Source organism: Pseudonaja textilis, chromosome 10 (genome assembly GCF_049901715.1).
Source record: "Pseudonaja textilis isolate UNSWEBS1 chromosome 10, rPseTex1.2, whole genome shotgun sequence".
In the NCBI taxonomy this organism is placed as follows: domain Eukaryota; kingdom Metazoa; phylum Chordata; class Lepidosauria; order Squamata; family Elapidae; genus Pseudonaja; species Pseudonaja textilis.
The window spans coordinates 21863208-21933742 of record NC_141999.1 but is presented as its reverse complement, the minus strand read 5'-3'; the positions used below and the strand labels follow the sequence as shown (position 1 = coordinate 21933742).

The following is a 70535-nucleotide window of genomic DNA, read 5'->3' as shown; positions in this document are numbered from 1 at the left end:
AAGTCTAAGGGCTATTGCTATTTATTTATTATTTAGCGTATGGCATGTCACACACGGACTTGCAATAAAAATTAACCTGTCAACCAAATTGGTAGAACCCAATCAAATGTAAATGTCAAAAAAGGGCTACGTTCATATAACGGTAGTCCTTGACTTACAACAGTTCATTTAGTGACCTAAATCACAAAGGCACTGAAAAAAGTGACTTAGGACTGTTTTCACACGTATGATCTTTGTAGCATCCCCACGAACATGTGATCAGAATTCAGATGCTTGGCAATTGGTTCATACTTGACAAACAAAAGTCCAGGGGGAAGCCAGATTGGCTTAACCACCACATCACTCATTTAAGAACTGCAGTGATTCACTTAACAACGGGCAAGAAAGAGCGCAGCCTATGGCAAAATTCATTGAACCATTTTCTTGCTCAGCCACATACATTTGGGGCTCAATTGTGGTCATAGATCGAGCACTATCTGTACGTCCTAGTGAGCTTTGGAAGCCATATTGATATCAGATACTCCCATGCTGCCACAATTGAGAAAATGGGAGGGGGAATTTCTTGGAGTGTATGTGGTTAGATATAGTAACATTCTTTTTCTAAATCAAGGTCATGTTATTTCTGCACCTGGGTGAGAGGACATCTCAAACTGGAACAGATGGTGATTGGGGCATGTGATGTGATGATGGGTGCAGGGGATGGATTTTGTAGTTTTTACTTATTGCAAGGAAGCCCGGAACTTTCAGATTCGGGATTCCCCAGATGTGCCAGTTTACTATCCAAATAAAAAGGAACCTTTTGAGAAGATGTCTGTCTCGGAGTTATTAGTTGGAATGGAGGGTGGCTGGAACGCTGACATTGGAAACAGGACAAATCTTCAGATAGCAAATACCTAGGATAATCTTTGATTCCACTTGCAAATAGGAGTTGGAAATCACACATGAATTTGGTAGTGGAACAATTATTCATAGTTTATATCAGGGGTCTCCAACCTTAAGATTGGTGGACTTTAACTCCCAGAGTTCCTCAGCCAGCTTTGCTGAGGAACTCTGGGAATTGAAGTCCACTAGTCTTAAAGTTGCCAAGGTTGGAGACCCCTGGTTTATATGACATGAACACCTCAAAGTCCTTATCTGATCTTCTACTAATGGTACTTACAGAGGCTTGGCATTGAGGACATTCTGCTGACTCAGCATTCTATTCTCTTCCCTGGGGGAGGGGGGGGAGAAGAGGGGCGCGAATTAAGAGGTATATGTGACCAGGCTTAAATTACTGTTCTTCAGACATACCTCATGCAAAAATCTAGCTCTCTGGGAAAGGTCCTAAGGTTGGGAAATGTGGAAGGAAGAAGAAGAAGAAGAAGAAGAAGAAGAAGAAGAAGAAGAGAAGGAGAAGGAGAAGAGAAGGAGAAGGAGAAGGAGAAGGAGAAGGAGAAGGAAGGAGAAGGAGAAGGGAAGGGGAAGGGAAGGGGAAGGGGAAGGGAAGGGAAGGGGAAGGGGAAGGGGAAGGGAGGAGGAGGAGGAGGAGGAGGAGGAAGAAGAAGAAGAAGAAGAAGAAGAAGAAGAAGAAGAAGAAGAAGAAGAAGAAGAAGAAGAAGAAGAAGAAGAAGAAGAAGAAGAAGAAGAAGAAGAAGAAGAAGAAGAAGACAATTAGCACAGGTTACAGCAGTGATGAGTTCACTGTTGAAAGAGTTGGAGAAGCAGGATAGGGATAGATCATTGTGGAGAAAATCTATCTACCAGTATGGTTGAAGTCGATATAACAAATAATGCATCATGCATGCATGCAAGGATGCATGCGTTCACCCACTCACCCATGCATGCATGCATGCCTCCATCCATCCATCCATCCAGCCAGCCAGCCAGCCAGCCAGCAACAATGCATCCATTCACCCACCCACCCACCCCTCCCTCCACCTATCCACCCATCCATTTATCCAACCATCTATCCCCACATCCAATCATCCATCTACCCATCCACTCACCCACTCAGCCATCCATCCATCCATCCACTCATCCACCCTCCTATCCACCCACTTATCCCTCCTCCATCTACCCCCTATCCCTCCACCTATCTCCCCACCTATCTATCCATCCATCCATTTATCTGTCCATCCATCCATCCACCTGTCCACCCATCCACTCACACACTCACTCAGCCATCCACCCACTCATCCCTCCTCCATCTACCCCCTATCCTATCTCTTCACCTATCCATCCATCCATTTATCCATCCATCCATCCATCCATCCATCCATCCATCCATCCATCCACACATCCATTCATCTATTCATTTACCTATCCACCCATTCATCCACTCACCCACTCAGCCATCCCTTCCCCCACCTATCTCCCCATCTATCCCTCTGTCCCTCCAACTATAGCCTTGGTTTAGCCAGTCGCAAGTTGTTCAAGTAGGATTAGGAACAGCACCATGGGCTCCAGAACATCTAGGTCCAGTTGGAGTTTTCAGATGAACTAAGTATCTACTGCTCCAGCTATGGTCATTAAGAGCTTGAAACAGAAACTTCTCGTACTTATCCTTGTTGTACTTACCCAGATAAAATTCTTTGGGTACTTAATCTCTGTTGACTTGTAATCTGGCTTTCTATCCTACGAAAGGGGTGAAAGAAAGACAGATTTTTTTCAGAGATGAGCATTCAAAAGGAATCCCTCTCTCCTCTTCATCTTCTTCTCATCCTTTCCCAAGAATCTCCCTTGAGTAGGTCTGCTTGTATAGATCAGACCGAAAATACAGGTAAGGGTTACAACAGTTTCTTTGGTGACCATTTGAAGTTACAACCACACTAAAAAAAAAAAGTGACTTATGACCAGCCAGTAAGTTTTTCCCACTTATGACCATGGCAGTATCTCCAAAGTCATGTAATCCAAATTCAGATGCTTGGCAACTGACTCCCATTTATGATGATTGCAATATCTTCGGGTTGTTGTTGTGGCCCGCCAGTGATCAGCAGAGATGGCGGCAGATTCGGACAGTGAGGAGGTTGGGGAGGAACCTGGGCCAGTCCTGGAGTCTGGGGAAGACTCTGACGAGGGCTCTGTGTCGGAGGCAGAGATGGGGTCAGGGCCGTCTGACAGTTATCAGCTGCCTTCTGAGTTAGACATCAGTAAGGCAGGAGAACAGCTGGAGCCTGTTTCCAGTGTGCTCATGCGCAGAGCTGCCAGACGAGGGGAACAGCTAAGGAACAAGGATCGACTTGGGAGTAAAGCCGCAGGTGGACGGTGAATGGCCCCTCCCATAAGGAATAAAAGAGGAGCGAAAGGGAAGGAGTGTTTGTAGGAGACCATTAGTTCATTCCTGCGTTGTTGCCAAGTATTGTGGCGTATGAAAGATATCAGCCTGGTCCCTCGCCAAGCCTGTTAATGGTCTATAATTGGGAACTATCTTGAAAGACTGCTGGCTGGGACTTTGCTGGACAGGAATTCATTGTAAATTAAATAAAAGGGATTTATCAGGACAAGGAGTCGGCTTTGTGCTGTTGGGGGAAGCCTCGGTCAGAACAGTTATGTGATCACCTTTTGTGACCTTCTGACATGCAAATTCAATGTGGAAACCAGGTTTATTTCCCTCCTTCCTCCCCCCTCCACCCCCAAAATGAAAACCTTGATACAAATAATCAGAGTTGGAAGGGACCTTGTAGGTCATCTAGTCCAACCCCTTGCCTGGAATGCTTATGTGCCATAGTTCAGATCTGAAACTTACTTGGCTTGAGAAATCTCCGCACTTCCCAGCTCCGTAGTACGTGCAGGCCTTAAAACATAAGAAAACACACAAACACACACACACACACACACACACACATGCACATGGACACCAAGACACAAGCACACAGAGAATGAAATTTTCAACTTATTTATTTATTTCTATCCCACCTTTATTGTCTTTACAAATAACTCAAGGTGGCAAACTTATCTAGTACTTGCTCCTCCTCCTATTTTCCCCAACAACAACAACCCCTTGAGGTGCGTTGGGATGAGAAAGAGAGTGATTGGCCCAAGGACACCCAATTGGTTTTCATGGCTAAGGCAGGACTAGAACTCACTGTCTCCTGGTGATTGGCCCAAAGTCACCCAATTGGCTTGCATGGATAAGGCGGGACTAGAACTCCCAGTCTCCTGGTGATTGGCCCAAAGTCACCCAATTGACTTGCATGGATAAGGCAGGACTAGATCTCCTGGTGATTGGCCCAAAGTCACCCAATTGACTTGCATGGATAAGGCGGGACTAGAACTCCCAGTCTCCTGGTGATTGGCCCAAAGTCACCCAATTGGCTTGCATGGATAAGGTGGGACTAGAACTCCCAGTCTCCTGGTGATTGGCCCAAAGTCACCCAATTGACTTGCATGGATAAGGCGGGACTAGAACTCCCAGTCTCCTGGTGATTGGCCCAAAGTCACCCAATTGACTTGCATGGATAAGGCGGGACTAGAACTCCCCCGTCTCCTGGTGATTGGCCCAAAGCCACCAAATTGAAAACCCACAACTTCTAGGTTGCTTCTGTCCTTGGTTAGTTTCCATCCATTGTTTCTCATCCTGCCTTGTGGTGCTTTTTAAAGTAAATTGACCCCTTCCTCTTTGTGGCAACCCCTCAAATACTGGAATCCTGCTATCATGTCTCCCCTGGTCCTTCTTTTCTCTAGACTAACCATACCAAATTCCTGGAACCGTTCTTCATATGATTATTATTATTATTTTTGTCTCCGGGCCCTTAATCATCTTAGTTGTCTTCTTATTTTTACCTCCCCCCCAAAAAAGTTACAAAGAAGTTGTAAGAAGTCTCCTTTCTTTAAAAAAAAAAAAAAAACAGCATACCAAAAAAGAGATAGAACGAAATGTTACCTTTTAACGCGGCCCACAGTCCGGTAAAGCATGAGTGAAATAATGAAGGCAAAGCCGGTGCCACTGGAAACGATGATCCCTAGGATGGCTAACGGAGACAACGTGTTTCGCTCCAGGGCATAGTAACTTCTGTCTGGGAAGAGAGAGGACAGTCGTAAAGAGTTGAGAAAGAGGGCATGGATGCCAGAGTTGGATTATTAGAGCTTTAAAAAGGCATTTCTCAAGCTTGCCAACTTTAAGGCATGTGGAAGTCAAGGCCTCTCGAAGCTGCCAAGGTTGAGAAACAGCAGACTGGCTCTCTGCTTGGCATGGCATAATAGTCTAGGTCCATGCTGGCTGAGGAATTCTGGGAGTTGAAGTCCACCCATCTTAAAGGTATAAAGGACAGGCAAAGATGAGGAAACCTTTGCAGGAAGCAAAGTCGTTCATTCGGTTCAGCTTCATTCTTGAAACTCTTTGTATTTCGGTTGGTTTTATTTTTTCTAGTTCCTTGGACACTTCTGTTATTGGCAGCACTTCAGAGGAAAGAAAGGTAGGTGCTTACCTCGAGGGACTGTTTGAGATTCATTACTGGCCGGGAATGAAAATAATTCCCAGCATTGCAATAAAATAAGACTTGTTTTAAAATAAGTGTATGCATAATTAGTCTCCTTTGTCAGAACACATGCCATGGTGTCAAGGTGGCCATTCCCACCCAGTTGGCCACACCCACCCAGTTGGCCATGCCCATCCAGCCTCCCAAGGTCAACCACAGCCCTGATGCAGCCTTCAATGAAATTGAGTTTGACACTCCTGCAATGGGTGTCAAAATTGACCCGAATAGTGGAATAGAAATTACCTCTGACTATTAAGCTCGTGGTTCCCACTTCTGATCGGTTAGCACTCTTCTTATACACAGCGTAGAAGTCAGAGTCGGTGACTATAACATTTCTAATAAGTAGCGCACAGTCTGGCCTGATGGTTTCACGTTGGCGGCTGGCGGGGCCGTAGACTACGGTATTTTTGGGGGGTTCATAAGCTAAGATCTCAAAAAAGTTATTTGTTTCCCCTCGGTACCAGTGGCAGGCTATGAGGTTACTCTTCACTCCGGATGGAGTTAGGGACACGTCCCATCCGATGTCGGGATCGTCGGGATCTACCCTCACTTCAATGGTGACATTTTGTGCTGCTGCACCCAACTGGAAGCCAGGAGATTTCAGGAGGTGATCTGGAGGGGGCAGGAAGGAGGAAAAACACCGAAGAAGTCCCCATTGAGCAGACGCCAAGACCAGGAGAATAGCATTTGTAGTAGGGAAGCTGTGTACAATAGCCCTTAGACTTATATACCACTTCACGGTGCTTTGCAGTCCTCTCTAAGCGGTTTAGGGAGTCAGCCTCTTGCCCCCAACAATCTCGGCCCTCATTTTACCGACCTCAGGAGGATGGGAGGATGACTCAACCTTGAGATGGTCAGGATTGAACTTCTGGCAGTGGGCAAAGTTAGCCTGCTATTCTACATTCTAACCATTGAGCAACATGGAAGGGAGGGAGGGAGGGAGGGAGGGAGGAAGGAAGGAAGGGAAGGAGGGAGGGAGGAAGGAAGGAAGGAAGGATGGAAGGAAGGAAGGAAGGAAGGAAGGAAGGAAGGAAGGAAGGAAGGAAGGAAGGAAGGAAGATAACCATCATAGTAAACAGTGCAAGATGTGGAGAGACCTGGCCCATAGAACCGCCAAGCATCAGACACGACTGAAGGAATAACCTCATCATCATCTATCATAATACCATCCACCATTTCAGAAAGACAATCATGGCTTAAATGAAAAGGCACCCAGGAGTTTCAATGATGGTTTTCTGTTGGTTCCCATGGATCAGGGCTTTCCAACTTTAGGACTTGTGGACTTCAGCTCCCAGAATCCCTAAGTTGCCAAGTTTGGAGAGCCCTGATCCAGGGGAACCAACCCGAAAACCCTAGTTGAAACTCCTGGGCCGCCCATTTCCCTGGTTCGTCTTCCATCTCAGCATTAAAAGTCACCCAGCGTCTATTTTCAGAATGAGATGGGCGGCACATAAATTCAATAAAGGAATACATCAATGCCTCTGGGTGAGCCTTACTTCAACCCCAACTGCTAGTTTCTTACAGGTGAAAAGTAGAATAACCCAGGAACAGTGATGTGTAGTAAGGGTCCTGCAGGCAAGGCAGCGGGTGGCTGTTATTCTTGCCATGCTTGGTGACGGACATCCTGAACTTATATCTTGGTGCCCATCTCGATGGTTGTGTTCCATGTTCTCCCCCCACGCCAGAGTCCCCTCCCCACTAAGACTGGGAGGCTTCACTGCCAGGGCCACAGCCCTAAGCCATTGTGAACTCACAGCCAAAGGTCACAGAGCAAAACCTGAGACAGGTGAAGTGGACGTGGTGGCGGTGTGGGAGGTATGGGAGTCAGGGTCAGCATCAGGGCAACCGGAGAGCTCCGAGGGGGAAGAGGGAATGGAGCTGTCAGAGAGAGAGAGAGAGAGCGACAGAGGCGGAGTCTGGGCTCACGGATGGAGGGCTGGAGATGGCGGATGAGGAAGAGGAGGAACAGCTGGGTCCAGTGCCTGATGCACTAATGTACGGAAAGCAGAGGAGAGGAGAGCAGTGGAAATCTATGAGCCGGTCCTTGGGACGGAAGAGCCACTGCTGCTAGTGAGGCCCCACTTTAGCTCTGGGGATAAAAGGCAGGGGGCGGAGATGAATAAATGTGGCAGACAATTATTCATCTCCTGACCAGCTGGACTTGTTAGGCTGTGATGGAAGAGAGACTCTTTTACTGGTCTTCTGGCACTCCTAATTAAAGGAATCTTTGAGTTCATTTCAGAGGGTTTGTTGTGTTTGGACAGCTGGGTCAGAACAGTGGGCCATCCAGAGTCATCCAAGGAACCTTTCTTCAAAAATGATATTTTTGCCCGAGAAATGCCGACTGTCTACGTTTGTGCGAAGAGACGTTGCTCAGGAACTAGGAACCCCACTGTTTCCTACTAAAAGACCTCTCCCCTTCCTTCTCCTTCAAAAGTCACTGACGGTTGGTCTTAGATGTTCAATGCTAAGGAGAGCATAGCAGAAAGCTGGAGGCTCTGAAGTTCTTAAGATCTTCTCAACTGCTCCTTGCTAAACCACTTGAATAAATTTATGATAGCCAGGCTTCTGATAGTGGGGGGAACCAGTTTTAAAAGTCAGCATGACAGCCATGGAGTGGATCCTCCCCACCCTTTCAAATTTGGCATTTTATCAATCAAGGCACCCCCAAAATGCTCTTTCTGGTCTCATAGGGTCGTCCACATTCATCAGAACGATTTCATGGACTCTAGATTCTTAGTACAGCTCAAAAAGAAGGCAAATTCTAATTGCCTTGGGCCATCCATTTTGGCACAAAGATCCAGGTTAACCCAAAAAAGGGTTAGATTAGGGGTGGCCATTTTGAGACCTGTGAACTTCAACTCCCAGAATTCCCTAGCCAGTATGGGAGCTCTGTGAATTAAAGTCCACAGGTCTTAAAGTGGCCAAGGGTTAGAAATTCTGTTTATACAAAGCACCACGCAAAAAACAAAAAAAACGAAGAGCACAGTCACCATGTGCTTTACTGCTCAACTATATAACTGTAGTAGGAAATAGGAAACTCTACTTAGAATAAAAGAGTATAGAGCAAAAGTGCATATACCATAGACCCAAGCTTGTAATCTACTGGCTGAATACTTCTGTAATTGTTGCAGTAGAAAATACATTCCAACAGGTATTCCAATACCAAGATTGGACACCCTTGAATTAGATGTTCCCACGGGTGTAGAAAAACACAGAGGCATCCTAAACCCTGGGTATTTAAAGTAACTCAAAAATTAATGATCTCAGGAGTAGATACTGCACTGATTTAATTTCTTCAGTAGATAGTATTGGTGTTTTTTCCAGCTCCTAGTGGGATCAGGGGAGCTGTGAGAATTTGCTGTCGATTTGGGTGCAGGAAGGGATAGATAAAGATTTGCAAGTCGAAGGAGGTTTTTTTTTTCATATTGAAGAAAAGGGATCCATTTTTGTTCTTGAAGGCTGAACGTCGGGATGCAGTCTGTTCTTTTTACCTGAAAGAGAGTCAATCTCAAATCAGACAGGGCAGCCAAAAATGAAATAGAGGCAGTCCTCGACTTATGACCACAACTGAGGACAGAATTTCTGTGGCTAAGTGAGACAATTGTTAAGAGAATGTTTAAAATCAGATTATTTCATCGTGTTTTTTTAGGTTTGCTTCCCTCTGCTGGTAGAAACAGAGGAGTCCATCCTTTCCACTGCACTTCGTACCATCTTATACAAATGCCTCCATTCCAACTGGCTGTCAGAGAGAGACCGGCTGAGCCAGGGGGAGGAGTCAAGCAGGGAATTAGTCTGGAATCTTTATGTAGGCACCAATAGCCAAAGTCCAACCTCCCTTTCAATCCCATTCGAACCTTATCTAACCTTATCTCTTCACATGTGGGATCTATAACAGAATAACAGATTTGGAAGGGACCTCGGAGATCTTCTAGTCTAACCCCCCGTGCAGGCAGGGAACTCTGTACTATTTCAGACAAATGGTTGTACAATCTCTTGTTAAAAGCTTCCAGTGTTGGAGCACCCACAGTTTCCAGGTGCAGATGCCATTGGTTAATTGTTCTAATTGACAGGAAATTTCTCCTTAGTTCCTTCTTAGTTCTTTTTCTCCTTGATTAATTTCCATCCATTGCTTCTTGTCCTGCCTTCGGGTGCTTTGGACAATAGGTTGGACCCCACCCCACTCCTCTTTGTGGCAGCCCCTTAAATATTGGAAGATTGCTATCAGTTTACCCCTTTTCACTAGACTAGACATCCCCAGTTCCCGCAACCGTTCTTCCTATGTTTTAGCCTCCAGTCCCCTAATCAACTTTGTTGCTCTTCTCTTCACTCCTTCTAGAGTTTCAACAGTTTTATTTCATGGTGACCAAAACTGGATGCCATATTCCAAGTGTGGCTTGGTTCTTCACACCTGGGTCCTTAAAGCCCCTGGCTCTCTGCCCTTCAAAATTTAAACCCATCTCACTTGGTATAGTAGGTGACTCGCCAGCTGCATTTAGCAACGGCCTGGTTAACCAGGGTTGCATTAAGGAGCCGTGGTGGCACAGTGGTTAGAAGGCAGCATTGCAGGCTAACTTTGGCAACTGCCAGCAGTTTGATCCTCACTGACTCCAGGTTGACTCGGCCTATCTATCCTTCCAAAGTGGGTAAAACGAGGACCCAGATGGTTGGGGCCAAGAGGCTGACTCTGTAAACCGCTTAAGAGAGGACAGTAACGCTCCATGAAGCAGCCTATAAGTCTATGTGCTATAATTATTGCATGAGCATGTGTGATGTTTTCCAAAGAGTGATAATTCACACATTGGTTTTGAGTCTTCCTTTCCTGGGCCTGTTACTTACCGTCCTCTCCTGGGGGCACCTCTCGTTCCACCTCTGCCTCTACCTCTGTTCCCTCGCTGTATGTTACCTCCCCGTTGTGTCTTACGCTTGGGAGCTGTTGTTTTCCTAAAGAAACACACACAAAATGAGCATAGCTCTGAACACTAAGTTGTCAATGGAGAATGGAGTTGTCTTGGCCCTTAGTTTTAAACTAAACCTACATACAGTTAGACTTATGACTTATGACAATAATTGAGCCCCAGATTTCTGTTGCTAAGCAAGATGGTTATTAAGTGAATTTTTCCCCTTCTGAAATATTTGCCATGCTCCTTTTTCTTCTGTGGGCTCAGCTGCCTCTTATCTATTGCCTAGTCTGTGGCTCTTCTATCTCCCAAGGTTATTCTCACATACCACTACACAATCTTAGATGGGATACTGTAGCAAATGGTTGAAGGACATTTATTCAGTTCTTTAGTTGAAATGAGACTGTCAGAATCAACTGGATGCCAATTTACTGCCAAAACTGAAAGGAGGATCCAGGACTTCTGATGTACCACCTTCTTCTCTGCTGTGTCCAAAGTCCAATGACCAATACTCCCCCTCATCCATTTCCTGTTGGAGGCACGTCCAAAGGTGCTTCCGGGCTCCAAGGATTAACTAGTGACATCACCATAGCCCAGGGGACACCCCTGGGAGCGCCTTTCATGTCTCTGTCAAAGCTGACAAGCTGGAGCTAATAACAGGCACTCAGCCCTCCAGGTAGCAGCACTCAGGTCTCAAACACAAGCTTGTGAACATCCAACCCAGCATCCTAATCATGTGAGCCACCAGGCTCCTTATGACCAATGCTATTTCATGTAAACAAGAGCATTCAAGGACCATTTAATTGGATAGCAACTTACTTTGCTGCTTGTGTTGGTGCTGGTATTGGTGGCGGGGTTGCAGGTGGAGCTGGTGCTACCGCTGCCACGCTGGCGGCCCGGGCAGGTTGAGAAATACTACTAAAGAATTTTTAAAAAAATATTGTGAGGATTCCTTTGAATTCTGTTGTTTAACAAGCTGTGTTTTGCTTCCCTGGGCTTGCATCTAAGGCAGAGGTGGGGAACGATGGGAAAGAGATAACAGTTGCCATGGCCAACTTGCGGTGGCCAACTCGCCATGGCCAACTCACCACAGCCAACTTGCTGTGGGACAATTTAACAATTCTATTTAATTATTTAAAATAAATGAAAATATTTTAATTTTTGCCATTCATATTTCATTCTGTCCCTTCTTTTGCATCCTTCCTTTAATTATTCTATTCCATCATTTCTTTGATAGTGGTTCAACTCTTACCCTGCAGCGAGTTGGCTGTGGCAAATTGGCTGTGCTGAGTTGGTTGTGTTGAGTTGGCTGTGGTGAGTTGACCATGGTGAGTTGGCCATGGTGAGTTAGCTGTGGTGAGTTGGCCATGGCGAGTTGGCAGTGGTGAATTGGCTGTAGTGAGTTGGCTGTGGCAAGTTGACTGTGGTGTGTTGGTCATGATGAGTTGGCCATGGTGACTTGGCCATGGTGACTTGGCCATGGTGACTTGGCCATGGTGACTTGGCCATGATGAGTTGGCCATGGTGAGTTGACTGTGGTGAGTTGGCCATGGTGAGTTGACCATGGTGTTGACCATGGTGAGTTGGCCATGGTGAGTTGGCTGTGGTGAGTTGGCCATGGTGAGTTGGCAGTGGTGAATTGGCTGTGGTGAGTTGGCCGTGGTGAGTTGACTGTGGTGAGTTGGCCGTGGTGAGTTGGTCATGATGAGTTGGCCATGGTGAGTTGGCCATGGTGACTTGGCTGCAGTGAGTTGGCCATGGCGAGTTGGCCTGCAGCGAGTTGGCCATGGTGAGTCGGTTGTGGCATGTTGGCCACAGCAAATTGTCACAGACCCAGGAACGATAATCGCCCCTTCATGACTTATGGACTCCAACTCCCAGAATTCCCAAGCTAGCATGGTGTGTCGATGTTTCAAACACCTATTTTTTTTTAAAAAAAATGGAGTCTAAATATTACCTTCGAGAAGGCCTAAGCATCTGATAAGCAGTTAGAACTACAAGCATTGAGACCACGAAAAATGAAGACACTGCAATTCCTATGATGCCTCCTACAGAAAGCCGCTTTCCTTTTCCGGCAGTTAGTCCTTCAACAGAAGAGAATATATTTAGCTCAGGGTTGAACTTTGGAGTTCTTGGTGCTCATCTGCTTTCTGCAGATGTTTCATTATCCAACTAGCTAACATTTTCAGTGCTAGAAGGGAGTGGGATTTTGGTCTCTCTTTATATGCAACAGTCTGCCCTACCAGTATTGGACAGGATGCGATTTTCCATGATGGGCGAATAGGCGGAAATTTAAATTAAATTAATAAATAAACAAAATACTATTATCTGTTTGTTTGTCTGTTTGTTTGCCTGGTATTAATCCCTGCTTATCTGGGCTTAGTGTTAAAGAGAATGTGTTCTTTTTTCTTCTTCTTAGTTTTTTATTGTCTCTTTTGAATGATGTGTAAATGTAGTTTATCTCTATGTGTCTGTTGCTGGCTAATGTGCAGAAGTGCCATGCATCTAGGAATCCCTTAGCATTTTCGGATTTAGCTTGATCTAGTATGGCCACAGTATCCCAGTTGAAACTATGATGGGATCTGTCTATGTGTGGTGAGGTTAAGGAGATTAAGGAAACGGAGTCAGTCCTTTTTTGAAACAACAAACAAATCAATACAAAAGTCAATAACAACAAAAAAATAGACAATAAATTAACACATCCCGCAAAGGGTTATTGAATATGGGAAGGATCTATATAATGTAATTATAAAAGGAGGAATATGATGAACATTTATATATAAAAAGATTGGAAGTCATGTCTTTACTTTTTTCTTCTTTACTTGGAATTGTAATTTTTCTGACACTTTCCTCTGTCTTTTTCGTTTTTCTATTTTCTCTTTATTTATTTTTTTCTTTTTAATGTTTTAATTATGAAAAAAAAACTTTCAATAAAACACACACATGCATGAAATTCATCTGGGTATGTATACGCCGATTCCCTCCCTCCCTCCCTCCCCCTTCTGCCATCTTTCCATCTCTCTCTTCTTCCCTTCCCACCTTCTTCCTTCCTTCCTTCCCTCTCCCCAGCTCCACATAGGCAATGCCTTCACATGGGCAAAACACCTGGTGAGATTCATCCGAAAAACAGGTGATTTGTACATTTGAGGATGCCAACTGGGCTTTTTCAACCCTCCCTATAGACAACCCTGCAGTGAGCCAGATCTATGTTCAGCCCGGCTTTATCCTACAGAGAAAGAAAGAAAGAAAGAAAGAAAGAAAGAAAGAAAGAAAGAAAGAAAGAAAGAAAGGGAGGGAGGGGAGGGAAAGAGGAGGGAGGGAGGAAGAAGGGAAGGGAAGGGAAGGGAAGGGAAGGAAGGAAGGAAGGAAGGAAGGAAGGAAGGAAAGAAAGAAAGAAAGAAAGAAAGAAAGAAAGAAAGAAAGAAAGAAAAATGAGGGAGGGAGGGAAGGGAAGGGAAGGGAAGGAAGGAAGGAAGGAAGGAAGGAAGGAAGGAAGGAAGGAAAGAAAGAAAGAAAGAAAGAAAGAAAGAAAGAAAGAAAGAAAGAAAGAAAGAAAAAATGAGGGAGGGAGGGAGGGAAGGGAAGGGAAGGGAAGGAAGGAAGGAAGGAAGGAAGGAAGGAAGGAAGGAAGGAAGGAAGGAAAGAAAGAAAGAAAGAAAGAAAGAAAGAAAGAAAGAAAGAAAGAAGAGGGAGGGAAGGGAGGAAAAAGAGAGAAAGAAATAAAGAGAAAGAAAGGAGGGAGGGAAGGAAGGAAGGAAAGAGAGAGATAAAGAAAAAGAAAAAAGGAGGGAGAGAAGGAAGGAAAAAAGAGAAAGGAAGGAAGGAAGGAAGGAAGGAAGGAAGGAAGGAAAGAAAGAAAGAAAGAAAGAAAGAAAGAAAGAAAGAAAGAAAGAAAGAAAGAAAGAAAGAAAGAAAGAAAGAAAGAAAGAAAGAAAGAAAGAAAGAAAGAAAGAAAGAAATTACCCTGAATATGCAGGTACACTTTCCCCACTCTCTTCCCTGTGTTCTTCTCCATCACTCCTTTGTAAAATCCCTCATCCTGAAGGGTGAGATTTTTGATGTGCAGGGAACAATCTGAGTTGAGAAATTCCCGTCCTGTGGCACCCTCTTTGAAGGCCAGCTGAGATCGAGGGGGTAAACTATAGGTCACGATTGGTTTGGCTCCGTCGTCATCGCCCCCTCTGAACCAGCTGCAGGTACTGAGGGTGTTGGTGTCTCCAGTCGGGATGAGGGTGACGTGCCCTCCTACTTTGGGTTTCTCGGGGTCCAATGCAATGTTAGTAGAATCTAGGGGAGGCCCAGGCTTTGTGGTGAGAGGGTGACGAGAGGGAGGAGGGGAGGAGGGGAGGGGGAGGAGGAGGAGGAGGAGGAGGGGAGGGGGACGAGGGGAGGAGGGGACGAGGAGTAGTGGGAGGAGGGGAGGAGGAGGAGGAGGAGGGGGAGGGGAGGAGGGGGACGAGGAGTAGTGGGAGGAGGGGAGGAGGAGGGGGACGAGGAGGAGGGGGAGGAGGGGGACGAGGAGTAGTGGAAGGAGGGGGGAGGAGGAGGGGAGGAGGAGTAGTGGGAGGAGGGGGAGGAGGAGGGGGAGGGGGAGGAGGGGGAGGAGGAGTAGTGGGAGGAGGGGGAGGAGGAGGAGGGGGAAGAGTGGTAGTGGGAACACGAGGAGTAATAGTGTCGATGGTAGTACTAGGAGGAGCTTCAACCCGATGGAGGCAAGAACCCAAGAGATACGCTGGATGGAAAGCGGGGAAAAAAAAAATTCAATATTTAGTTCAGCAAAAATTTAACCTTGGCAAAGAACAGTAACTTTTGCAGCTTGATGATCAAAACTAAAGGAATATCTTCCAAGTTTAGACTCCTGAGGAAGGGAGTTAAAGGGGCAACTCTAGAAGGGTAACCTTCTTCTGCCGCCATTACCTGAGGTAAAAGTAACGGTTTCCCTGTCCAGTCATGTGCGGAGGCAGCCAGCATCGTCCGAAGACACTTCCGTAGTCATGTGGAGAGCATAACTACATGCCGAAGGGCAGGGGACGCTGTTACCTTCCCACCAAAGTGGTACCTGTTTACCTACTCGCATTTTCATGCTTTTGACCTGCTAGATGGGCAGGAGCTAGAGCAAGTAACGGAAGCTCGCCCCGTCACATGGCACTCGGGTCTCAAACCCGGGCCATCGGCTTTCTAGCTGACACGCGCAGCATCTTTAACCACTGAGCCCTTGCACCCGCTACGTACCGTTATCTAAAAACTTACAATATATATTTTGAACCGGAGCTGCTGTGAATATCTGTCTCTCACCTGTTAGAAACCAAACCAGCCAAGATGGTTTACATCCAGAGGGTCTAACAACGGCCAAGCGGTGTCTGGATGGTATTCCCGCCACTCTTGGGGATGGATGAGTCTTAACCATGGTAGGGGATGATTTTTGTGCACATCTGGAACTTCTCCCTTTATTTCCCCCATAAGATTCTCGGAATCTTAAGCTGAGTCACTATTCACCCATCCCCGGTCTATCCTCTGTAGTCTGGGGCATTGGCAGGAATTCCCACCTACGTTTTCCAGGTAACAGGAAGAGGTCATAAAGCAAATAGGTGAGTCATGGTTAGCACAGGAACCTCTCTGAAGCAAGCAAATATTTTTTTAAAAAAATTACCTCTCTGGGGTAATTTAAGTCTAGGGGCTTTGAAATAAAGTTAACTTTTCTTTATTTCGATAGAGGTATGACCACAACTGAGCCCAAGGTTTCTGTTGCAAAGTGAGATAGTTGTGAAGTGAATTTTGTCCCGTTTTATGACCTTTCTAAGGGACACGGTGTCTCAGTGGCCAAGAGTAAGGGATGCGGTGCCTCAGTGGCCAAGATGCTGAGCTTGCTGATCAGAAAGGTCGGTGGTTCGAATCCCTAACATTGCCGCGTAACGGAGTGAGCTCCCGTTACTTGTCCCAGCTTCTGCCAGCCTAGCAGTTCGAAAGCACATTAAAAAATGCAAGTAGAAAAATAGGGACCCCTTTGGTGGGAAGGTCACAGCGTTCCATGTGCCTTCGAAGGAGTTTAGTCATGCCGGCCACATGACCATGGAGACGTCTTCGGACAGCGCTGGCTCTCTGGCTTTGTAACGGAAATGAGCACTGCCCCCTAGAGACGGAAATGACTAGTACAGATGTGAAAGTGGGGGAACCTTTACTGGCCAGAGTTGTTGAGTTGGCAACATGGCTGCTAATGGAATCTGGCTTCCCCCATTGATTTTGCTTCTCCAAAGGTCACAAAAGGAGATCACTTGAACCCTGGGATACCACAGCTGTCATAAATGAGTTGCCAAGCATCTGAATTTTGATCATGTAATCACGGGGATCATGTAACGGTCATAACTGTGAAATAAGTCAAAAGCCACATCGTTCGGTGCCGTTGTAACTTGGAACAGTCACTAAATGAACTGTCCCAAGTCAAGTGAAATGTAGTTTAGAGTAAAATGTTGATATTTTCTCTGTAGTAACAGCAGAGGTGGTATTCAGCGGGTTCGGATCGGTTCTGAAGAATCAGCAGTGGAAATTTTGAGTAGTTCAGAGAACCGGCAAATCCCACCTCTGACTGGCCCCGCCCCCATCTCTTCTCCGCCTCCTGAGTCCCAGCTGATTGGCTGGTTCTTCTTTGGTTGCCCTGCACAGGAGAACAGAGCTGGAAAGCAGGTCAGCGGGGAGGGGAGGGAATGGGGATTTTGCAGTATATCCTTCCCCTGCCACGCCCACCAAGCCACGCCCACCAAGCCATGCCCACCAAGCCACACCATGCCCACCAAACTATGCCCACAGAATCGGTAGTAAACATTTTTGAATCCCACCACTAAGTAACAAGTAGCCCTCCACGTACAACTGCAATTTAGCTCCAAATTTCTGTTGTTAAGCAACACAACTGTTAAACAGTTTTGCTCGATCTTATCATCTTTCTAGCTGCCATTGTTAAGTAAATTGCTGCAGTTGTTTAGTTAGTAACACAGTCGTGAATCAGATTTCCCCATTGATTTTTCTTACCGCAACGTCGCCAAAATGGATCCCATGACCCCGGGACACTGCAATCATCATAAACACGAGCCACTTGCCAAGGATCTGAATTTGGATCACATAACCATGGTCGTCCATATAAAAAAAATGATCCCTTAATCAGTGGTGGTATGCGACCAGTTCAGACCGGTTCAAACAAACCGGTAGTAAAAATAGCCGATGATCAGCTGAGCGGAGGAAAAAGATCCTCTGACAATCAGCTGAGGGGAAAAGGAAGAGAAAAGTGTAGGATTGGCCCTCCCACCCATCTCTGGGCTTTTCCCTTCTTTATCCTCTCAGCTGATCGGCACTGTAGGTCTCAGCTGGTATGGGGAAAGCTGCACACCGGCGTTAGGCATAGTGCACCCACCAAGCCACGCCCACCAAGCCACGCCCACCAAGCCACGCCCACCAAACCAGCGCTAAAACAATTTGAATCCCACCACTGCCCTGAAGTCACTTTTTCCAGGTGAGGCTGTAACTTCGAACGTTCACTAAGCGAATGTTCGTATGTAGAGGACTACCCAGGATTCGTGATTTCTCACAGTCCTGAGGGTATTTAGGGGGGTGGTTAGGAGTAAAACTACAACGCAAACAGCACACACCACAATTGTCGTACAGTCAGGACTTTATTCCATCGTGACACAGGAAGCTATTTTTCTGCCCCTGGGATTTTAGAGGGTAAAATTGCTGGTGCTTTGGCATGCGTTAAGATGGCCTTGGCTTCCCAGATGGTTTGGATTCCGTTTCTTGGATGAAAAGCTGCAAATTCTATGGTGCTGGTTGAATTTGGACCATTTGGGGTGGTTTGGTTTTGTTTTTAACCTGAAAAGAAGAACAAAAATCAGAACAACAATTTACACGTCTTGGTTAAGACCAACCTTCCAAAAACCACGGCGCTTTTCCCCCTGAAACCACTAGGGGGCAACCTCACTTCAAATTTTCCTACCAAGGAAGGGGAGCTTTTCTCAACCAGGCCCCTTTAAGAGGGTGGACTTCAGCTCCCAGAATTCCCCAGCCAGCCATGTTGGCTGGAGAATTCTGGGAGCTGGAGTCCACCTGTCTTAAAGGGGCCAGATTGAGAAACACTGAGAATCAATCTGTCCACTTTAAGAGTGGTAGACTTCAACTCCCAGAATTCCCCAGCCAACATGGCTGGATGGGGAATTCTGGGAATTGAAGCCCACTCCTCTTAAAGTGACTAGATTAAGAAACACTGAGAATGAAATATTCTCAGTTCTAACCGCAGGAATTCTGGCTTAGGTCTGACTTGGTGACTATCGATAATATTGATAATAGTCTAATTACATCTTAATAAACAATTGGGGGAGGGGTGCGATTACAGGTGATCCTCAACTTATGACCACAACCAAGCCCCAAATTTCTGTTGGTAAGCGAGACAGCTGTTAAGTGAATTTTGGCTCATTTCACAGCCATTCTTGCCCCCGTGGTTAAGTGAATCAATGTAGTTTAAGTCAGTGACACGGTTGTCAGGTGATTGTCAGAAGGTGATCACATGACCCCCAGGATATTGCGCCCGTCATAAGTACATGCCAGTTGCCAAACATCTGAATTTTTGATCTGGTCTTGTTGCCTGTGCGAAAAACAGCCCTAAGTCACTTTCATTTCCAGTGCCCCTTTAATATCCACTAAATGAATGGTTGTAAGTCCAGGACTACCTGTATTCCATTCTTAGTCAACATAGATAGGTTGTGATGACCCAGGGTGGGATACAAAACAAACACAGTCACAGAAAACAGATGAAGCCCCTTTTATTCCTTCACTTTGCTTCCAGTTCCGAATATCCTTGATGGAATCCAAAAAACTCCCACACAAACAGTTACAAGAAGAAGGGAAAAGCAACACAAACCAGGCAAGATAAGGGCTGGAGGACGTCCACAGATAACACACCCTGGGAAGGATGCCAAACTCAGAGAGGAATCATAAACTAGAGATATTTCCATGCTTTGTTTCCAGCGTTTGCCCGTATGCAGGTCCATACTCTTGTTCAGTTGTCACAGCTGCAGCCCATGAAGAGGATCAAGGCCCTCTCCTCCTGAGTAGACCATATCTCTCCCTTATCCTCTCCTCCCTGCATGCCCTAGGATGGAGAGGGGATGGGCCTGGGTCCTCCTCTGACTGCCCAGCCGGCCTCTGCCCTTCCCCAGCCTCCTCCACAACCTCCGGAGCCACACTTCCCCTCCCTGTCGGCTGTTCCTCCTCTCCCTCGGAGTCCGTCTCCACCAGGGGCATGACACAGGTGTTAAAAGAAAGGTAAGCATCGATATTGAGGAAGAACTAACCCATCAAATTTCATTTCCTTAAGCATCCGGATTCTGGTTTGTCTCCCTATTCGCTGATCTACGAGAAAAAAGCATTAGTGGAGGTATAAACTAAAAAGGAATTCCTTCAAATGAGAAAAAATATATTTCTTTCCCTTTCTGCCTCCCCCCGCCCCAATATTTTTCATTTTTCTCCCAGGGTCTGTGTTCTGTCCCAGCTTCCCATACGTGAGATTGAGTTGCTCACAGAATTACAGATTTGCTCAGCGATCTGTCTTTCTGTAATCTGCTACCTGAGTCTGCACTGAAAAATAGAAGCTTCCGTCCTCAGGAAGGTTCAGCTCTGCTTTTAGATTAGCTAGAAAGAAAGAAATCTGATGATTTCCTGCTTTCTAGCTAATCTAAATCTCCAGGCACAGCTGATAGCCAGAACAACTGATGGCCGGGGGGGAGGAAAAATAACAACTAACCAAAAATTAGGTTAAGGCACAATGCAGGCAAGTTGCATTGTGCATGCATGCCAAGTAAGAAATGAGTGGGCAGGGCAAGGCCAGCCAGTGGCATGATTTGCCGGTTCTCTGAACCGTGCAGAATACTAACAGCCGGTTCTATAGAACTGGTCTGACCAAGTAGAATCCCACCCCTAGACCTAGGGGCTGTTCTCTCTCTCTCTCTCTCTCTCTCTCTCTCTCTCTCTCTCTCTCTCTCTCTCTCTCTCTCTCTCTCTCTCTCCCCTAAAAGGGAATGATTGATGGGTCTTAGGGCTTTCCCTTTTTATTGGGTTTTTTTCCCATTTTATCGGAATACTTTAATAAATTGCTTTAAATGACCTCCTGACTTGGTTGCTTATTGGGTAAGGTAAACCAAGGCAGAATTTAGGATCAGATTTAGCCATTAATACTTACGCATCCTGGGTTGCTGTTGCTGTTGCTGAGCTGCCTGCTGCTTGTGTGGTTGTTGCACTCCTAAAGAAAGAAGGAATAGAAGAGAGAGAGAGAGAGAGAGAGAGAGATGGTGTTGATTCCACAAAACTCCTTTTGATGTGGGAAATTAGCAGGCTGAGACTGAGGGAGGGGTCAAAGGTGTCATTAGTCTCGAATCCCTTCATTCCCACAAGAAATCTAAGTCCAGCCCTCCTTGAATTCCATGGACTTTCATCTATCGCCAATTTGCTTTGACCATTAGTAGCTCAGATTCTTCTAGAGAACTTAAGCTTCCAATAAATCTTTATAACCATTTGAACTGCCCGGATCTCCTGATTTTCCTGGCGCTTGATATTTGCATTTCTCAGGCCAAATAGTTGGCCAATTTCTTCAGATTCCTCCAAAGGAAAAAACGTTCAAAAACATCTCAAGGGCAATTTAATAATGAAAAATAGGATGTCTAGTTGCAGCCCTTAGCTTCCTTGTTGCTAAATAGCCCGGGGACACTGATTATGTGCAAAATTCTCTTTCTTTTGACGTTATTTCTAATGTCTCTTTCTTCAAACACAGAGAAAACTGGTGGAAGACAAACGATAGAAGAAATTGCCATCCCTATTCAATTGTAGATTTACTATGTCCCAGAATTATGGCCACCGGCTGCAGAATTCTGGGAGTTGAAGTCCTGTATTGGTATTCCTACTGAAATTCTTTTGCTCTTAACAGAGCAAAAACTTCCTGTTTCATTTTGTCTGGTGTGTCTGCTCTGAATATCATCTTAGATGTGTTTCCCCCCCCAAGTTTGGCGATTTTTAAACGTGTGGACTTCAACTCCTAGAATTCCCCAACCAGCTTGGGAATTGAAAGGCACAATCTTAAAGTTGTAAAGTTTGAAACCCACAATTCAGATGCTTGGCAGCGGATTCCTATTTACGATGGTTTGCCACGTCCCAGGGATCATGGGATCCCCTTTTGCAGCCAAGTCCCTGGGGAAGCCAGATTCACTTAATGACTGTACTACGATCACAACCCCTGCAATGATTCGCTTAGCGACTGTGGCAAGAAAGAATTGAGGTACAACTCCCTTGACAAACGTCTCACTTAGAAACATAAACTTTGGGGTCAATTGTGGTCGTAAGTCGAGGAATACCTGTATATTCACCTTCATTCACAATAAAACAGCTAATTGAAGTCTTCACCTGGTTGTTCGCTTCCTGACACCCAAACGCCATGCCGTGTCACTTTAGATACACCTGCCCGAGGTCCACCATTGCTGTTCTAGCCCAAGAGTCTTTATTTCTATACTAATTAACTGTTAGTCCAGAGGTGTTTAAACTCGAGGCCCACGGCCTGCATCCAGCCTGCGATGTGGTCAGATGTAAGGGATTGGCCGGCAATTGCTTCCACCCTAGTCTACCCAATGTAAGGAAGAAACATCAGGCCGGTGGTTTGGGGAGTGGCATCAAGATGGCCACGCCCATCCAGTTGGCCACATCAAATCCAAGAAAGAAAACCTTAGACTCCCTTTAAAACAGAGAAAAGGACTTTTACTGACTATGAAGTGGTAGCAACTGGAGAAATACAAGATCTGAGGCAAAGGAGCCAGCCTGGGAATATCGAAGGACCAGCTGCGGTGTCTTTGCTGGCCAAAACAGGCCATGGGGGGGGGGGGGGGGGGTATATGCATGGCCTGTTTCTGGCCAGGAGGAGGTTGTGCATATACCCCACGAGGCCCCCACATGGCCCATTTTTGGGATGGCAGAGTGCTGTTGGGGACTGGGGAGGCTGAAAATGGGACGAGTAGGGGCTGTCAACTCATAAAATATTTCTATGGTCTTTTTAGAGTTGCCGACAGCAAGGGAGGAGGAAGCAGCACAGCAGCTTGCAAAACCGAAAGTGCATTCCACAAATGTTTTCAAAGATAGTTACTAGGTGACTGAAGTTTCTGCTGTGCAAAATTCTAACTGGAGAGCATGATTGATGCCTCTTGGCTATGGAGGTGTCCCATTGGAGAATATGAATTATGATACACCCAGGGGGTGGGGAGAAAACCAGGGTCAAGGGTGACAGTAAATGATGTGTCCCAGAGTCAGCTACACCCAGGCAATGCTGGCATGTTTATTCCTAATAAATCTTCTTTAAGTTCTGGAAATTCAGCTTGGGACATATGATTTAAATGGGGATAACTGCCAATAACTGCGGGAGCCCTGACACTGGACATCCAATCTGAGTTGTCAGGTGTAATTTCATGTGGTACATCTTCATGTGGCATCTCAGACATCTGGTATGCCAAGATGGTTGACCTTGGCCTGGAAAAGATAAGTGGCTGCATTTGCGCAGTAAGCAAGAAAGCACCCCAATTTTTACAATTCGCACAATTTCAACTTCCAGCACCCTTCCCCCCACAAGGCCCAATTATTCCTACCCCCCCCCCCCTCCTGTTTCTATGGCAGCCACAAAGAGTCAAGTGGCAATGCCAGACCTTTTAACTCCCAATAAATCATTTTGAAGTTTGGCTCGAGACTCATGATTTAAATGGGGTTAAGTGCCGGAATCCTGACATCGAGCAGAAGAAAGAATCTTGGAGGTTGACACCTACGCAGTCGGCCGTGCCCGCTGGACCGCCCCCTCCCCCCCCGAGGTCAACCACAGCCCTGATGCAGCCCTCAATTAAATTGAGTTTGATACTCCTTTGTTAAGTCATTCACCTTCAGATTTTTCCCTCCCTTTCTTTGCGTTTTCCAAAAGATTAAAGGCTGGACCTGCTTAGCGTAAGGAGGAGTTTACATTACCTAAAAGGGGTTCCTCTAGCTTGGTACGCCACTACGCCTATCACCAACACGATCCCAACGAGGCACCCAGCGGAAATACCAGCAATAATTCCTGCGCTCAAAGCTTTCTTCTTTGCTGGGTCATCTGTGGATGCAACTGAAACACAACCCAAACACTTTAGAGCTAGTCCTCGACGTACAGTGATTCATTTAGCGACCGTTCGCAGTCACCATGGCAAAGAACAAAAAGGGACCGATGACCGTTTCTCACGCTTACAACAGTTGTGGCATCCCCTGGTCACGTGACTCAACCTTGGCAACCAGCATGTATTTATACGTGATCTCCTTTTGCGACCGTCCGATGAGTAAAGTCAACAGGGAAGCCGGATGCACCGAACCACCGCAATGCTCCCTTAACAATGGGAGCGATTCACTGAACTACGGTGACAAGAGAAGTCGTAAATTGAGGCAAAACTCACTTCCGTCTTGCCCAGCGGTGGAAATTTGGGACTCGGTTGTGGTTGTAAGTTGAGAGCTACCTACGTTATGATTTTGGGCTGTTTTGGCCGCGCTGGCTGGAAAATTCCGGGAGCTGAAATCCAGGCATCTTAAAGCGGCTAAAGTGAAGAAACCTGCTTTAACTATTTCCTCAGGGTATTCTTCGATTCAGTCCAAATCAGCTTTGGAGCCACACAAACCCTTATCCTTATCACTCGTGGAGGGACCGGAAACCATAATCCACTGAGTGAAAAAAGAAAGCCCCCCCCTTTCCAAATAAGTATGAATTAGAAAAAAGATGAGTTTTGACAGTGACTGTCAACTCATAAAATATTTCTGTGGTCTTTTTAGAGTTGCCAACAGAAAGGGAGGAGGGGGGAGCAGTGCAGCAGCTTGCAAAACCGAAAGTGCATTCCATAAATGTTTTCAAAGATAGTAACTAGGTGACTGAAGTTTCTGCCGTGCAAAATTCTAACTGGAGAGCATGATTGATGCCTCTTGGCTATGGACGTGTCCCATTGGAGAATATGAATTACGATACACCCAGGGGGTGGGGGGAAACTAGGGTCAAGGGTGACAATGAATGATGTGTCTCAGAGTCGGCTACACCCAAGCAGTGCCGGACATTTTAACTCCCAATAAATCCTTTTGAAGTTTTGGAAGTTTGGCTCAAGACTCATGATTTAAATAGGGGTGACAGCTGGAATCCTGACAGGGGCCTCACAGGGCCTCCAGGCAGCCTGTTTTCGGCAGGCAGGCATCTCCCGGCTCCGCGCCACCACTCCCCCTGCCCCGGCAGCCCAAGGAGGAGAACTACAATCGCAGAAATCCAGTTTGACACCCCTGATCTAGAGAGCAAATGTTGTGTCTCTCTCGAATGCACGCTTAATTATTCCCCCTTTAAACAAGTCCAGTAATTCCAGGAGCAGCTGAGTCAGAATGAGAACAAGCCTTTTTTTAAAACAAACAAACAAACAAACAAGAACCCTACCAGTAAACGCATGAATTTACCTTTTTTGACCAATAAGAACGCTTCCCCGAATAAGGATTTTGCAGGGAGTGTCATGATTATCCCGTAAAGGCCCATGTCTAAATTTGAAACATTATTGATGCCAAGGACGCACTCTTCCAATGGCATGTGGCCGGAATGATAGCCGGGTCGGGACTCGAAGGTGTTGTTCGACGGATAATACAGCACGATTTCACGGTAAGTTTCATTTTCTCCTCTGAACCACAAGCAGGACTCGGTGTCGTTCGTGGGCCTTTGAGGAGTAAGCCTGACGTCCTGCCCTTCTACAGGAAAACTTGGTGTCACCTCAACTGTAAAATCGTTCGGCTTCGAGGTTTGAGCTTGTATGAGCATAAAGCAGGAACTCACAAGATGAGCTGCAAAAGAAAAGGCATTTCAACATTCATTTCGGGTTTTTTGCTAGCTCAATACCTGTGCTTCGCTACCAAACTAGCTTAATTTGGGGGGAGGAAAATAAGGGGTAAAAAATTCTGCCTCTGCCTACCAGCGTCCATTTGTTTTCATCTGGCTTGCATCCTGTCAGTGTGTGAGAGAGTTGAGGGCAGTTTGGAAACTAAAAGAGTATTTGCTGTGTCAGACAGAAGGAGACAGCAAGGAGCCTGGGCGTGGCTTAGTTCAACTGTTCTGTACTAAAGCTGCTTGGTGCTGTGAAACGGAAACTCCTCTCCTCTGCTTGTGTTTTGCATTTGGAAGGGATTTCTTTTCAGGTGGGGAGGGGGAGTAGAACTCCTTAGCATCAGAGCTGTTCATAATAATAATATAGGAAATAGCTAGCAAGCTAGCGAGATAGATAGATAGATAGATAGATAGATAGATAGATAGATAGATAGATAGATGAATGGATAGATAGATAGATAGATAGATGCGAAGGTAAGTAGGGATAGATGGATGGATAGATAGGTAGATAGATAGATAGATAGATAGATAGATAGATAGATAGATAGATAGATAGATAGATAGAGAGAAAAAGAGAGGGGGGATAGAGAGAGAGAGAGAAAGAAATATAGATGATGATAGATACCGACGATAGATAGATAGATAGATAGATAGATAGATAGATAGATAGATAGATAGATAAATAAGATAGGCAAGTAGGCAGAGAGAAAAAGAGAGGGGGGATAGAGAGAGAGAGAGAGAGAAATATAGATGATGATAGATACCGATGATAGGTAGATAGATAGATAGATAGATAGATAGATAGATAGATAGATAGATAGATAGATAGATAGATAGATAGATAGATAGATAGATAGATAGATAGATAGATAAGATAGGCAGGTAGGCAGAGAGAAAAAGAGGGGGGATAGAGAGAGAGAGAGAGAGAAATATAGATGATGATAGATACCGATGATAGGTAGATAGATAGATAGATAGATAGATAGATAGATAGATGAGATAGATAGATAGATGATAGATAGATAGATAGATAGATAGATAGATAGATAGATAGATAGATAGATAGATAGATAGATAGGTAGGCAGAGAGAAAAAGAGGGGGGGGATAGAGAGAGAGAGAGAGAGAAATATAGATGATGATAGATACCGATGATAGGTAGATAGATAGATAGATAGATAGATAGATAGATAGATAGACAGACAGACAGATGAGAGAGCAGGAGATGGATAGATAGTTAGGTAGGTAGTTGGTAGATATGGACAGACAGAGAGACAGAAAGCAACATTGATTGTCCATTTTTTCTCTCCTTTCCCCAATAACCAATTGTTGGGCTAAACTCTTTCTCTTTTTTCCCTTCTACTCCTTTTAGTGCAAAGGCTGACCATAATCAAGACATTCAATTTGGTTCCATGATGAGCATCAAGGACTACTTCGCATTCTACTCAGATGACTCCAACTGCCAGGGTCCTAAAATATAAGGCGCGCGTGGCTAATTCCAAGCAAATGATTGCTCCGTCAGGGCACCTTAGATCTTCTCCAGGGTCCTTCTTGATCTCTTGACCCCCATCGGTCTGGAAGCTATTGCAGACCCCCAAGGTCTGGAAGCTATTCCAGACCTTGCTCCCCAGGCTCCCAATCGGACCTGTGAGAAGCCACACCAGCTGGGACGTTCTCCATTCTGATGGTTTCTCGTGCTTGGGCAGCATCGCCATGATGTTCTTAGCAGATCTAGGAGGAAAGAGCTTGTGACATGCTGGGAGTTCCTCAAAGGGCCCAGCCAGGTGCCTCAGTTTCCCCCCTTGTCTTTCGCCCACACTGTCAGTGACTATCCAAGGAAAGTCCTGCACTCCTGCTTCCCCCGCCGACCTCACTGTCAGCCCCTCCCACCCTTCCTTTATGAGCTCTCAAGGCAGAGGACGACGTCACAAAGCAGGCAAGAGCCCCCATGGAGAGGAATAATAACAGATAACAGATAATCAGAGTTGGAAGGGACCTTGTAGGTCATCTAGTCCAACCCCACCCCGCCCAAGCAGGAGACTCTACACCATTTCTGACAAAGGGCAGTCCAATCTCTTCTTGAAAGCCTCAAGTGATGAAGCTCCCACAACTTCCGAGGGCAAAGCTGTTCCATTGGTTAATTGTTCTCCCTGTCAGAAAGTTTCTCCTTATTTCCAGGTTCAGTTTCCATCTATTATTCCTTGTCTGGCCTACAGGAGCTTTAGAAAATAGCTTGACTCCTTCCTCTCTGGGGCAGCCCCTCAAATATTGGAAGACTGCTCTCCTGTCTCCCTTGGTCCTTCTCTTCCCTAGACTAGCCAGGCCCAGTTCCTGCAACCGTTCTTCGTATGCCTTAGTCTCCAGTCCCCTAATCATCCTGGTTGCTCTTCTCTGTACTTTTTCTAGAGTCTCAAAATCTTTTCTACTGGATGCAGTACTCTAGGTGTGGTCTTACTAAGGCTTTATAGAGTGGTATTAGTATGGTATTGGTGGTATTAGTAAGATTGACTCTTGTTCCTTCGGCCTGGTCAGATTCTCAATCCAGGGAGGAGAGATGCTGGAGGGAAGGGACCCTCCTGGATATGTCCTCCCCCCCCCCCGATGGAAATGGGGAAGGATCAAATTGGGGTCCTGATGGTGCTTTTTCAAGAGGTCAATGGTTTTGGTTTTGCCTTGAAGACTTTTCGCTTCTCATCCAAGAAGCTTCTTTAATTCTGACTGAATGGTGGAGGATGGAAGGATTGATATTCCTTGAAATCCTCTGGTTGTTAGTGCTCTTCCTGAGAGTTGTTGAGGTCACTTGGAGGTCTATCTGTGTCCTCGGGGTCCCCTGAGTAGTGCAAATGGGTGTGGCACCTCCTTGGAACTGGCGAAAGGATTGTGTTGTAAACAGGAGACAGCTGGGTGACTTTGGGACAATCACCAGGAGACTGGGAGTTCTATTCCCACCTTAGGCATGAAAGCCAACTGGGTGACTTTGGGTCAATCACTCCCTCTCAGGCCAACCCGCCTTCCAGGATGGTTGTTGTGGAGAAAATAGAAAGAAGAAAGAATATTGGGTATCTTCTCCAGCTTGGGTTACTTTAAATAGAAGTAAACGTGGAATACGAATCGAAATAAATAAAGTATGTGTCAGCTTTGGAAGCCATTTTTCTTAGAAGCTTAGTGCCTGGGAAACTGGGAGGGCGGATTTTAAAGACAGGCGGAAGTTTAGACATAAGGACATTCTTCTTCTGGGTCAAGGCCGTGCCATCCTGTGCCTGGGATAGGAGTGGTTGGAGGAATGTCTCCAGCTGGGATGACTAGGTGACTGGACCACGTGATGGACTGATGGGTGCAGGGGGATGAGTTTTGCATTTTCAACTAGGAAGGGAAAACCCGGAACTCTCAGATTTGGGGTTTTCCCAGAGGCGCCAACATGACTTCTCTCAATAAATTCTTACTTGAATGAACTTTGTTTCGGAGTGCTGAATGAAATGGGGAAGTTTCTTTGGAACGCTGACACTAACTCGAATCCTTAAATTTACAAGCAGCATCCCCTGATATTGAGGGCTGTCTGGGGTCCTGAGCGCCAAGCTCCGATGTGCCAACTGGGCAGCACAAAGACTCAGGGAAGATAGAGGAGAAGGAAGCTACCAAAGAGGGAGCTATGGGAACCAGAGGTGGTATTCAGCAGGTTCTGACCAGTTCTGGAGAACCGGTAGTGGAAATTTTGGGTAGTTCAGAGAATCAGCCAACACCACCTCTGACTGGGCCCGCCAACCCCATCTATTCTCTGCCTCCGAAGTCCTAGCTGATTGGCTGGGTCTTCTTTGGTTGCCCTGCACAGGAGAATGGAGCTGGAAAGCAGGTTAGCGGGGTGGGGAGACAATGGGGATTTTGCAATATCCTTCCCCTGCCACGCCCACCAAGCCACACTCACAAAGCCACACCATGCCCATCAAGCCACGCCCACAGAACCAGTAGTAAAAAAAAATTGAATCCCACCACTGGATCAGACTTACCGTCAGATGTTTAACATCATATGTTTAAACAAATATGTCAAAACGTGACACGAGTGGCTCATTTCAAGGTAGCATGAGAGCTAGCTGAGGAATTCTGGGTGTGGAAGACCTCAAGTCTTCAAGTTGTCATATTTGGAGATCCTGTTTTATAAATGTATCCTCAACAAGGCCTTCCAAGGTTGGTGGAGACCAGATCGAAAAAGGTGCACCAAAAATTAAAGGAGATCCAAGAAGTGAAGTGTCTTATCCCTACCACTTAAATTAACCAACCATATGATAATTTCACCCATCGGAAGAGCCCATCTCTTTGCTGTTAGAGCAAGTGCCAGACAGCCCCAGCTGATGAGAGCTACCTCCGTGATGGTCTCCTGGACCAGTGGTGGGATTCAAAAAATTTTCACTACCAGTTCTGTGGGTGTAGCTTGGTGAGTGTGGTTTGGTGGGCGTGGCAGGGAAGGTTACTGCACAATCGCTATTCCCTCCCCACCCCACTAACCTGCTTTCCAGCTCCGTTCTCCTGTGCAGGGCAACCAAAGAAGATCCAGCCGATCAGCTGGGACTCAATGGGAGGCAGAGAATAGATGGGGGCAGGGCCAGTCAGAGGTGGCATTTGCCAATTCTCCGAACTACTCAAAATTTCCGCTACCGGTTCTCCAGAACCGTTCAGAACCTGCTGAATACCACATGCTGGAATCTTATTTTCAAACCCAACTGGAAAGTCCTTCCTCTCGCATGAAAGCCAGCTGGATGACTTTGAGCGAATCATCAAGAGACAGTGAGTTCCAGTCCCGCCTTAGGCATGAAAGCTGCTTGGTGAGTTTGAGCCAATCACCAGCAGGTGGTGAGTTCCAGTCCTGCCATAAGCATGACAGCTGGTTGGGGAACTTTGGACCAGTCCCTCTCTCTTATAGCCCAGCCCACCTCACAGGGTTGTTGTAGGGAAAATAGGAGGAGGAAAGAGTATTAGGCATCTTTGCTACCTTGAGTTATTTACAAAAATAACAACAGCGGGGTGAAAACCAAGTAACTAAATGAATCCCTGTTTCCACAAGTTTATTGGCACCCGATTCAATGCAGAACATTGCTAGTAGCTGTTGAACCAAATGCACCACCCGATCAAGAATCTATACAGCAGAATTATGGAATTATGGGTGTGTTTAGCTCTGGAGATCTCTAACAATTTCTCTCCCTTTTCCGTTACGCCTGTTCTCTTCTTACGTACTTCATAAATGGCTCTGTCACCCGATCTAAGATTCTGGAGGTGTAGCAGGCAGTCCTTCCCAAGAAAGTGCCGTTTATCGTAGGCTGCGCTGAAATAGATCGTGTGGTTCTGTACATAATAAATCAAGATTTCAGAATATGCCAAGGTTTCGTTTTCTCTTTTGTACCACGCACAGGAAATGGTGTCATTCTTGTTTTCTTCTGGGAAAAGGGTAACTTCTCCTCCTAATTTAGGGTTTGGGGGCTCCATGTGGATCATAATGGTTATATCGCTGCCAATTTGTGCGAACACCAAAGATGACGTTAAGATACGAACTGCGGGGAGAAAAATGGACACGTCTAAGCAAAAAGGCCAAAGAGAATAGTAAGGAGGCAATGCCAGTTTTTGCTGCCAAGAAAGTCCAAAGATGATTTTTAACCTTTGGCCCTGAGGGAGTTGTGTACTCCTTTTATAAGGATCAGACTTATCAACAGATATTTAACATCGCAAATTAAAACAAACATGTCAAAATGTGACATGACTGGCTTATTTCCAGGTAGCACGAGATAAGGCGTGCTAGCTCCACAATGCCCTCTTAGTTTGTTTATTGGTTCATTGATATATTGATGTGCCATGTATTCATTTATAACACTTATATGCCGCCCCCCTCAGTGATAAGGAAAAAGATATAGAAACAATTACAATTATAGTGCTGTGTAAAAACTAGAACCAAGGGGACAGATGGCAGAGGGATGATGTCTTCTTTGGATCACGGCATCAGTGACTATGTGCAGAGCCTCCAGAAGATCCAGATAAGGACACAACTGGCGCACCACACAAACTTGCGCAAAGGCCCTCCTAGCCACAACTTCCAGAGGAGTTGCGAGTCTAGCAGAATGCTCCAGCTGCTCACCACGTCTGTCTGGGGGTAATGCAAGCTCCTTCAGAACTAAAGATGATAAACAACCAGGCCTGATGCTCTCCAAATGTTTTAGTTCAGAAGTCTCCAAACTTTTAAGACGTGTTGTGCTGCCCTGCTCACACATACACACAGGTAACTGTGGTTTACTGCAGTGGTCACCAACTGGTGGGCCAGGGACCACTGGTGGTCTGTGAGAAAATTTTGGTGGCCCACAGAGAAATGTCCCCCCCAAAGCAATTAATCCAGGCTGCGCAGGAACACAAGGCTGCACCACCCACGTGTCCCGACCACCTGCTGGCCCCCCGCCCTTCGGCCAAGTGCAAACCTTACCTTGAATAGAGCCACATGAGCTGGAAGTGGAATGTAAGACCAACGGCGAGGCAGGGAAATCCACCCTGGGGTGGCTGCTGACATTGGTGGGAAAGTCGGTCCCATATTCCACAGCTGCAGTAGTCACAGGACTGGCCCTTTGGTCACCCCGGAGCAGCTGCTCCTCCACCCGGGTGCACCGGCCTGCCATGGACTGGAAGCGCTGCTCCGGGATGACCAAAGGGCCAGTCCTGTGACTACTACTGGACTACTGCCAATGTCAACAAGCCATCCCGGGGCGGATTTCCCACCCCTGGAAATTTTGGACCACCAAAATTTTCTCACAGACCACCAGTGGTCCCCAGCCCACCGGTTGGCGACCACTGGTCTATTTAAAGGCAAGGCTGGGAATTGGAAGTCTACAAGTCGCCCCCGTTGAGAGATTCCTGTTTTAGATGAACCCCGCTATCTTCAGCCAACATGGCCTTCCAAAGATGGCGGAGACCAGATCGAGAAAGGTGCATCAAGGATCAGGAAGGGAAATGTCTTCTCCTGCACCGCACGTCTTCACCATCACCGTACCCTAATTTCAACCAATCAGAAGTGCCCATCTCTTACCTATTAAAACCAGTACCAGGCAGCCCCAGCTGCTTAGTGGTACCTCCATGATGGCCTCCTGGAGATGGAAATGACTTGGACATGCTGGGATCTTATTTTCAAACCCAGCTAGGAGCATCAAGCTTTCTTCCACTCTCTCCCAGCAAAGTTGGGGTCTTTTAGCTGGACAACCCCACCCCACCCACTCAGCCACCCCGAGTCTCTTGAAGCTTCTCAGTTATCTTCCCATTCCTCTCCACTCCTATTATGATTCCCCAAGTCAGATGGACAAAGGTCATAATGCTAAGTGGCGCGGTGACTTTGGGCCAATCCCCAGGAGACTGTGAGTTCTAGTCCCGCCTTAAGAATGGGAGCCAGCTGGGTGACTATGAGCCAATCCCCAGGAGACTGGGAGTTCTAGTCCCGCCTTAAGAATGGGAGCCAGCTGGGTGACTATGAGCCAATCACCAGGAGACTGGGAGTTCTAGTCCCGCCTTAAGAATGGGAGCCAGCTGGGTGACTATGAGCCAATCCCCAGGAGACTGGGAGTTCTAGTCCCGCCTTAAGAATGGGAGCCAGCTGGGTGACTATGAGCCAATCCCCAGGAGACTGGGAGTTCTAGTCCCGCCTTAAGAATGGGAGCCAGCTGGGTGACTATGAGCCAATCCCCAGGAGACTGGGAGTTCTAGTCCCGCCTTAGGCATGAAAGTAATTGGTTGACTTTAAGCCAGCCATTCCCTCTCAGCCCAACCCACCTCACAGGGTTGTTTTATGAAGAAAATAGGAGGGAGAAGATGTATTGGATATGTTCACCACTATCTTGAGTTTTTTGTCAGAATAATAAAGGCACTACAAAGAAAGAAATACAATATTGGAAACTGCTCTAGACTTAGAGATAGAATAGCAGAGTTGGAAGGGACTTTGGGGGGTCATCTAGTCCAACCCACTGCTCGAGCAGGTGAGCCTATTCCAAATATTAGCCTCTACCTAGGATCGAACTCACAGCCCAGAAACTGAGCAGCGAAGAAGTAAACAATGTGTTTCGACTGGTTATTTTGGCCCTTATTAATCTCCTAGTCCTACAGGAATATGTGAGCCCTTCTCTCACTCCTCCAATGACAGGATGACTCATGACCTCTAAAAAAGTATTCGTCGTAAAATATATCAGCATGACCCTTTCTAATATTATAGAAAGCATTTGGAATATGGAGAGAGAGAGAGAGAGAGAGGGAGGGAGGGAGGAGGAGGAGAGAGGGAGAGAGAGAGAGAGAGAGAGAGAGAGAGAGAGAGAGAGAGAGAGAGAGAGAGAGAGAGAGAGAACCAGAAGGATGTTTTTTTTTTAATTCATCAACAGGTATGAATAATGTTTTGGCCCTGGGGTCCAGATGTCGATAAAGGCAGCTGTTTAAGAAGCCATTAATGTGTGCCTGTTGGTTTCATGGTAATTCCCAAGTAGGTGGGATTCGTTTTCTTCAGGATAGTGAGAGTGGGCGCATCCATGGTTGTGCTCCAAACTTCAGCGGCACTGGCATTGGAGGTCAAGGTGCTTCTTCTACCTGAAAGAGAGCCAATCTAGCATCAGAAGGTAGTAATCCGGAGTGGAAGCACCCACAATCTACTATCTACTATCTTATCTTTGAGATTCTGCATGACGTCTATGTCTAAGCCAGAATTGACCTTGCTAGCACTGATGATGTTACCTAGTTGGGTCATGAAATGTCTGTAAGAAAACAACCTCAGAGAGGATCAAGGACCCCTCAGTCTCCTCTCCTCCTCCTCTCCTCCTCCTCCTCCTCCTCCTCCTCCTCCTCCTCCTCCTCCTCTCCTCCTCCTCCTCCTCCTCCTCTCCACAAACTCACCTTTCTTCTTGCACTGATGCTGTTACTTGGTTGGGTCATGAAATGTCTATAGAACACAACCAAACTCACAGAGGGTCAAGGACCCCACAGTCCTCCCCCTCCCTCCCCCTGTTCTCCTTTCCCCCTCCCCCTCCTTCTTCTCCTCTCCACAAACCCCCACTTCTTCTTGCACCTATTTAGCTGGTCATGAAATATCTGTAGAAAACAACCAAGCTCAGAGAGGCTCAAGGACCCCACAGTCCTCCTTCTCCTTCTTTCCACAAAGCCTCACTCCTTCCAGTATTGATGCTGTTGCTTAGTTGGGTCATGAAATGTCTATAAGAAAACAACCAAGCTCAGAGATCACCAAGGACCCCACAGTCTTACTCCTCCTCCTCCTCTTCCTCTTCCTCCCCCTCTTCCTCCCCCTCATGCACTTCCTCCTCTTCTCCATAAATCCCACTCTCTTCTAGCACTGATGATGTTACTTAGATGGGTCTTGAAATGTCTTTAAGAAAACAACCAAGCTCAGAGAGCACCAAAAACTGCTCAGTTCAAGCCTGAGCTACAAATATTCTTTTCTATTGTTATCTAGCTTTCTGCTTGGGGAACCGGATTTGGCTGGCTGGGGAATTCTGGGAGTTGAAGTCCACAAGTTTTAAAGTTGCCCTGTTTGGGGGACCCCTGATCTAGAACTTTTCCAATAATTGTCTATTTCTTTGTTTTTCTATTGACTCAGTCGTCCGCAAATTTGGGTTGGGTTTTTGTTTTCGTTCACGCCGTCCGAACGAATGTTTGGACCATGGGTTCCTTGAGAAAATGCCTTTGAAATAAACAATAGCTCTTACCTTTTACTGCTGTCTTTCCATACTTGGTAAGAGATCAGGCCTACCACAAGTGCTGTTCCAAACAGACACCCCACAAAAATGACAGCAATCGATCCAGGCGATAAACCTTTCCGCTTCTCCACTTCATTGTTTCCTGAAGATACAGATAAAGATTAACAGACTTGGAAGGGACCTTGTAGTCATCTAGTCCAACCGCCTGCCCAAGCAGGAGACCCTAACACCATTTCTGGCAGAGGGCAGTCCAATCTCTTCTTGAAGGTCTCAAGTGACGGCACTCCCACAACTTCTGAAGGGAAATTCTGTTCCATCGGTTGATCGTTCTCCCTGTCAGAAAATTTCTTCTTATTTCCAGGTTGAATCTCTCCTTGTTCAGTTTCCATCTATTATTCCTTGTCTGGCCTTTGGGTGCTTTGGAAAATAGCTTGACCCGCTTCCTCCTCTCTGGGGCAGCCCCTCAAATATTGGAAGGCTGCTCTCCTGTCTCCCCTGGTCCTTCTCTTCACTAGACTAGCCAAGCCCAGGTCCTGCAACCATTCATCATATGTTTTTAGTCTCCAGTCCCCTAATCATCCTGGTTGCTCTTCTCTTCACTTTTTCTAGAGTTGAGAGTTCTTTTTTAACAGCATGGTGACCAAAACTGGATGCAGTACACTAGGTGTGGTCTTACTAAGGCTTTATTGAGTGATATTAGTACCTCATTTGATCTTGATTGTATCCCTCTGTTAATGCAACTTAGGATTGCATTGGCTTTTTTGGCTGCTGCTGCACACGGCTGGCTCATATTTACCATAGTTGGTTGTCCACTAAGACACCAAGATCCCTCTCTCACAGTTACTGCTATTAAGCAGTCTGGCTTCACCCAGTCTATATGTGTACTTTTTGTTTTTCTTGCCTAAGTATAGGAAATTGATCGGAAATTTGGTGGCTCAATTGTGGCTGTAGGTCAAGGACTATTTTATGAGTTTTTATTATCTGATGTTTCTCAGCCGCCCAGAGTCACCTCTAGGCAAGATGGATAGCAGGAATAATCTAATAAATCTATCCACATTTCCTCGAAAATAAGACCCTGTCATATAATTTTTTTGCCACCAAAAAAGGCACCAGGTCTTATTTTGGGGGGGGGGATGTCATCCACTGAGTCACCTCACTTGCATGCATTGTTCCCGGCCTCCTTTTCGCTGTCAGAGGCTTTCGAGAACTGCTTCTGTGGCTGCCAAGGCTTTCCTGAAGGCCTCTGCAGCCGGTAACAGAGCTCTGGATCGATCCAGAGCTTTCTTACCAGCTATAGAGGCCTTTAGGAAAGCATTGCCAGCCTTGCCAGGTGAAGAAGAAATGGGCCAGCAAGGCAGGTGTCGGGGTGTGCGAGGCCTGGTTACAACTGACCAAAGGTAAGTTGTAGGGCAGCTCCACACACAACCCATCCCCACCTTAGCTTAATTTTTAACCTGTGCACTCTGGAGTGGGCGGGATCTTAATTAGGGCTTATTTTTGGGGTAGGGCTTATATTGGGTGCACGTGTCAAAATCAAGCTAGGACTTACTTTCAGCATAGGTCATATTTTCAGGGAAACAAGGTATAAATATAACCAATGGAAAAAAAAAATGTTTACCTTTTATGACCAGTAAGTATATCTTCCCAACTGCTGTGCTATTGCTTGCATTCCTCTGTAGTACATATATGTCCATATCTGACTTGCTAATGTTTTTGATACTCAGGGAACAGTCCTTGCCTGGTGTGTGCCTTGTGTTGTAACCAGCTTTTTTATGGAGCTGAGGAGCTGGGCTTACTTCATAAATCAAGATGTCTTTGTAAGTAACCTCTTCCCCTCTGCCCCATGCACAGGAAATGATGTTTTCCGGGGTGTCCTTGGGCCTGAGAACGACAGTAACACCCACAACTGGAAATTCAGGTTCTATGGTGATTTCAACGGTAACATTTTCCGTAATGTTTGGAACTGCTTGAATGAGCACCAGGTAGTAGGAACTCAGGATGCAGGCTGGAAGGGAAAAAAAAGGCAGGGGAAGAGAATTCAGAGGAAGGAGGTCAGGGGGAAAGAAGGATTCAAATAAAGGATTTAAAATAAAATAAAATAAAAGATCCCAGAGCAGCGGGGAACAACCAGAGACCTGGAAAAGAGCTGGTGTGGTTCCCATCTTCAAAAAAGGGAAGGAAAAAAGGAAGGGATCCAGGAAACTATAGACTTATATCAGCCTGACATCAATACCTGGGAAGTTCCTGTAAGAGATAATCAAGCAACGGATCGAGGGTTGGGCTCCAAACATTTTAGCAATGGGTTCTCTGCCCGGTTGCTTGAATGGGCGTGGCTTTGGTGTGGGTGTGGCCTAGACAGCCTCCTGCACCAGGGTGGACAGGTGTTTTTGCCCTCCCTGGGCTCCGGAGGCTTTCCTCGAGCCTCCGGGAGAATGAAAACGGCCTCCCCGGACTCCGGAGGCTCTTTGGAAGCTGGAAATGGGCCCATTTCCGGCCTTCCTGAACTTCTGGGAAGCCCATTTTCCACCCTCCCTGATCCTCTGCATGCACCCTGCACTTACCTGCATCCAAAATGGGCCACGTGGGGAGCCCAGGGAGGCGCGAGGTGGGGTGGGCGGGGCCAGCCAGGAATGGGATTTGGAGGTTCTCCAAACTGCACAGAATCTTAGCTAGGGGCTCTCCCGAACTCCGGTGAACCCCCTGCAGCCCCACCCCTGAACGGATCTATGAACATCAAGCTATAACCCGAAGCTAACATGGATTCCTTCCAATTCTGTTGTCCTGTTATAAATAGAATCATAAGCCTGGACCTTGGAGGTCTTCTAGTCCAACCCCCAATGGAGATTTTACAGTAACCTTCCCCTGCCATGTCCACCAAGCCACACCCCCCAAGCCATGCCATACTCACCAAGCCACGCCCACAGAACAGGTAGTATAATTTTTTTGAATCCTATCACTGATTGGATCTCTCCTTGATTAGTTTCCATCCCTTGTTTTTGTCCTGACTTCAGGTGCTTTGGAGAAGAAGTCAATAGCGGTGGCAAGAACAATAACACTTACTTATATTCTGTTTCAATAGTGCTTTTACAGCCCTTCTCTAAGCGGTTTACAGAGTCAGCCTCTGGCCCCCAATAATCTGGGTCCTCATTTTACTGACCTCAGAAGGATGGAAGGCTGAGTCAACCTTGAGCTGGTCTGGATCAAACTTCTGGCAGATGGCAGAATTAGCCTGCAATACTGCATTCTAAGCACTGCTCCACTATGGCTTCCTCCCTTCCTTCTCCCTTCCATTCCTTCATTCTCACCTTCCTTCCTTCCTTCCTTCCTTCCTTCCTTCCTTCCTTCCTTCCTTTCTTCCTTCCTCTCTCCCTCCCTCCCTTCCCAAGCAATAGCACTTAGATTTATATATGCTTTCCAGTACTTTCCAGCCCTCTCTAAGCGGTTTACAGAGTCAGCCTCTGGCCCCCAAATAATCTGGGTCCTCATTTTACTGACCTCAGAAGGATGGAAGACTGAGTCAACCTTGAGCTGGTCTGGATCGAGCTTCTGGCAGTCGTCAGAGTTAGCCTGCAATACTGCATTCTAAGCACTGCTCCACTATGGCTTCCTCCCTTCCTTCTCACTTCCATTCCTTCATTCTGACATTCCTTCCTTCCTTCCTTCCTTCCTTCCTTCCTTCCTTCCTTCCTTCCTTCCTTCCTTCCTTCCTTCCTTCCTTCCTTCCTCTCTCCCTCCCTCCCTTCCCAAGCAATAGCACTTAGATTTATATATGCTTTACAGTACTTTCCAGCCCTCTCTAAGCGGTTTACAGAGTCAGCCTCTGGCCCCCAATAATCTGGGTCCTCATTTTACTGACCTCAGAAGGATGGAAGGCTGAGTCAACCTTGAGCTGGTCTGGATTGAACTTCTGGCAGTCGTCAGAGTTAGCCTGCAATACTGCATTCTAACCACTATGCCAACTATTGACTTTTTCCTCAACTATTGGAAGTCTGCTACCATGTCCTTTCTAATCTTTCTCTTCATTCGATTAGACATACCTGGTTCCCTCAATCGTTCATCATATGGCTTAGCTTTTATGCTCCTTATCATCTTCATTGCTCTTCTCTGCAGTCTTTCTAGAGCCTCAACATCTGTTTTTGCACCGTGGTGACCAGAATTGGATTCAGTATTCCAAGGGTGGTCTCACCAATCCGGTATAAAGTGGTACTATTATTTCCTGTGATCCTGAAACTATCCCTTTTGTGATGCAACCAAGGAGTGCAGAAAAGAGCAACACAGATATTTTGAGGATTGGAAGATAAAACATATGAAGAGCAGTTGCAGGAACTGGGGATGTCTCGTTTAAGGAAAAGAAGGACTGGGGTGACACGATAGCAGTGTTCCAATATCTGAGTGTCTGCCATAAGGAAGTGAGGCTCAAGCTATTCTCAGAAGCACCTGAAGGCAGGACGAGAAGCAACGGATGGAAATTAAGCAAGGAGAGAAGCAACCTAGAATTAAATAGGGATTTCCTGACAGTTAGAACAATTAACCAGGGGGACCTCTTGCCTCCAGAAGTTGTGGAGGCTCCATCACTGGAGGTTTTTAAGAAGAGATTGGACAACCCCTTGTCTGAAATGGTATAGGGTTTCCTACTTGAGCAAGCGATTAGGCTAAGAAGAGTTGGACTCCTTTCCATCTCTTATTCTGCATTAGCCTTTTTGGCAGCTGCAGCAAGGCACACCATGCGCACACTCCATGTACATGGAACACACCGCGTGAGCACAAGGAGAAGACACGAAAATGGTACAACAAGGTCCCAAATCCAATAGATTTATGAAACTTACATGGTTAGATTTAGGGTTAAAAAATAAACAGACAACTAAGAAAATAACAATAGCGGCTTATATACCACTTTTACAATGCTTTATAAGCCCTCTCTAAGCGATTGACAGAGTCAGCCTATGGCCCCCAACAATGGAGGTCCTCCTTTGATCCACCACAGAAGGATGGAAGGCTGAGTCAACCTGAAGCCTGATGAGATATGAACTGCCAAATTGTAGGCAGCCGGCAGTCAGCAGAAGTAGCCTGCAGTACCGCACTCTAACCACTGCACCACCACAGCTCCTAAATGCCCTTTCAGAATGAACGGAGAGATGAAAGCTCTTTGGAGCAACAAAACGCACTATGTATCCTTACCCTGGCATTTGCACCCCTCCCATCCAGAAGAATAGTGTGGCTTTCAACCAATATGTACTGCCCACCTATGATGGAATTCATGGCTGTTCTTCCAATGCAGTCTTGGTGCCCAAGCAGAACGTTACATCTTCAGTTTGAGCCAACCACAGCCCACTTTCCCAAGGTCTCCTGTCCCCAGCATCAGGCACCTTGTTGTCACCTCTCTTCCCACCAACTTCATTGCACTACGATCTCCCAGGTAACTGATTAGGTCATAAAGCCAAAGGATGAACCAAGAGGAGAAGGGAAATTTGACTCATTTGGACATGGATTCTTCTCAGACAGGTGAACTTCACATGAATGCAGCATCCAAAGCGGCCTACGAAGGCTTTTATTAAAAAAATATCAGGAAGGGTATAAGGAGTTAGATGAATCACGAAGAGTTAAAAGATAGGAATCTTGCCTATTCAAGTCTTACCTTCATCTGTAGATGATTTTTTTGGGGGGGAAATGGATGACCTTTTCCCTCAGCCCAGTCTACCTTGAAGGTTTGTCGCTGTAAGAATAAAATAGCAGGAGACATTTTGTCTATATTCCACCAAGAGAAAATTTGGGCTCAGCATCTCACAAGGCAGATTAAATCAATAAAATGAGCTTCTAGAGAAAAATTGGGCTGAGCATCTCTCAAGGCAAATTAAACAAAATACACCTGACTATGAGTGTAGGCATCCATCAGTCTTTTTATTCCGTCATCGGGAAAGAGAGGTGATAGCAGAAAGAACAGAAGAAAAGACAGAATGGACAAACTTTCAGCCAACAAAGCGAGAAGTTGGGAAGATGATAAAAATAATAATGACCGATGAAACAAACTGAGAGAAAAGCATTTTAAGAGATTTAAAAATGGAATTGGATAATCTGGAAGATACTTTTGAAAGAGAGATAGGGGCTTGGGTGGATATTTTGGAGACCTAGCAGCTTAGGAGGATAGAGATAGGAGAAATATACAATCTGAATAGTGAAGAAACTGATGATAGAGATAAGGATCCAAGTGAGGATAGTATGGGAGGCAAGCCAAAAAACAAATAAGAATTGAAGTATTAGAACAGATAAGATATGATGGATAGAAAGGAAATTTCACACACACACACACACACACACACACACACACACACACATACACTTTTTTTCTAATATAATGATGGCCTGATTAGAAATTTGAAAAGAGGTACAAACAAGAACGTACACCTTTATATGAAGCAATAGTTAGATGGAAAGATCGGAGGTTGAAACGGTATTATTATATAATTTTTTAATAATAGAATATAAGTAATAATTTGATGGGAAAGATTAGAGAGTGACAGATGATATTACCATGTATGCTTATAACATCATTGGCATTAAAATGGAGTATTGAAAAATTGAATAACCATAATAAGTTTGATTTTTTTTCCCTCCTACTGGGCTTTCAAATCTGACTCTGTGCAACATGCTGTCCAAATGTCCTTGATTACACTTGCCTGATGTTTCTCCAACCTTAAATCTTGAGAATAATTGTGGAATAAGTTATTCGTTTTATTGATTTCAATGCACTCGGAACCTGTCTCTCAAATCGCCCCATCTGTCAGATACCAGAAGGTGGCAGCATCGTCCCAGAAGAAACAACCTTATCTCTACAGAATCTCTGCTAAAATGACATTAACATCTAAGATTCTACCTTCAACTGATACACAAGAGAAAGGAATATATTGTCCTCCATTTTAAGCAATAAAACTCCTCATTTGACAGTCTGCGGAGACTCTCCATCATCCAGGTCATGGTGCTTTTTCTAAATGTCTTTCAGGTTTTTTTTTTCCCTTCAGTTTTTCAAAATTGAAGAAGCAAAACCACATTGCCAAGAAAAAAACAAGAAAGTCCAGTTGCTTTTTGGCAAAAGCACCTTTGAGATGTTTTTTTGGTTGACACCTTCCGTTCCCCCTCATTCATTTAGGGGAAAAAACCTAATTATCATTCCTAAAAGAAAACCCGAATCCTCTATCTTATAATATTTATTGCTCAAGACAGTTATAATTTTCAGTTTTCTTTTCTCCAGTTTGAAGTCCTTCCGATGTACAACATAACTGGTGGTGTATAACAATTACATTTCCTTCCCCCACATTCATTGTATAACATATTGATAAAATAACATGATGCTCCACAAATACCAGTTGGTCTATTTTAAGAATAAATACAGCACAATGGTGCCAGTAGTTTGTTAAATTAAGGTTCCCCCCAAAGCCTCAATTTAAAAAGTGATTTGAAAATCAAGGATCTTGCTAAAATTAACCAGAATAACAACAGTGAAAAAAAATTATCTAAAATGGTGTCATAATAGAAGGGCAGCCACTAGAAATATCACAATATCCCACTCCCCAAATGCGTAATAATCCCTCATCTCCCCCTAATAAATTGTCTCTAATCTGTACAAAACTCTGATTTCCCCCTTACAAAAAAGAAGGAAAGAGCGGGAATAAACAAGGTCGAAGAACATCTGAAGAGAGTTATTCTTTCAGAACAAAGATGAATTTTTTCCAAGTTCTTCAAGATAACACAAAGCAGCCCCAAAGTAAAACCACAGGGAATATATGATTTGATTACAATGTCATTATAGCTACTCTTTGATTTAAGACTGTAATGAGAGCCAGAAATCCAGCCAAATCTTTTGAAATCTGTGACTGAAAAAAAAAAAATCAGAATATTTCCTTCATCCAACAATCGGTCATCACACCTCCATCTTCGAAAAAGGAACGACACAGTCACATTTATTTGTAGGTCTTGGAATGAGACCAAGAGGCACCAAGTAGTTCTTGAGTTGTGATCGTAATGGAGCCAGCCCACTATGGTCATAAGTCATGACGATCATAAATTAGATCAAGCACATGACCAGCCCAATTTTACGAGCATTCCTGAGGTGGTGTTTAAGCAAACGCCTCCATTGTTAAGTAAATCAGTGGAAACTATTCCGTAAGTCACTAAATTAGTAAAGAGTCCTTCGAGTCAGTCCTGATTTTTAGTTGACATCCCCGGACACATATAGCACCCTATTTAGAAGAAAGTTCCCCTTGTCTTCTTAGCCGTATCATGAGGCTAAATTACTATAGGTAGTCTTTGACTTAAGGCTACAATCGGGCCTAGAATTTCTGTTGCTGAACGAGATGGTTGCTAATGGAACCGCGCCTGATTTTACGACCCTTTTGGCCACAGATCTGAAGCAAATCTGAAGCAAATCGCAGCAGTTATTAATTGAACCATGAGGTTGTTAAACGAATTTCGCTTCCCCCCAATGATTATGCTTGTCAACGCCGGCTAGGAAGGTCACAAATGATAATTTATATGACATTTCAATCGTCATAAATACACACCCAAGCACCCACATTTTGGTCACAAAACCAGCGAGGATTCTATGGCAATTATAGAGGAGCCGCTATGGTGCAGTGGTTCGAGTGCAGTACTGCAAGCTACTTCTGCTGACTGCCGGCTGCCTACAATTTGGCAGTTCAAATCCCACCAGGCTCAAGGTTGACTCAGCTTTCCGTCCTTCCGAGGTGGGTAAAACGAGGACCCCAATTGCTGGGGGTAATAGGCTGACTCTGTAAACCGCCTAGAGAGGGCTTTAAAGCACTGTGAAGTGGTATATGAGTCTATGTGCTATTGCTATTATAAGCATGTGAGTCACTTTTTATCGGTGCCATTGTAATGTATGATCACTAAACGAATTGTTGTAAATTGAGGACTTCCTGCAATAGAAAAATTCTCTGGAAGAGCAAATAGGGTTACTTTATTATGTTTCCCAGGCGTATCATTGCTTTTGTTTTGGGATCCCTTCAAAGCCTGCATGAGAAAAAAAAATTATCCTGTTAATTGTTGGTGCTTGTTAAGGCTAAACTAAATTCCTTGGGGTTAATTAACAAACAAATTGAACCCTTAATGGTGTTGCCACATGAATCCTTCTGCTGGTTCAATTAAATACATTATGGAGAGAGGAACAAGATGGCGGGGGTTTTTTTTGGAACCTCAGCTGTTCAGGAAATAGCTTTGGGAGTCATTGTCCTTTCTTGCTTTTATTGCTGTGAGAACATTTCTTCTCTTTTGTTCCCGAGCATTGGGTGCAACCGAACGCCCATCACACCTGCCATGAACTAATGCCAAGTACACAAAGGTCATCCTGAGGAAGGTTTCCAACACAGCAGCACTCATGGATCATTGGAGCAAGGGTGTCCATAGGGAGGAAGATACCCCCAAAATAAATAATCCACATAGTGAAAGTCCCAAAGGTGCCTTTTTCAAGAGGCAACTGGACTTTCTGGTTTTGTTTTGTTTTTTTCCTTGAAGACGTTTCGCTTCTCATCCAAGAAGCCTTTTCGGTTCTGAGTGAATGAATGATAGAGGATGGAAGGACTGCGAGGAAGATAAATCCTTCTCTTCTCCGCCATTCAGTCAGAACCGAAGAAGCTTCTTGGATGAGAAGCGAAACGTCTTCAAGGAAAAACAAAGAAAGTCCAGTTGCCTCTTGAAAAAGCACCTTTGGGACAACTGTGACCTGGATGATGGCTATCTCTTACATCTGGGATAGGATAGGATAGGATAGGATAGGATAGGAGGATAGGATAGGATAGGATAGGATAGGATAGGATAGATAGATAGAATAGAATAGTAGGAATAGAAAATATGGAGTGAATGAGTAGAATGTATAGAATAGAAGTAGAATAGAAACAGAACAGAGAACAGAACAGAACAGAACAGAACAGAACAGAATAGAATAGAATAGAATAGAATAGAATAGAATAGAATAGAAAATATGGAATGGAATGGGATAGGATAGGATAGGATAGGATAGGATAGGATAGGATAGGATAGGATAGAATAATAGCATAATAATAGTATAAGCGCACCAGTGTGCCTACCGTCCCTGTCCTACTGTTCCCATTTATCCATTTATTCATATTCATTTATTATGTATATACTTACTCCTGTTTATACTTATATTTTTATATGTTATGTTCATACTTTTTTTCTCATACATGCTTGACAAACAAATAGAATAGAACAGAATAGAATAGAATAGAATAGAATAGAATAGAATAGAATAGAACTGGAAGGGACCTTGGAGGTCTTCTAGTCCAGCCCCCTGGCCAAGCAGGAGAACCTATACTTTCTCAGACAAGTGACTGTCCAGCCTGTTCTTAAAAACCTCCAGTGATGGAGCACCCACAATTTCTGGTGGCAGGCTGTTCCACTGGTTAATTGCCTTCACTGCTAGGAAGTCTCCATCACGTCTCTGCCCTGATGGTTGCAAGCAAATGCAAAGGTATTCTGAGTTTGTTCCCAGGGCCATACCTGGAGTGTTTGGTTCCAGGTGTGCACTTGTCTTCCTCATTCCATTCTCCCCCTACTTTTGTCTCCGTTTTTACTAATCCTGACATCCATCTTTGCAAGAATGACGCCAGAGAAAGGGAGGTGGCTTGCTTGGAGAAAGTCTAAAACGTGTGGCTCGGAGGTGGGAGCAAATACCCTCTTCCACTTGATGGGAGAGTTGGTCGGTCAACCTTGGTAGCTCTGGTGGCCGAGAACGGCTTCTGAAATCCTTCCTGCGGGTTGGGTGCTGGCCTCTAGAAGAAGTCAACCTACATGATGGAGAAAGGACCTTTCACTCTTGGTTGGAAGTTGCCATACGTAGCGGGTAAGTCATAAAGGAGGGAGAAGTTTGTTGAGGCTCCACTGAGATCATGAGATCTATGGCTAGACACCACAGATGGCAGGATATGGTAGCGATATGACCATTGACTTAGATGGGAAGGGCATGTCGGAATACCGCATCCAGTTTTGGTCACCACGATATTAAAAAAAAACAAGATGTTGAGACTCTAGAAAGACTGCAGAGAAGAGCCACAAAGATCATTAGGGGACTGGAGGCTAAAACATACGAAGAACGGTTGCTGGAATTGAGTATGTCTAGTTTGGTGAAAAGAAGGACTAGGGGTGACATGATAGAAGTTTTCCAATATCTCAGGAGCTTCCACAAAGAAAAGGGGGTCAACCTATTCTCCACAGCACCTGAAGGCAGGACAAGAAGCAACGGGTGGAAACTAATCAAGGTTTTCTGGTTTTCTACTGTTTGATGACCATGAATGCTGATTGACATCCTATGTATGTGTCATGCCCCTGGTGGAGACTGACTCTGAGGGAGAGGAGGAACAGCTGACAGGGAGGGGAAGTGTGGCTCCGGAGGTGGTGGAGGAGGCTGGGGAAGGGCAGAGGCCGGCTGGGCAGTCAGAGGAGGACCCAGGCCCATCCCCTCTCCATCCTAGGGCACGCAGGGTGGAGAGGATAAGGGACAGACATGGTCTAGGGGGGAGGAGAGGGCCTTGATCCTCTTCATGGGCTGCAGCTGTGACAACTGGATAGGAGGATGGACATGCATACAGGTGAGTGCTGGAAACAAAGCATAGAAATATCTCTAGTCTGTCGCTCATCTCTGAGTTTGACGTCCTTCCCAGTGTGTGTTCCGATATCTGTGGACATCCTCCAGCCTTTATCTTTCCTGGTTTGTGTTGTTTTTTTTTATTCTTTATAATTTAAATGGCATTTCCTCCTTCTTGTAACTGTTAGTGTGGGAGGTTTTTTTGAATCCAGTCAAGGATATTTGGAGCTTGGAAGCAAAGTGAAGGAATAAAAGGGGCTTCACCTGTTTTTTTGTGACTGTGTGACTCTGGGTCATCACAGTATTTTTGCTGTCCTCTTTGGCTCTCCTCACCAAGAAAGCTTCCCATCTCTCATCGAAGCTTGACAGGCTACATGGAAAATTGAGTTCAAATAGAATAGAATAATCGTAGGTTTGGAAGGGACCTTGGAGGTCCTCTAGACCAACCCCCCGTTCGAGCAGGAGACCATATGAATTCCCCACTTAACAGCTGTGTTCCTAACTTCATAACGGCAGGGATTCACGTAACCAGTGTGGCAAGAAAGGTCGTAAAACAGGGGCAAAACTCACTTAACAACTCTCTCACTTAGCAACAGAAATTTTGAGCTCAATTATGGTCATAAGTCGAGGATTACCTGTATAGTCACTGGGCTCAAGGTTGACTGAGCCTTCCATCCTTCTGAGGTGGGTAAAATGAGGACCCAGATTGTTGGGGGCAAAGAGGCTGACTCTGTAAACTGCTTAGACAGGGCTGTAAAGCAATGCGAAGCGGTATATACGTCTAAGGGCTATTGGTGTTGCTAACTGTGCCGACTGTCAACAGATGGCTGGCTGGGGAATTCTGGGAGTTGGTCCACCAGGCTTAAAGTTGCCAAGGTTGGAGACTCCTGGCTTAGAGAGGGCTGCAAAGTGGTATCTGTCTAAGTGCTATTGCTCCTCCTTCCTTCCTTCCTTCCTTCCTTCCTTCCTTCCTTCCTTCCTTCCTTCCTTCCTTCCTTCCCTCCCTCCCTCCCTCCCTCCCTCCCTCCCTTCCATGGTGAACAATGATTAGAATGCAGCATTGCAGGCTAACTCTGCCCACTGTCAGCAGTTCGATCCTGACCGGCTGAAGGTCGACTCAGCCTTCCGTCCTTGGGTCAGACCAGTTCTGTATATGTTTGGTCAATGCATCTTGGATAGAATGACTATTTTGATTGACCGTTTCTCTCTTTTTTTTCTTCATGTTTCAGTTTTCATCCTCAGCTCTCATGTCCTGTCAACCCAAGCCCAGGTAGTCAAATACCACCTCCCTGTTTTCATGGACCGCTCAAATGCCATAGAAGGGCAGGGAATCAACTTAACCGTCGGTGCTGCCCCGACTTCCTTCTTCATTTGCAATTGGTATCGAGGGAGCGATAGTCAAGAAAAGTTGATCGTCACCGTCTACCTGCCTCCGTTAAGCGGATACGTCTTCGGACCTGCCTACACCAGGCGAGAAACTCCAGGCCCGAATTGCTCTCTCCAGATTGAAAATCTAAATCAGGATGACTCCGGAACCTACACAGTGACCAAGGATGGACCCTCTGTCCATGGAAGAGGAAACCTCAGTGTGGAGGTCCTAGGTATTAACTTTCCCTTCCCTTCCCTTCCCCTTCAGGTGGCTTTGAATGGCTCCCTCTGTAAACCTCTTGCACATTTGTCCGCCAGTAAAAATGCGCTTACAGAATAACAGAGTTGGAAGGGACCTTGTAGGTCATCTAGTCCAACCCCCTCGCTTGTCAACATCTGGTGAAGAATGAAAAGTTGACAGCTCCCTTCAAATCCCAAACATCAAGTAATACCCGATAATGTACTTATTGGTGTCCCATTTTTATTGTATTTACAAACAACTCAAGGTGGCGAACATATCCAATACCCCTTCCTCCTCCTTTTTCACCTGTAACCATAGCCCTGTGAGGTGGGTTGGGCTGAGAGAGAGAGACAGAGAGAGAGGCAGAGAGTGAGAGAAAGAGAGAGACAGAGAGAGACAGAGAGACAGAGAGAGAAAGTGAGAGAGAGAGACAGAGAGAGAGAAAGAGAGAGAGAGAGAGAGAGAGAGAGAGAGAGAGAGAGAGAGAGAGAGAGAGAGAGAGAGAGAGAGAGAGAGAGACCTGGAAACAATCAATGAAAAGATTTATGAAATGCAGTTTCGGTTTGCAAGCTGCTTTACTGCTCCCTCCTCCCTTTCTGTTGGCAATTCTAAAAAGACCAGAGAAATATTTTATGAGTTAACACACAGTGGTGACTTTTTTTTTGTCTCTTTCAGCTTCAGGCTTACTCCCCAAGCCAAACATGTCCATTGTCCAGCTCTTCCGAGAGAATATGGATTTGGTTCATCTCAAGTGTGACACAACCGTGAAATTTGCAAATATCAGCTGGCTGCAGAATGGGAAGCCCCTCCGTTCATGCTCTAGGATCCAGCTGTCCAATAATAAGCAGACCCTCACCATACAGCCCGTTCTCCGTCGTGATGCCGGCGCATATCAGTGTCATATTTCCAACCTCTTCTCTGCTCGAAGGAGTGACACCACCATCATTTCTGTGATCTGTGAGTATCCACTTCCTGGAACGGTCAACTTTTTTCTTCCTGATTATCTGCCATAGGTTGCACATCGGTAAGTGCAAGAGGGAGCAATTGACATCCTTCAATCTCAAGAGACTTCAATGTAGTGCCATGAAACCGGTAGCTGCCACTTCCCTTGTTGTTTCAACGCTGTATGCAAACCTGGGGTGTCCTCTCCAGAACACAAGGCCTGGGTAATTTAATATAGCAGCAGATTTCCCCCTCGCCATGTCGTTGAAATAGTCTAATGGAATGGCAGTGCCGATAGGATTAGTGCCATCTGCGTCGCAGGAGTTACCAGAACGTGATTGTACACAGTCGCAAACTGCTTCCGGGACGCCAGCTCTGGATTTTGCCTTGAGGTTGACTCCTGAAAGCCTCTTCCAAGAATAGATATAGCCACAAGGCAGTGGAGGTTTCAAATCAGAGTCTCCTTTCTCCTAGAAGACGGTTCTACCGTTTTATCTGCCATTGGGGCGTACAGCCCTCTTCCGCCTTCACAACTGTTGACAGTTTTCTCCTGTAACCCTGGAAAGGGGTTCTTATGAGGTGCTAACAGCCGGGCCAGCTGGACCAAGGTTTTTTAAGGGGGTGTTACTCTTCCAGCACTCGGCTCCATTTGCCATGTGCGAGAGGGAGGGTAGCAATAGAAATAACATTTAGATTTATTTACCGCTTCACGGTGCATTACAGCCCCCTCTAAACGGTTTACGGAGTCAGCACCTCGCCCCCAACAATCTGGGTCCTCAGAATACAGATTAACAGAGTTGGAAGAGACCCTGGAGGTCCAATCTGCCGCTCCAGCGGAGAACTCTTCATAGGGCCGTGGTGGCGCATGGCTTAGAATGCAGTATTGCAGGCTAACTCTGCCCACTGTCAGCAGTTCGATCCTGACCGGTGGAAGGTTGACTCAGCCTTCCATCCTTCCGAGGTTGGTAAAACGAAAACCCAGATTGCTGGCGGCAAAAGGCTTGACATTTGTAAACTGCTCAGAGAGTATAGTATGTATAAGTCTAAGTGCTATTGCTATACCATTTCAAATGATTATCCAGTCTCTTCTTAAAAACCTCCAGTGTTGGAGTAGCCACAATTTCTGGAGACAAGTCGTTCCACTGATTAATTGTTCTCCCTGTCGGGAAATTTCTCCTTAGTTCTAAGTTGCTTCTCTCCTGGATTCGTTTCCATCCATTGCTTCTTGTCTTGCTTTCTGGTGCTTTGGAAAATAGGTTGACTCACTATTTTTTGTGGCAGCCCCTCAAATATTGGAACACTGCTATCATGTCCCCCTTGTCCTTTTTTTCATTAAACTAGACATACCCAATTCCTGCAAGCATTCTTCATACGGTTTGGTTGGGCAGGGGGGTTGGACTAGATGACCTACAAGGTCCCTTCCAACTCTGTTAATCTATATGTTTTAGCCTCCAGGCCCATAATCATCTATTTTTAAAAATCATCTCTACATATTTTTTTTTAAAAAAGATGGCAACCAAAACTTAATGCAATTTTGGTTGCCATATTATCAAATATTATTTTTTAAAAAATTACCTAGGAGAATTTCTAAGGTTCTAAAGGGGAGAAAATGGGATGATGATGACCAACTACTACAAGCCCCTCAACCTCTCCATAAATTATGTTCTACAGATGGTCCGGACCCCCCTGTGATCAAGATGTCTGCCATGTTTCTCACCCAACCGTCCAACGGTAGACTCAACTGCAAAGCCAGCTCGTTTCCTGAAGCCGAGTATTGTTGGTTCCACAACGGGAAGGAATTCAGCAAGAGCCCTGAAATTCTTCTCAAGGACATTCAGTCAGGGACTTATACTTGCCAGGCGACCAATCCTTTCACTCAGCGGAAGGAAAACACCACTTTGGAGATTGAATAGCAGCTGCATAGCCGCTATCAGAACCTGAGGTTGCTATTTAGAAACCACGTTTCTGTGGCCAATGACTTATCTGTGGTCACCTCAAATTGAATTGTTTGCTTTGAGGTGCTCAGGGTGCTCTGAGCTGGGTGGTTTTCCTGCAGAAGTTTCATGACCCTACTGGTTAACATCATCGGTGCTAGAGGGAGTAGGGTTTGCTCTCTGTTTATAAACCCTACTCTCTTCTAGCGCTGGTGATGTTATATCGCTGGGTAATGGAACGTCTGCAAGAAAACAACCAAGTTCAGACAGTACCGAGAAACTCACAATCCTCCCACCTTCTCCTCCTCTTCCTCCTCCCCTCCTCCTCCTCCTCCTCCTCCACCACAAACTCCACTCCCTTCTAGCACTGATGCCAGAGGTGGGTATTCAGCAGGTTCTGACCAGTTCTGGAGAACCGGTAGTGGAAATTTTGAGTAGTTTGGAGAACTGGCAAATACCACCTCTGACTGGCCCCGCCAACCCCATCTATTCTCTGCCAGCTGATTGGCTGGGTCTTCTTTGGTTGCCCTGCACAGGAGAAAGGAACTGGAAAGCAAGTTAGCGGGGCGGGGAGGAAAAGGGATTTTGTAGTAACCTTCCACTCCTATGCCCACCAAGCCACGCCCACCAAGCCACACACCACACCCACCAAGCCATGCCTACAGAACACCACGCCCACCAAGCCACGCCCACAACTGATTGGCTGGGTCTCCTTTGGTTGCCCTGCACAGGAGAACAGAGCTGGAAAGCAGGTTAGTGGGATGAGGAGGGAATGGAGATTTTACAATATCTTTCCCCTGCCCCGCCCACCAAGCCACGCCACGCCCACAGAACAGGTAGTTAAAAAGCAAATCTGAATCCCACCACTGACTGATGCTGTTACTTGGTTAGGTCATGAAATGTCTGCAAGAAAACGACCAAGCTCAGGAAGCGCCGAGGTCCCCACAGTTCAACCCTGATCTACAAATCCTCTCTTCAATTGCTATTCCTTATTTGAACGCTCTAATTATCTGTTGGACCTGCATGTGTCATTTCTGATGATCAAATAATATTTCTGATTCATTCTACGTACCATCTCAAGCTTTTCTCTCGAGTAAGGCACAATGATTACAATGGGGTGAATAAATGACAAATAATACTTTCTCTCTAAAATTTAAGAGCCGATGCTTTTTGCTGCGCACAACACCCAACCCTGAAGAACCCTATCAGAGAGCAGCGGGTATCAAAATGCTTCTCCACTTTTCAGACTTAAACTTCTCTTTAATCCACATTTCCTCTGAGCTAATAGTTTATTCGTGTCCCTTCTGAAGACCAGCACACTTCAAATCAAGTTAACGGTTTCATCTCCTCGCTCGTCAGTCCTATCTAGAGTAAAAACCAGTGGTGGGATTCAACCAGTTTGCACCACTTTGGCCGAACCGGTTGTTAAATTGCTGGCTGCCCCTGCCCCCTCCCCCTCCTCGCCCCTCCCTGGGGTCCTCCCGCGCCCATTTTTGCTCCCAGGAGGCTGCAGGGAGGCTTACTAGGCCCAAAACTGGGCGCATTAGGGCAGAGAACCGGTTGTTGAATTATTTGAATTCCACCACTGGTAAAAAAAACCCAGTAGAAGTAAATAAACGACCTTTCAGACATGGTTATTCATAACTAGTTGTGAGTGAAGTGAAACAAAACAGAAACTTATCACATCAGTCTGCGCTCTAAGAGGTTAAGCGACCTATCCAGGCTCAAACATATATTTGTATATGAAGAACAGATTCAGACTATTGTTCTTACAGAGTCAGATATTCTCCTGTGATTTGATGCTCCACACAGGAATAACTGCCTTTAATCTGATCAATGATGGAGATGCAGTTTTGTTCAGGCACCAGTCTAGAAACCAGGAGACTGTGAATTCTAGTTCCACCTTAGGTGTGAAAGCCGGCTGGGTGACTTTGGGCCAATCACTAGGAGACGGTGAGTTCTAATTCTGCCTTAGGCATGAAAGCTGGCTGGGTAACTATGGGCCAATCACCAGGAGACGGTGAGTTCTAGTTCCATCTTAGGCATGAAAGCTGGCTGGATGACTATGGGCCAATCACCAGGAGACAGTGAGTTCTAGTTCCATCTTAGGCATGAAAGCTGGCTGGGTGACTATGGGCCAATCACCAGGAGACGGTGAGTTCTAGTTCCATCTTAGGCATGAAAGCTGGCTGGGTGACTATGGGCCAATCACAAGGAGACAGTGAGTTCTAGTTCCATCTTAGGCATGAAAGCTGGCTGGGTGACTATGGGCCAATCACCAGGAGACGGTGAGTTCTAGTTCCATCTTAGGCATGAAAGCTGGCTGGATGACTATGGGCCAATCACCAGGAGACAGTGAGTTCTAGTTCCATCTTAGGCATGAAAGCTGGCTGGGTGACTATGGGCCAATCACCAGGAGACGGTGAGTTCTAGTTCCATCTTAGGCATGAAAGCTGGCTGGATGACTATGGGCCAATCACCAGGAGACAGTGAGTTCTAGTTCCATCTTAGGCATGAAAGCTGGCTGGGTAACTATGGGCCAATCACCAGGAGACGGTGAGTTCTAGTTCCATCTTAGGCATGAAAGCTGGCTGGGTGACTATGGGCCAATCACCAGGAGATGGTGAGTTCTAGTTCTGCCTTAGGCATGAAAGCTGGCTGGGTAACTATGGGCCAATCACCAGGAGACGGTGAGTTCTAGTTCCATCTTAGGCATGAAAGCTGGCTGGGTGACTTTGGGCCAATCACCAGGAGATGGTGAGTTCTAGTTCTGCCTTAGGCATGAAAGCTGGCTGGGTAACTATGGGCCAATCACCAGGAGACGGTGAGTTCTAGTTCCATCTTAGGCATGAAAGCTGGCTGGATGACTATGGGCCAATCACCAGGAGACAGTGAGTTCTAGTTCCATCTTAGGCATGAAAGCTGGCTGGGTGACTATGGGCCAATCACCAGGAGACGGTGAGTTCTAGTTCCATCTTAGGCATGAAAGCTGGCTGGATGACTATGGGCCAATCACCAGGAGACAGTGAGTTCTAGTTCCATCTTAGGCATGAAAGCTGGCTGGGTGACTATGGGCCAATCACCAGGAGACGGTGAGTTCTAGTTCCATCTTAGGCATGAAAGCTGGCTGGATGACTATGGGCCAATCACCAGGAGACAGTGAGTTCTAGTTCCATCTTAGGCATGAAAGCTGGCTGGGTGACTATGGGCCAATCACCAGAAGGCGGTGAGTTCTAGTTCCATCTTAGGCATGAAAGCTGGCTGGATGACTATGGGCCAATCACCAGGAGACAGTGAGTTCTAGTTCCATCTTAGGCATGAAAGCTGGCTGGGTGACTATGGGCCAATCACCAGGAGACGGTGAGTTCTAGTTCCATCTTAGGCATGAAAGCTGGCTGGATGACTATGGGCCAATCACCAGGAGACAGTGAGTTCTAGTTCCATCTTAGGCATGAAAGCTGGCTGGATGACTATGGGCCAATCACCAGGAGACAGTGAGTTCTAGTTCCATCTTAGGCATGAAAGCTGGCTGGGTGACTATGGGCCAATCACCAGGAGATGGTGAGTTCTAGTTCTGCCTTAGGCATGAAAGCTGGCTGGGTAACTATGGGCCAATCACCAGGAGACGGTGAGTTCTAGTTCCATCTTAGGCATGAAAGCTGGCTGGGTGACTATGGGCCAATCACCAGGAGACGGTGAATTCTAGTTCCATCTTAGGCATGAAAGCTGGCTGGGTGACTATGGGCCAATCACCAGGAGACAGTGAGTTCTAGTTCCATCTTAGGCATGAAAGCTGGCTGGGTGACTATGGGCGATCACCAGGAGACGGTGAGTTCTAGTTCCATCTTAGGCATGAAAGCTGGCTGGTGACTATGGGCGATCACCAGGAGACGGTGAGTTCTAGTTCCATGTTAGGCATGAAAGCTGGCTGGGTGACTATGGGCCGATCACCAGGAGACGGTGAGTTCTAGTTCCATCTTAGGCATGAAAGCTGGCTGGGTGACTATGGGCCAATCACCAGGAGACAGTGAATTCTAGTTCTGCCTTAGGCGTGAAAGCTGGCTGGGTGACTTCGAACCAAACACTCTCTCTCAACCCGCAATATCACACTTGGTCAACAGGCCAATTCCTCTCGAAAGCAATGGATCAAAACTCAGTTGGTCTAAAAACGTTGAAAAAAGTGACCATTTCGCACACTTACCTGTCCAGATCTGAATGACTAATACGGAGGATGCCCCAAAGGAATCTGAGAAGAATGGGTCAAAGAGAGCTGGTGAGCCTCGCCCCATCCTTGTCTCACCTTGGTCCTCAGCTGTCCACAAGGCAAACAACTTGGTCAGCAATGTGGAATGCCAGAAACCGATCCATTTTTAGGTGTCTGAGGTTCACCACCCTGGCAATAAAAACAATAAAAGCCGTCACTTTTTATGACTACAGTGAGATGTTCCCAAATTTGAGACAATGGAGGTTTCCCATGATGCCATTTCCCCCTTTTTTTTACTTCCTTCAACATCTCGTTCCTTGGGCAACTGTTTTATTTTTTTTGGCTTAACGTACGCCATTTTTTTCTTTTTTTTATTTCCTTCAACATCTCATTGTCTCATTTTATTTTTCTAGCTTAAAGTACACCTTTTCCCTCCCTCTCTTTTTTTTTTTTTTTACTTCCTTCAACATCTCATTCCCTGGGCAAATATTTTAGTTTTCTGGCTTAAAGTACACCTTTCCCCATTCCCTTTAAAAAAAAAATTCCTTCAACATCTCATTCCCTGGGCAACTGTTTTATTTTTTTTGGCTTAATGTACGCCATTTTTTTCTTTTTTTTATTTCCTTCAACATCTCATTGTCTGGGCAAATATTTTATTTTTCTAGCTTAAAGTACACCTTTTCCCTCTCTTTTTTTTTTACTTCCTTCAACATCTCATTGCCTGGGCAAATATTTTACTTTTCTGGCTTAAAGTACACCTTTTTTAAAATAAAATAAAATAAAATATTAACAGACGGACTAAGGGAAACGGAAGCAAAAGAAAGTTCTAAAAGTGTAGAGGGCAAAATGGAGAAGAGAAAGAGAAAATAGAAAGAAAGAAAAAAACAGCTTATATTAGGGAGTACTTTTTTTTCACGATGTTTACTAAAGCACCTTCGTAAAATGGTTTATAGTGCATGGTTCTGGGAAGATGGCAATGAACTCTGCATGTGTGTGTGTGTGTGTGTGAAAGGGCTCTTCCACACCCTTGCCATGAGGAAGGTATTAAGAATTGGACTGGCTCAAAATGACATTAGCTGGCTTCTGGTCTTTTTAGTTTCTAGCCAGCTGGCTTTAACCACTACCCAAAACTGACTCTCATTTTCTGGCTTAAAGCATGCTTTCTTTTTCTTTTTTACTTCCTTCAATATCTCATTCCCTGGGCAAATATTTTATTTTTCTGGATTAAAGTACGCCTTTTTTAAAAAATTAAAAGTGTTAATGGATGGACTAAGGGAAACAGAATGAAAAGAAAATTCCAAAAGTGCTTGAATAACAAATTTTCTATAGTTTCCACTAATGCTATAATATTCCCCTTTTATTTATTACTACTATTCCCCTTCAGTTTAATGACCGTTCAAATTTATAAGAGCACTGAAAACAGAGAATTAGGTCCAGGCCTCCTCGTACATACGACCATCACAGCATTCCCCACAATCATGGGATCAAAATTTAGGTGATTTACAACTAGCATGTATTTATAACAGCATCCTGGGGTCCCACAGTCACCACTTGCGATCTTCCTAGCAGAGTTTCTAGCAAATAAAGCCAATGGGGAAAACTGGGTTCACTTAATGACCCTGTGACTCACTTAACAACTGCAGTGGTTCGCTTAATACCAGTAGCAAAAAGGTCTTAAAACCAGGCACGAATCATTTAATACCTGTCTTGTTTAGCAAAGGAAATTCTTCAGAAGTTTTGTCTGAAGTGGTGTAGGGTTTCCTGCTTGAGCAAAGGGTTGGACTAGAAGACCTCCAAGGTCCCTTCTAACTCTGTTGTTCTATTCTAACTCTGTTCTGTTCTGCTCTGCTCTGCTCTAAACATGCCCAATATGCTCTATTTTCTATTCTACTCCATTCCATTCCATTCCATTCCCTTCCATTCCATTCCATTCCATTCCATTCCATTCCATTCCATTCTATTCTATTCTATTTAGACACGCGTAGCCCTTGTAGACATGATTTTTCAGCTGAAAACAGAGGCCAAGTTAGTTAGGTGGTTAGATACACATGATTGTCTGAACTGGAAAGTTCATTTGGTACTTATTCTGCAATTGCTGTTGGTAATTATGGTGCATGAAGCCTAACTCTTTATCTTTGATGAAAGAAAAACCTGCCTATAAATAGACCAGAATTGCTCCACTGGTGGGAATATAGGTCATAAAACCTTAACCTGAAAGATCAGGTTGGGGAGAGACCGTCATGCAGAAAATCTACCTGTGTGTCATCCCTGGGAGACGAAAATATAATCATAATCAGATCATAAAGAAGACGAAGAACCCAAAGATTTTGTGTAAAGGGTCATTTAAGCATTGTTTCTCAGCCTTGGTCCTTTTAAGATGGATGGACTGCTCCTCCAAAGCCATGTTCCGCCCGGTTTCCACCTCTGAAATTTCCTGTCTGGCCGCTCACAGAGGGTCAGTAATCATACCTCTTCAGCCCTTATTCTTAACACTGGAACACCACAGGGTTGTGTGTTGAGTCCCTTACTCTATATTTACAGACCCCTCCCATCCTGGACATAAACTGTTTCAACTCCTACCCTCAAAACGATGCTATAGAGCCCTGCACACCAGAACAACTAGACACACAAGGACAGTTTTTCCCGAATTCCATCATTCTGCTAAACAAATAATTCCCTCAACCCTGTTCAACTATTACAAAATCTGCACTACTATTATTATTAATCTTCTCATCACTCCTTATCACCCATCCCCTCCTACTTATGACTGTAACTTTGTCAACTTATATCCTTACAATTTATATTGTCTGTTTCCTAGTATGATTTGATTGCTTATTTGTATCCTATGACTATCATTAAGTGTTGTACCTTGTGATTCTTGACTCTTGATGAATGTATCTTTTCTTTTATGTACCCTGAAAGCATTTGCACCAAGACAAATTCCTTGTGTGTCCAATCACACTTGGCCAATAAATAATTCTATTCTATTCTATTCTGTTCTGTTCTACTCTACTCTACTCTACTCTACTCTACTCTACTCTACCCTACCCTACCCTACCTTACCCTACCCTACCCTACTCCATTCCATTCCATTCCATTCCATTCCATTCCATTCCATTCCATTCCCATTCTATTCTATTCCATTCTATTCTATTCTATACTCTTTATCTGCATGACTGCATTCCCACTCACACTAGTAATACTGTTACTACATTTGCAGATGATACAACAATGGAGGGATTCATCTCCGGGGTGGGGCGGGGATGAATCTGCCTACTGAGATGAGGTGGACAGGTTGCTTTCGTGGTGTGGAGATAATAACTTGGTCCTCAACACCAATAAAACCAAGGAGCTTATAGTGGATTATAGAAGGAACAGATCAGACATCCAGCTCTTGCTTCTCAATGGGGATCGAGTGGAGCAAGTGGCCAGTTTTAAGTTTCTGGGTGATACCCTATTACCATCTGGCAGACGGTACAGGACAATAATAAAAACAAGGACAAATAGGCTGAAAAACAGCTTCGATCCCAGGGCAGTAACTCTATTGAATGTATTTATTTGATTAATTTGATTGGTCAATTGCTTAAAAGATAATAAGTATAAACATGAGTAAGAACACAGGAAATAGCTACGAATAAATGGAGATAATAGGACAGGGAAGGTAGGCATGACAGTGCACTCATGCAGGCCCTTTACTGACCTCTTAGGAAAGGGGTGAGGTCAATAGTGGATAGTTTGAGGTTAAAGGATTAGGGGTTAGAGGATGTAACAACAGATTCAGGTAGTGCATTCCTGTATAGTGCACTGTAATCTTTAAAGATCCATCTCATCCTGGGCTCCGTTCTTTTTGAACTATTATCATCTGGCAGACGGTACAGGACAATAATAAAAACAAGGACTAACAGGCTGAAAAACAGCTTCTATCCCAGGGCAGTAACTCTATTGAATTCTACCCTATAGGGCAATTAATGCAATATCAGAGGGTTTTCAATTCAGTGTGTAGAGTGAGAAAGATGCGCGCTTGTGTTTATTTTCATGGTCATGATGTGCACTGAAGATGAGGTTTAATTTCGTTATACGAGGCGCAATGACCATCAAGTAAAGTAAATTAAACAAAACTCTCTCCAACCGGGCTCGCCTCCCCGCCCTTCTCAAAGTCCGGGACGGGGCAAAGGACCGCTCCCTCACCTCTCCGGGGGAGCTGCCACTTTGCTCCCGAGCAGCCGGCGGGGGGATGATGAAGGCGTCTCGGGCCGGGCGAGGGTCTCGGCTCCGCGTGCGAGTCGGAGTCGGAAGGGAGAAGAAAGGGCGCTGTGCGGTGCAGAGGAGCCGGCGGAGAGGCTGCGGTCCAGCGGCGCTCCTGGCAGGTGGGTTGGGACTCAGGAGCGTCGGTTTGGGCGAGTGGGGGGCGAGGACCCCCCTCATTGCAACATTTGGGGGGGGGTTCTTGATCAAAGACACACACACACAAACACACACACACACACACCGCTTTCTTGGCGACCACCGCGGGGGCAGCAGCGCCAGGAGGAGTGGCGCTTCTCTCGCTTGTTGGGTATTATAACGGGATTCATTGATTCTCGCCTCTGCAAAAACCGGTTTCGTTTCGGGTTTTTCTCTCCTCGTCTTCGTTTCGGTCCCGTCACGGATTCGTGTGTGGGGCCCAGTTCGATCCGCCCGCCGCCCGCCCTGTAAAACCAACGCTGGTTTGTACTGCCGCGCCCGGGCATCGCAGCGAAAGGGCCTCGCCTCCAGACCTCGTCTGTCTCTTTAAAACAACAACAACAACAACAACAACCACACACACACACACACACACACACACACACACAGAGCCCAAAGCATTAGGAGAATGCTTGCCCAGGAGTGGGGTGGTGGTGGTAGAAAGGCAGTTTGCTAAGCTCAGGGAAAATGGGGTTAATGGGGGTTTATGCTTTTTTAGTTTTTTATTTTATTTTTATCTTTTAATTTTGCTTAACTCTTGCTGACCTGTATACAAAGTCCAAGTAGCTAGTTTTTGTGGGGTGGCATGGGATGGGATGGGATGGGATGGGATGGGACAGAATGGAACGGAACAGAACAGAACAGAACAGAACAGAACAGAACAGAATAGAATAGAATAGAATAGAATAGAATAGAATAGAATAGAATAGAATAGAATAGAATAGAAATCATAGGGCTGGAAGAAAAATTCTAATAATTTTTCTCAGCTTTGGCAACATGAAGGTACACGGACTTGAACTCTGGGAGCTGAAGTCCATCAGATTCAAAGTTGCCGAGATTGGAATGCACTGAACTAGAAGATTTGCATTGAGCAGTTTTAGATCAGATGACTTGTGGGGAAGAGGCTGGACTGCCATCTGTCAGGAATGGTGTAGGGTTTCTTGCTTGGGGGAGGGGGCTGGACTAGATGACCTACAAGGTCCCTTCCAACTCTGATTATTTGTTTTCTTTTTCATCCTGAATTACAGCCATGCTCCTGATGAATTCCTGCATTCAGCTGGCCGATGCGGTCAACACAGTTATTCCAATAACCATGTCTCCACCGAAACCAACTGAAGGATTTAATATCTTCCTGATACCCGGGTTGGATTGTAAGAATTTTACAAGTTGTGGCTGGTATCGGGGGTCAGTGTTGGCCTCAGAGAATCTAAGACTAATTATCTCTAGCCAATCTAAGTTTTACAATAAGGGAGATGCCTACACTGGTCGGGAAAAGTTATGTGCAAACTGTTCCCTTCACATCAAGCATTGTAAGACAGAGGACAAGGGGATCTATACAATCATTATGACAGGAAGCATGACTGCAATCGGAGAAGTCAACTTAAATGTCTCAGGTACAACTTACTTATTCCTTTGGCCCTCTGATTTGATTGATTGGTTGGTTAGTTGGTTGGTTGGTTAACTGGTTGGGTTGGGTTGGTTGGTTGGTGGGTTGAGTTGGGTTGGTTAGTTGATTAGTTGATTGGGTTGGATTGGTTGGTTGGTTGGTTGGTTAGTTGGTTGGTTGGTTGGTTGGTTGATTAGTGGGTTGGGTTGGATTGGTTGGTTAGTTAATTGGTTGGGTTGGTTGGTGGGTGGGTAGAGTTGGGTTGGTTGGTTGATTAGTTGGTTGGGTTGGTTGGTTGGTTAGTTGATTTATTGGTTGGGTTGTTTGATTGGTTGTTTGATTAGTTGGTTGGTTGGTTGATTAGTGGGTTGGCTTGGGTTGGTAGGTTAGTTAATTGGTTGGGTTGGTTGGTGGGTGGGTTGAATTGGGTTGGTTGGTTGATTAGTGGGTTGGCTTGGGTTGGTTGGTTAGTTAATTGGTTGGGTTGGTTGGTGGGTGGGTTGAATTGGGTTGGTTGGTTGATTAGTTGGTTGGGTTGGGTTGGGTTGGTTGGTTGGTTAATTGATTTATTGGTTGGGTTGGTTGGTTGGTTGATTATGTACCTGTCAGGGCTCCAACAAATCCACCTCCATTCAAATCATAAGTCTCCAGCCGCATCTCTCAGAGTAAAAAAAAATGTTTTATTAGGAATGGCCAAGTTGACGTTAGCTGGGTGCAGCTGACACTAAAATACATCATTCATTTCCCCCTTGACCCTGGTCTTCCTCCCACCCCCTGGATGTATATTCTCCAATGGGACACATCCATAGCCAAGAGTCATCAATCATGCTCTCCAGTAATATTGTTGCACTCCAACAGCTTTGGGCTGCTAAGGGGATTATCTGATGCATTTAAGGAATGCACTGCTTTTCCCCACTCCCTTTCTGCTGGCAACTAAAAAGACCAAAGGAATATTTTTTTAGTTGATATTACCATCAAGTTGGTATCAGCTTCCATCAACCATATAAGACAATTTTATCCCCAACGTGTCTTGATTAATAACCCCAGATTGGGCCCAGGGCAGATTTGCTTTAGGTTACACATGGGTAATGACTAAAAAGGATACATGTGCCTTGATACTTAGGAGGTCCTTCCCAACTTCCACACTGATTCAACCATTTTTCTGTTCTAGGTGGACTTCATTCGGTTCCAACCAACCAACCCGAAGATGTGCTAGTGGATACGGGTAACTATTGTTCTATCCGTTGTAAATTCTGGTATCTTTCTGTCTGTTTTTGGCCCTTGCTATCTGTAGCAAACCAACATAAGATGCTTGGGTTGCCCAGAAAGGCTTCACTTGGTGTTGAATTATTTGGCTTTCTGAATTTGCTCAGTGAGTTGACTTGTAGGTTTATTGATCAAAATGCATTTAATCCCTGAGAAAACTTATCAAGTTAACATTAGCCAAGTTTTAGCATTCCGGGATAACACAACTGCTAGTTATATAGAGGCTCTGGTTAGCTGTATTGTGTGTGAAAACAGAATGGGTAGCATTTTTGCATTAATCTGGAAATCCTCCCTCCAGCTTCCTCTTTTATGTGTTCTTCTTCCCATCACCAATGCCCTGGGAACCAAAAGTGATCATTGCAGTTGTTGGTGGGATCATAGGAGGAACCATAATATTGACTGAAATAATCCTCTGGATTTACATCCTAACCTGTAAGTATTGTAAGATCTTCCAAACTGGGTATTTTGCAGTCCTAACTTTCAGTGATTGCAGGGGGGAAAGTGCCTTGAATGGAGAAGACTTGGGGACCTGCAAAAATTGGAGATGTTTTCTTCTGTTTAGAAATCTTGTTTAGATATTTTTGCTTCTGTAACCACTTAACTTTAGAAGAATATATCTGTAGCTAACCACAGGTGTTCTCTATTCTGTACAGTGGTAGATTTGTTTTCTGTACAGATGCAGATAGATAAACTCAACGAAACATCCATAACGAAGTATTTTTATTGGTTCATCAGGTATCCTCATAACTCACATTTGTGACGAAGTTCTTCTTTAATGACCAATCCTTTGCATATCTGTCTTGTAGGTAAAAAGATGGTTATCTGCTATCCTTTTTCCCTCATCTCATAGCGATAGAGGTAGAACAGTTACCATGAGTCCGTGAGTTCAGCCAGGAGTGAGGAAACCTCCCCCAACCCATCGAGGGTCAATTTAGTGACCAATCAGGATTACAGAGGTGGTCACGTGACATGGACTACATTTCCCAGGATACCTTAACTACATTTACCATGATGCATTCCCTTAAGGGGACAGCTCACAATTCTAATTAACTATCCAATTCCCATACACTGGCTGGACAGCACAACGGGCCTAGGAGGAGTCTTATCTTTTCTAATTGATCAAATTGGGAAGATTGACAAGTTGTCCCAGAGATGCTTTTTTTTCGAGAGGAAACTGGGCTTTCTTGATTATTATTATATATATTTTGGCCTTAAAGACGTTTTACTTCTCAACCAAGCAGCTTCTTCAGTTCTGTCTCAATGACTCTCAGGAAGAGCACTAACGACCAGAGGACCGCAAGAAATATAAATCCTTCCTTCCTCCACCATTCAGTCAGAACTGAGGAAGCTACTTAGATGAGAAGCGAAGCATCTTCAAGGAAAAAGCAAGAAAGTCCAGCTGCCTCTCGGAAAAAAAGCACCTCTGGGACAGTTTTGCTGATGGCTTCGTGGTGGAGAGGCTGACAATTTGCCGTCTTCCCACAGATAATAGATGCCGGAACGACAAGAATTCTGCTCCAGATGAGGCTTCGTCTGAACCTCCGTTTTCAGTCTGTGACAACACTTTCCCACCTCTGGGGGTGAGACTTTGAATGCTTTAATCTCGATGATATTTCATACATAAACACCAGGATTAAAATAAAAGGGGTAAATCAAAGGTAGCCCTCGACTGATGACCTCAATCGAGGCCAACGTATTTGTTTAAGTGAATTTTGCCCCATTTTACGACCTTTTTTTGCTGTTAAATGAATCACTGCATGGTTGTTAAGCAGAGCTGGCTTCCCCATGGACTTCGCTCATCAGAAGGTTGCAAAAAGGGATCACGTGACCTCAGGGCACGGTCATAAATGTGAGTCAGTTGCTACATGTCTCAATTTTGATCACGTGACCGCTTGGGAATGCTGCAACGGTCCTAAGTGTGGGGAAAAAACGGCCGTAAGTCACTTTTGTGCAGCGCCGTCATAACTTCCAATGGTTACTCAATGAACTGATGTTACGCCAAGGGCTAGCTGGGCTTTCGTTCATTTAACAAGAGTTCAAAGTTATGACGACCTCAGAAAAAAAAATACTTGTGACCAGGGGTGGGATTCAAATTTCTTAACAACAGTTCTGTGGGCGTGGCCTAATTTGTGGGTGTGTCTTGGTGGTCATGTGACTGGTTGGGCAAGGCTTGTATGTAAATATTATATGTTTATATTATATTATATATTATATTATATGTATGTAAACATTGAATTCTTTTATAAAAAAAGAGCCACTTTTAACCCAACATCAGGCAAAGCAGGGAGGCAGATTGTGTTGCTCACAGAATCAGATTCACTTAGAGATCTATCAATCTGCAATCTGCTACCTAAATCTGTCACATAAAATTTGCTTGCAAGCAAACTCACAAAATTAGTTCACAACACACCATGTATGTAAATATTGTATTTTTTTTTTTATAAAAAAGAGCAACTTTTAACCCAAAATCAGGCAAAGCAAGCAGGTTGAGTTGCTCACAGAATCATAGATTCACTCAGAGTTCTACCTTTCTGCAATCTGCTACCTGAGTCTGCACGGAAAAATAGAAGCTTCGGTCCTAAGAAAGGTTCAGCTGGGCTTTTAGATTAGCTAGAAAGCAAGAAATCCAATGATTTCCTGCTTTCTAGCTAATCTAAATCTTCCCGCACAGCTGATAGTCAGAACAGATGATGGTTGGGGGCGGGGAGGAAAGGAAAAATAGCAACTTACCAAACTCAGGCAAGTGTGATGGCACGCATGCCAGGTAAGGAGTGAATGGGCAGGGAGGTGGGGAGAGGGGCCAGCCAGTGGTGCAATTTGCCGATTCTCTGAACTGCACAGAATCATAACAGCCAGTTCTATACATCTGGTCTGAACAGGTAGAATCCTATCCCGTTTGTGACTTGTCCCGCACGATTGGAATTTGGTCACAGGATAACCAGTGTGTAGCATCCTATAGTCACCTGATCACAATTTACAACCTTCCCAGCTGGTTACCTACCAAATTTCCGTTACTAAGCAGATCATCAACTTTGTGGTATTTTTCCGAAAGTTGTTAAGCGGTCGTTAAGCGAATCACGCAATCATTAAGCCAGTGCAGCTATCTCCCATGACTTGGTTTGTCAAAAGCTGCCTGGGGAGGCCACAAATGGTGATCAGTTGACCCCGGAATGCTGTATCCATCATAAATAGATTCCGGTTGCCAAAATACCTGCATTTTGACCATGGAGATGCTGCAAAGGTCGTAAGTACAAGGACCGGTCGTAAGTCACTTTTTTTTCAGTGCTGTTCCAACTTTGAACCATTGCAAAATGAATAGTCATAAGTAGAGGAACTCCCCTGCAACTTGGATTATAGCGGGGGTCTCCCACCTTGGCAACTTTAAGACTTGCGGACTTCAACTCCCAGAATTCCTCAGCGAGCAAAGAATTCTGGGAGCTGAAGTCCACAAGTCTTAAAGTTGCCAAGGTGGGAGACCCCTCTGGATTAGAGAGTCGATCCAATTGTTAGAATTCAGAAATTGAGTCCTTCAGGTATTCGCTAACTTTAATAACAAATATCTCTCTCTTTTCCCACCTTAGGACTGCTCAGAGCATATGACTTATATTAACGACGCATGTGACGTAAGTAAAGAGTTGCTAAGGTTAAAATGATCCTGTTTATACACTGGCTGGGGGAGGCAGATCAATAAGAAATGGCTTAAACTCAAGACACAAAGTTCATCCAAGTAAGAATGTATTGAGAGAAATCATATTGGCGCCTCTGGGAAAACCCCAAATCTGAGAGTTCCGGGTTTTCCCTTCCTAGTTGAAAATGCAAAACTCATCCCCCTGCACCCATCAGTCCATCATGTGGTCCAGTCACCTGGTCATCCCAGCTGGAGACATTCCTCCAACCACTCCTATCCCAGGCACAGGATGGCACGGACTTGACTCAGAAGAAGAATGTCCTTATGTCTAAACTTCCGCCTGTCTTTAAAATCCGCCCTCCCAGTTTCCCAGGCACTAAGCTTCTAAGAAAAATGGCTTCCAAAGCTGACACATACTTTATTTATTTCGATTCGTATTCCACGTTTACTTCTATTTAAAGTAACCCAAGCTGGAGAAGATACGCAATACTCTTTCCTCCTCCGGTTTTCTCCACAACAACCACCCTGGGAGGTGGGTTGGCCTGAGAGGGGGTGATTAGTCCAAAGTCACCCAGTTGGCTTTCATGCCTAAAGCGGAACTAGAATTCACCATCTCCTGGTAGTTGTTCTAAAGTCACCCAGTTGGCTTTCCTGCCTAAAATGCGATTAGAACTCACAGTCTCCTGGTGATTGTCCCAAAGTCACTCAGTTAGCTTTATGCCTAAAATGGGACTAGAACTCCCAGTCTCCTGGTGGTTGTCCCAAAGTCACCCAGTTGGCTTTCCTGCCTAAAATGGGACTAGAACTCCCAGTCTCCTGGTGATTGTCCCAAAGTCACCCAGTTGGCTTTCATGCCTAAGGCGGAACTAGAATTCACCATCTCCTGGTGATTTTCCCAAAGTCATCCAGTTGGCTGTCATGCCTAAAGGCGGAACTAGAATTCACCATCTCCTGGTAATCGTCCCAAAGTCACCCAGTTGGCCTTCCTGCCTAAAATGGGACTAGAACTCACCGTCTCCTGGTTTCTAAGCTAGCCACCTCACCACTGCATCAAACTGATCTTGATAACCTTCATGAAAAGCACTTCTAGATCTTGCAACATAAGTGAACTGTGCTGATTTTCAGACAATGTGCATCCTTCCACCATGAGAAATTAAATCATATATTCCTCGGCTGCGGTCAGACAAGTCAAAATGGCAGCCTCAGCGGTGTCATAGAAGCCCCATCCAGTTTTTCACATGCTTTCTATGTACGATGCCCATAAAGCATGAACGGCATTTCGTTTGTCCCCGTTGCAGCTGCCATCTTGATTTTGGGGGGGGGGGGGGCTATGACATAACCTGTCGATGCCCCAGCAGGTGCTCAAGAAATCAAGTCAACCATCTGATGGGTTTGATGTTGGAAATTTTCAGGTGGACTTCTCCTGTGATTGTGGAATGGATGGATCAGGCGACGGCGGAGAATAACAGCGGCCAAACCAACCAGTTTCCCCGTATTCATTTTTGCACTGATTTGTTCCCGGGGTTGTCTTTTAAAAAGGGCCAAGATACGTTTTCTCTAAGCTGCCAACCAAATTGCCTTTCTTCCTCCGAATCTCATCCTTTCAAAAAATAATAAATCGTATCTCATTTCATAAAGACTCAATATTTTTTCTTTTAACGATCCCGTAATCTCTTCCATCGGGGTGGAATGATTGGAGCTGAGCGTTTACTGGCCAGATACCCTTCCTGATGCCTATGTGGAGTTCACAGCAGATCTTTTCTCTTTGCGTCCAGAGAGAGAAATAACCTGCCACTACCTAGAGTTAAACCATAAATATGAAACCAAAAACAGCCTGTATTATGTAACAGGTAGTCCTCAACTTACAACACTTTGTTTAATGAATGTTGGAGTTACAATGGCACTCAAAAAAATAATTATGACCATTTTTCATACTTACGACTGTTGCAGCATCCCCACAGTCACATAATCAAAATTCAGATGCTTGGCAGCTGACTCATATTTATGACAGTTGCAGTGTTCCGGGGTCATGTGATCAATTTTTGCGACCTTCTGACAAACAAAATCCATGGGGAAACCAGATTCACTTAACAACCGTGGCAAGAAAGGTTGTAATACAAGGCAAAATTCATTTAACAATTGTCTCGCTTAGTAACGTAAATTTTGGGCTCAATTGTGGCCATAAGTCGAGGACTACTTGTTATTCTATAAAAAGGAAACCTAGAACAACCCGTGTTTTATTATTCTTACCAATATATGGATGATTTCTTATCCCTAGATATGTATTTGTGTTTACAAAGACTAAAAAATGGTGCTTGTGGGAAAAGTTGGCCACACAATCATTTTTAATAAAAGCAGCTATGTTTTGAAGAATAAATCCCGCTGGATTGTCACTTCAAGCAGTGAATCATGTCATGTTCATATCCCATTCTTTTATTTATTTCCAAAATTAATATTCTACCCGAGCCTAATGGACCGTGGAGGAAGGATTGCGGGGGGAGGGGAGAGCAATAGAAATAAAACATAAAATACAATAATCCCATAAAGTTTAAAATATGACAATGCACAAAGAAACAACGAAAGGCCCAAAACAAACTAAAATATGGCGGGTTTTTCAGATGTTTGCAAAATGCAAGCAGAAACGGGGCCATTTGTATCTCCTGAGTAAAGGATGGGTGGGTGAGTGGATAGACAGAATATTACAAATATTTGGAACCCCTGTATTATAGTCATGGACCAATATCACAGGTAATAAATAGCCAAAAAAGGCAAGTGTTTGAGAAGACTAACAAGGGTGATAAGGGGACTGGAGGCTAAAACATACTGTATGAAGAACGGTTGCAGGAACTGGGTATATCTAGTCGTCTAATGAAAAGCAGGACTAGGGGCGACATGATAGCAGCCTTCCAATATCTCAGGGGCTGCCCCAAAGAAAAGGGAGTCAAGCTATTCTCCAAAGCACATGAAAACAGGACAAGAAGCAACGGATGGACACTAATCAAGGAGAGAAGCAACTTAGAACTAAGGAGGAATTTCCTGACAGTTAAACAATTAATCAAGTGCCTCTAGAAGTTGTGGCTGCTCCATCACTGGAGGTTTTTAAGAAGAGAATGGACAACCATTTGTCTGGAATGATATAGGTTCTCCTGCTTGAGCAAGGGGTTGGACTAGAAGACCTCCAAGGCCCCTTCCAACATTGTTATTCTGTCATTTGCACAGGGGATGGTGGGGGAGGGAAGGACCGTGTTTTTGTGTTTCCCCTCCCAAATTATACAAACACTGTTACCAATTTTACAAAACTCAACCATATTTCCCAAACCTCAACCATTTTGAGAGGTATTTGGACCTCAACTCTCAGAATCCCCCAGCTGGGCGAATATCTAGAATAATGGAAGCCCATCCATCTTAAAATGGCGAAGGTCAGTGTTCCAGAAAAACCCCACTCCAATTAAAAACTCCGAGACAGGCATTTTCTCAAAGTTTCCTTTTATTAGAGTAGTTATACTGGCACATCTAGGAAAACCCGAATCTGAAAGTTCCGCGTTTTCCTCCAATAAGTAAAAAAATTACAAATCCATCCCCTGCACTTATCATTCCATCACATGCCCCAATCAACATCCGTTCCACCTTGAGACATTCCCCTCTACTACTTCTCAGCCAGGTGCAGGAATAACATGACCTTGATTTTAAAGAAGAATGTTATTATGTCTAACCACGAAATCCACCCCTCTAACCATGAAATCCACCCCTCCCATTTTTCCCAGGTTCAAGAATGTGGCAGCACAGAAGTTTCTGGTACTAATATGGCTTCTGACAGACAAACTCAGAGAAATTCTGAACCAGAGTTTCGGGTGGATGAAAAGATGAAAGCTCTCCCCCACACCCACATCTATGCACAGGGCATGTGGTCAGAAAAGTCAAGATGGCAGCCGGCTGAAGCGCCCCCTGTGGGTCATGATTTATTTCATTTCATTTATTTATTTATTTGTCAATAGCTTACAAGATAATAAACGTAAATACAGGAAATGGGTACGAATAATTGGGGACAATAGGACTGGGACGATAGCAGAGGTGGGATTCAATTTTTTTTACTAGCGGTTCTGTGGGCATGGCATGGTGGGCACTGCAAGGGAAGTTTACTGCAAAATCCCCTTTCCCTCCCCACCCCACTAACCTGCTTTCCAGCTCCGTTCTCCTTTGCAGAGCAACCAAAGAAGACCCAGCCAATCAGCTGGGACTCGGGAGGCAGAAAATAGATGGGGGCGGGGCCAGTCAGAGGTGGGATTGGCCAGTTCTCTGAACTACTCAAAATTTCCGCTACCAGTTCTCCAGAACTGGTCAGAACCTGCTGAATACCACCTCTGGACGGTAGGAATGATTGTGCGCTTATGCACGCCCCCTTACAGACCTCTTAGGAAGTGGGGTGAGGTCAATAGTGGTTAGTTTGAGGAAAAAGGAGTGGGGGTTAGAGGATGTAACTACAGAGTCAGGTAGTGTGTTCCAGGCATTGACCA

At 45.2% G+C, this 70535-nt stretch overlaps 3 protein-coding genes and 2 long non-coding RNA genes across 5 annotated transcripts; 2 read left to right on the top strand and 3 right to left on the bottom strand.

The window, feature by feature from the left end:
• Positions 1-2577: 2577 nt before the first annotated feature.
• On the bottom strand, positions 2578-4989 carry LOC148124975 (uncharacterized). Its single transcript, XR_015744735.1, has 3 exons — positions 4862-4989; positions 3725-3772; positions 2578-2613 (listed from the first exon to the last, which is right to left on the bottom strand). It is a non-coding gene; the product is annotated as an uncharacterized LOC148124975 (long non-coding RNA).
• Positions 4990-8819: 3830 nt separating this feature from the next.
• On the bottom strand, positions 8820-12403 carry LOC148124974 (uncharacterized). The gene is made up of 4 exons (XR_015744731.1): positions 12315-12403; positions 11177-11275; positions 10296-10400; positions 8820-8950 (listed from the first exon to the last, which is right to left on the bottom strand). It is a non-coding gene; the product is annotated as an uncharacterized LOC148124974 (long non-coding RNA).
• A 21156-nt stretch (positions 12404-33559) lies between these two features.
• On the bottom strand, positions 33560-55528 carry LOC148124973 (uncharacterized). Its single transcript, XM_087940145.1, has 4 exons — positions 55295-55528; positions 36613-36999; positions 35004-35136; positions 33560-33873 (listed from the first exon to the last, which is right to left on the bottom strand). The coding sequence occupies exons 1-4, from the start codon at positions 55380-55382 to the stop codon at positions 33870-33872; spliced, it is 612 nt and encodes a 203-aa protein (XP_087796271.1). The 5' UTR covers positions 55383-55528; the 3' UTR covers positions 33560-33869.
• Positions 45788-51072, top strand: LOC113445969 (cell adhesion molecule CEACAM6-like). The gene is made up of 4 exons (XM_026715376.2): positions 45788-45867; positions 47838-48209; positions 48893-49174; positions 50831-51072. Exons 1-4 carry the CDS (start codon positions 45816-45818, stop codon positions 51070-51072), a joined length of 948 nt encoding a protein of 315 aa, XP_026571161.2. The 5' UTR covers positions 45788-45815.
• A 5248-nt stretch (positions 55529-60776) lies between the features above and the next one.
• Positions 60777-66907, top strand: LOC113445970 (cell adhesion molecule CEACAM16-like). Its single transcript, XM_087940144.1, has 5 exons — positions 60777-61134; positions 62299-62352; positions 62745-62825; positions 63879-63973; positions 65975-66907. Exons 1-5 carry the CDS (start codon positions 60780-60782, stop codon positions 66044-66046), a joined length of 657 nt encoding a protein of 218 aa, XP_087796270.1. The 5' UTR covers positions 60777-60779; the 3' UTR covers positions 66047-66907.
• The last annotated feature ends 3628 nt before the right edge of the window (positions 66908-70535 follow it).

Bases quoted from the DNA above. Each gene is read 5' to 3' on its own strand.
- LOC113445970 (XM_087940144.1), top strand. From the start codon at position 60,780: ATGAATTCCTGCATTCAGCTGGCCGATGCGGTCAACACAGTTATTCCA. The intron at 62,353-62,744 runs GTAACTATTGTT...GGGAACCAAAAG, and splicing joins AGATGTGCTAGTGGATACGG to TGATCATTGCAGTTGTTGGT. The intron at 62,826-63,878 runs GTAAGTATTGTA...GTCTTCCCACAG, and splicing joins CTGGATTTACATCCTAACCT to ATAATAGATGCCGGAACGAC.
- LOC113445969 (XM_026715376.2), top strand. From the start codon at position 45,816: ATGATGGAGAAAGGACCTTTCACTCTTGGTTGGAAGTTGCCATACGTA. The intron at 45,868-47,837 runs GTAAGTCATAAA...TTCATGTTTCAG, and splicing joins GAAGTTGCCATACGTAGCGG to TTTTCATCCTCAGCTCTCAT. The intron at 48,210-48,892 runs GTATTAACTTTC...TGTCTCTTTCAG, and splicing joins CCTCAGTGTGGAGGTCCTAG to CTTCAGGCTTACTCCCCAAG.
- LOC148124973 (XM_087940145.1), bottom strand. From the start codon at position 55,382: ATGGGGCGAGGCTCACCAGCTCTCTTTGACCCATTCTTCTCAGATTCC. The intron at 37,000-55,294 runs GTAAGTGTGCGA...TTTCCCTTCCAG, and splicing joins AGTCATTCAGATCTGGACAG to CCTGCATCCTGAGTTCCTAC. The intron at 35,137-36,612 runs GTAAACATTTTT...CTGTATCTTCAG, and splicing joins ATACTTACTGGTCATAAAAG to GAAACAATGAAGTGGAGAAG.